This window comes from Prinia subflava, chromosome 3 (assembly GCF_021018805.1).
Source record: "Prinia subflava isolate CZ2003 ecotype Zambia chromosome 3, Cam_Psub_1.2, whole genome shotgun sequence".
Taxonomy (NCBI): domain Eukaryota; kingdom Metazoa; phylum Chordata; class Aves; order Passeriformes; family Cisticolidae; genus Prinia; species Prinia subflava.
The window spans coordinates 94,010,381-94,082,469 of record NC_086249.1 but is presented as its reverse complement, the minus strand read 5'-3'; the positions used below and the strand labels follow the sequence as shown (position 1 = coordinate 94,082,469).

Below are 72,089 nucleotides of genomic sequence, written 5' to 3'. Positions count from 1 at the left end.
AGCTCCTACTTCCCAATCCAAAGGTGTTGGTAATGTGAGTCCAGTTACTACCCAGGCCGGTGGTTTTACAAATCTGAGAAAAGGAAGTTTCTGTTTGACAGCTATTACATGTATTGCTGCATAAAACGGCAGTGGCTCGCTGTTTTGGTTGTTGATAGGCTGACAGTCATCCTCCCTCTTACATTTCAGTAGTGCCTGACCTAAGCTGATGTTTTGTCACGGACGCTTCATGCACAAAACCTTGACATCATTCCTGTCTCCTCACAGCTGGGTCACACAGCGTGAATGCTAAATCCTTGCCATGTTTCACTTGTAACGTGGTGAGCAAGCGAGTGGCTTGATTGAGCATGGCCAAGGTCAGCAAGGTCTCAACATCTGGGGTTTTCTGGGTTTCCTGCCCAAGACCAGGAATCATTCCAAGAGTGATCTGCCCGAGATCAATGCAGCTGCATCTGGAGTGCCCAGTCCAGGGATGCTGGGGATTGTAACACAATCGTGCCCCTGCTCAGTTCCCATCCCACAGAAGTGGGTGGGTCCCCGCTGCTTGTATCAGTCCTACGTAAGTTTAAGAAAGAAAATTTAATCTGAGTATATTTTAAAGAACATTTCAAAGGTGGACATAGAAACAGAAGCACAGACGTGGGAGAGCACTGGACCTGAGTTTAGGAGACCGTTCACTGTTAGGTCAGGCCTCAGATTCCAGGTCTCGTCTCCCAGTCCAGCACTTTCCCCTCAGTGCCCATGACTGTACACAGATCTGAACACAGGCTTGCCTCTCTGTGTGTCGGGGGAATGTCGGGATGTGCCAAATGCTCTACATCATTAGCAACAAGTAAAGAACTTTTGTCATTGCTGCAGGCAGTATCATCTGTGCTGGTTTTTTTGGGTCTCCATTAAAGATATTTTATCATTATTAAAAGTGAAGGGAGATTATTAATTGTTTCAGTAACCATCCAGTGGCCAATTCACAGTTCTCCAGGGTATCTCAGGAAAACTAGTTTGAGGATCTGACATCTAGCCCAGCTCTTAGCACATTAACATTGGGTGAGCTATAGGTGACCTCAGGAAGGCTCGAAGAATCATTTGAGGTCGTTGAACCCAACCATTAACAATATATATGCATTTTTGCAGGGGCACAGAGGAAAAAATGGATGCATCAGCAATTCTGCTGGATGTTCCTCTGTCTTCTTAGAGCAGTGTCAGTTTTACTGCCTGTTGTAAGCAGCATCAGGCTGCACTGTTAGCTGCAGTGGAAATGATGTCTTTCCAAAGAGAGTCATAGGTTTCCACCCCACAAAATTCCGCCTCCCTTTGGCCCAAGGAATTGCCCTGTCTTTGACAGTGGGGTTACCCACAGGGGAGGGACAGAGGGGGAATGTGGGGCAGCTTGACACCGTGCTGCTGGAGCTCAGCTGTGTGTGCTGGAGCTGCACTGAGGGCATTACAGTGCCGCAAGCACCCTGTGGGTGTTACCAAACCAGAGGGGAAACCTGCCTGCTCCTGACTCTGCAGGTAGTGACACCACCTTGTTCCTGAGTGTCATTGCTCTGGCACTCCGAAAATGGCCATCCCAATGCATTCTGTGGGGATGTGGTTGTCAGGGGTGGATCAGCTGGAGGCTCTGAAGCGCTCTGTGAAGACCAGAGCCCGCTGAGCTCTCGCCTCTGTTGTGGGGGAAAGCTGGCAGCACGTGCCATACAGCGAGCACTGAGCATTGACCTGCTCTGCATTTCTTTTGGAGCAAAATGGAAGGGTAGGATTTCTATCTATCACGTGTGTGTGCCACTCTGCTACGGCTCTGAGTGGCGCTTTACAAAATAGATAATGATGTCTCATTGCTCCAGAGAGTTTCCAAACTGAATTAAGAGAGAATGATGGGAAGAGATGACCGTGCAATGAGGTGCAGATGCTGGGAATAGGGATAATGAGGGGGGAACAATATGATTATGTCCTTTCAAAGCAAACGCCTCAGGGTAGCTACTTTTGGGGAGAGTATAAAAGGGAGATGGGGAAGATGTGACTCAAAGGCAGCATCTGCACAGGGTTCAAGTCTGCTCTCAGGAGCAGATTTGTCTGCTGGGGAGCATTTGTTGACTCTCAGATCCCTGCAAAGACTGCCTTGACCCAAGCTTGGAAGCTCTCAAGGCCATACAGGTCACGTGGATCAGCGTGAGGCCATGGTATCATTCCCAGGGCCTGCAAGGCCTTGGTGGATTCAAGCAACACATAGCCCAGGCCAGAGGGCTTTAGGATGACTTGAATATCCAGAAATGAGCATATCTTTATGCATCTGCAGAAATCTTGTTACGATGGAAAGTTTTAAAACTAATGTGAGAGGAAGAAGTTGACAAGGTTTTATTTAAAATAACTTTTTTTTCCTACCTTTCTGAAAGTGGTCCAATCAAAGAAAAAACTGAGAGAAGTGATGGAGGAGGGGATTCCTGATGAGTAACTTCAGAGGAGTGAAGAAGGCCTAGGGGAAAGGAAAGGTGTCAGGAGCAGCTGGGATGGCTGTGGGAGGTATGCAGAGAATCAGGATTTTGCCTTGTTTAGTTAGGCATGAGGAACCACAGAAGATATTTTAGGAGCATGTGCAGGGGATTTAGTGCTGCGAATGGGGAATGTTTTTTGCAACAGGACACTGAGCAAAGCATAATGCAGGTTCCAGCTGGAGCTTGGAGAAAAAGAGGTTATCCACAGTGAGGAGATGGGTAGCAAAGACTTTTTTTTTTAATGGAACTAAAAAGAAAATTTTGAGGAGAGTTTAATAATTATGGTTAGACTCTTAAGGTTGCAGACCCTTTTTTACTGACATTGGTTATGTTATGCTCATTTATACTGGCTGAAAGTCTTGCTGGTGACATGGAAAGAGGGTGTGCTTTGTGCCAAGGGATCAGTCCAACATGTAGCCAGTCCAGGATGGCTGGGGAGAGAAGTAGCTCTCATTGCATCACCCGACCAAGCTCTGCTCTGTAGTTCTTGGCCTCAGGTCTGGGACCTGGGCCAATGCCAATTAAATTGGTGAGGGCACAGACAAGGTTAATGATAAAGTTAATCTCCCATTGCTGATTGGTGAGGGATCCTCACAACTTGTAACTTTTGTTCATTTGCAGTTAGCAGAAAAGTGAAGCAGAAGGAGGTGTCCTCCTTCTTTCCAGCCCGAGTTCCATCACTGTGGGAATATTATACAGAAGTATCACTCTTTTTGCTCATATGTGCTGCACTTCTCCCAGAAAGTGGGAGAAGTGTATCTAGAAGTGGATCTAGAAAGCCCTTTTTCTTATACTAAAAAGGGCTTTCTAGAAGCAACCTTAGGAAATTGACAGCCAGTCTCAGTGCAGTCAGTAGCTTACATTTAATCAGTGAAACTTCACTTGCCTCTTTTCCTCTCCTCAGTCCCACCTTCTTTTGGCTGGGACCAAGGAGTGGGGCATCATGGGCACAAACAGCATGATCAGAGCTTAAGAACCCCAAAACTCTAAGGTGGCTTTTAAAACTGCACAACCAGAGAGAGAAGAAATGAAATAGAGGAACAAAGCAGCATCACAGCCTGTGTATTCCCTCTGTACACCAGTCCTGTGGGCTGTGAAGGATGGGGCTGTCTCAAGAACAGCTGCCAGTGTACAAACCAGGAAGCAATACCCTGCCAAGGGATGGCCACACATTTGCAATCTGCATCCACAGATTTCATTGCCAGAATTTGAGATGGCTGATTTCTCCCTGAAACAGGCTACTGACAATATCAATCATGTTGGAATTTTTTCTTCAGTATGTGTAAGCCCCTAATACTCACCAAACACAAGGGAACAGAGGGACAAAGATGAGGAAGAGCTATGGCTGTGCATGCCCTTGGATGCTGCATTTCCCAGTGCCCTGACGTGCTGCCACCCCTGACAGGACACACACACTCCACACACTGCACTTGCTAATGCAGGTCTTGGGAGAAATCACAGGAACTGAAATATCTTTTTGCATCTGCTGAAAGGAAAGAAATCGTCCCTCCTGCTCCTGCATGACAACATCTCTTCTTTGCAGTCTGTCCTGTAAAATGCAAATATGTAAATGCTGCTCTCTGGCCTGTTCCTCCAAGTGGATAGAGAGATATAGGAAAACAATGTAAATCACTAAGAAATACTTTGGCAGCTGGCACCTGATTCTTTCCCAAATGCCCTGGTGGTCACTCTTCAGCAGCTCTTTGCTGATTCACGAGGACTGCTAAGAGAAAGCATGTGTGACATCTTTTACAGAGTGTAATAAAAGGAAGAAAGTGCCCTGTGTGGCTGGAGCTGCAGTTCTGTAGTCTGAGATGCTCCATTAGCCTGCTCTTGGCAGTGATGATACAAAAACTGGAAATCCCCAACTGTACCATTAATAGGAACAGATTGAAAAAACCCCTGGAATGTAACAGGGAGCCAGTGAGCCTGGGCTTTTTTTAATATTTTTTTTTCTTCTTCTTAGTTTTCTTTTTTTTTTTTCTTTTCTTCCCCTCTGCTTGTAGGAAAGCTCAGGAGATTGAAGGATGGATCTGTTCCCTTGCCTATTGGCATAGGCTGCACAAAACCACAGCTCTGCTTTTATTTGAGTTCCCCTATATTTTGTTAGATCCAGATTTGCTTCTTAAGCTGAAACTTTTGGGTCTCTCTCTGGCTATGTTTTGGGCTCCACTGTCTGATATTTGTGATTGACAGAATATTAATCATGGCCTCTCACCTGTTTATTTTAAAAGAGTGTCTGCTGACACTTCTGCCAGGCCTAGGGAAAGGTCTTTTCTTCACTGTAAATAATAATGGCCTGCTAAAAAAGAGTCCTTCCTTGCAGGAAGATGGATTAAGTTCTTGTTTTGAAATGCAGTCTGAATGGTCCTCATGTACTGAAATGTTACAGCTAATATAAGCAGACGAGTCAATTTACAGCTTTCATACTACATTGTAAGAAACAAAACAAGCAGATGACAACACAGTAAATCTGCTTGCTGTCCCAGTCTGGTTGATGTTAACTGAATGCAGTTGTATTAGATAACTGGATGATGCAGCTTTCTAAAAAAAAACAGGAAATGCACAAATTTTATCAAGAACATGAATTTGTCTAAAGAAGAGGACAGACCTAAACATTATATCCTTTGGGGAAAAATGTTTGTGAGCCAATGAAGAAACATTGCTGTATATATGTTACCCTAGGTGCACAATTCAAAGTTCTTATTAGAATAACCCTGATTGTTTGATATTGGAATACTATAGAAAAGAAATTATAATATGCAGGGGACCAAAATAGAAAAGTGGTTTCATTTGTGGATAAATTATTTTAAGAAAATAGGTGTTTTTAATGTAACTATCACAATGTTAAGTGTATAAAATGTATGGCTTCTCTACTTTAAAGGTAAAGTACTGCTCTAAGAGACAAGTTTTAGTATAAAACAAAACATTAACTGAGAGTTTAGTAAATATGTTTGGAGATACTGGGATTTTTGGCAGAGTGTAACTCCTAGAATAGTGTGAATGTTTCTCTTTTGTTTGTATGCTTTCACACAAAAATGGGCAAAAGAAGTAGGTTGCAAGTGAAAGCAGAAGAAAACACATGGAGCTATTAAAATAGGTTAGCATCTGATTTCAGATTCAGGAATGAATACATACATATGCAGACATAAAGGCACATGTATATGTGAAGGCATACACATACCCTATGTATGTGGAATATATGTAAATGCTTACATATATATATATATATGTATATATAAAATAGATATATTTACATAGACATAAATAAAAGCAGGAGATGTTTAGGTTGGATACTAAAAATGCTTTTTAATGGTGACACTTTTCTAATAGTGATGTGGAGCAGCAGGATCACCTGAGAAGGGTGCAGGCTGTCCAGTACTGGTGGACTTTAAAAGCAAGCTGGAGAAATGTGTAAGGTGTGATGTAAGTATGGCTAATCCCACTTTGGTGTAGAAGAATGGACTAGGTATCTGTGAGGACTCTGCCAGACAGCATTATTTTCTGTGACTCCAGGATATGGGCAAAGAATAGGTTAGATGTCACACTTCCACATCTGATGAAGTATAGGAAAAATGGCCTGTGATTTGTGGTTGCAAAGAGAGTTATTACTGAGCACAGTGAACTGCCCTTACTTTGCTCATCTACTTTCTCTTTCAAGAGAAAATGTGGGTTTGATGTAAGTCCCTGACAGAGCAGCCAAGTTGTGCAGACAGGGCTGATCAACCTATTTCTCCCCTGCTTTACTTCATATTCTGACTTACATCCCCTTTACAGCCTTTGGCTAGGCTTTGTGTCTCTAGAGCTGTTAGTAAAAACAATTATCTAAATCTGTATTACAGATGTGCAGCTTTGGGACAGCACACTGACTCAGAATTGTCTTCGTACTGCTCTATCATGTTTTTCCACCTGCTTCTAGACTGCATATTGAGTCATATTGACAGTGTTGTTGCCTGTAAAGTAAGAGACCTTCAGTAAAGGGCATTTTAAAAAAACCTGTAATTTTTCTCCAGTCCTTCAGAATGTCTTTATGGACTGGTATCAGATTGAGTAGATTTTAGACAGTATCACAGGGGTTTTGCATCATTTATAAGATGCAGCATAGATGACAGACCAAGGACTGAAAGCTGTTGGACTCAGGTTCTACAACTGCTGTGTTGCTGTAGGCAATTCACTTTTATTCACTCCTAGCCTCAGTTTCCCCATCTTTCAAACTAGGATGACAAAGGTTGTCTTCCTCTTACAGGGAGTGAAATGACCATAACCAGCAATTTAACAGCATTTAGGAAATAGAGTATGATAAACCAGTACAGAGTTTAATTCAGACCAGAGAACTCTTACTGTGAGATCATTCTTACCATTATACTTTGTTATGTTTTATCAACTGTTTTTAAATGTTGTCATGAGCCAAGTAACATAATGAATTGTAAAAGGAAAGTGAGTTTTACCTATTCTTTAACCAGCCCATTTTCAACTTCCCACAAATATGGATCCCAGATGACATTGTTACAGCCCTGCACCAGTGCTTTCTCGACAAACACCAGAAAATTGCACCAGGGATGTGTTTGTCAGCAGTTTGGATGTACCTCTGTGCTGCTGTCCCTTCTGTCTGTCACAAACACAGCCTTCCCCTGCATTGCTGTAAACACCTATGAATGAAGCCAGGGACTGGCTATAACCAGGAGAAAAATAGAACAGGACCTTCTTAGGACCTTTAAGAAGCAAAACAGCAGACAAAACAAACCAGCCACATTATCATAAAGCAAGGGAATTGCCATTCTTACACCCCTTATATTAACACGTGTTCATTAAAAAGGTAGCACAACCATATTAAAATAGCTCCTAAAAATATCCCATTACCTGCTTACCCCACACTACCATGTAAAAAGTATGCTGGACAGTAGAAGAAGGTTTCTCAGATTATTGTATTTAGGGTAAGGCAACAGTCTGCCTGTTTTTATTTTTAAGCACTAAAAGCCTCTCATGACAAAGCATGGATTGTACAGAGCTGGAAGGAACCTGCATCAGTCACAGGTGTACCTTTTATGAGCAGGTGAAATGCATAGAGCCTTTGAGAGAGGTCAGTTATTCTTAAGGCATACATTTTCCGTTCAGAACCATCAGATAATTAAGCAGATGTGTAATTCAAAATAAGAAAACATTGGATTCTTTTTTGTCTTACATGCTTTTCATAGGACTGGCTTGATTTTCCGGTTGTTCCCGATGTTTCTGAGATAAAAAGAGAAGCAGGGAATTATCCTACTGTATGATATACATTTGATCTTTATAGGGTTTTTGGGCTTGCTTTCCATGAAAGCTGCATCCCAAGCAGCGCTTCCTGCTCATGAATATAGAATTACGTTACTGTAAATGTTACATGTTGCTTTACATTTTAATTGGGGAGCTGGTGTTCTACCTGGGTGAGTGCCCATCAGCATTAGATGACACACAATTAAAGCAGAGTGTCTAAACCTAATTTTCTAAGGCAAATGTTCAAAATCGCATCTGTGCCTATTTTTGGATCAAAACTCCTTATCAAGCTGCACAGTGGCTTTCCTTGCAAATCCGAATGTGCAGACCATGGCAGTATGAATCATCAGCCTGCCTCTGATCAGCATTCAGGGTGTATTCTGGTTTGTGTATAATACTAATTGAGTTTGGCTTTGCACCTGAAAGCACACACTTTATTTTGACTGCATGGGAATATCATACAAGGAAAGACTTCTATATTTCAATGAAATTTACTGTACATTTGAGGAAATCATTAAGACTAATTTTTTTTTCCCTCAAGGCTGCTGCAAGCTTACATTTTGGTTCATGGGAGATGAATTTTATTCCTAAAACTGAAATCAGTATTTCATTATTCTGTAATACTTATGTCACAGTAGTACTTATAGCCTCCTCTTGCTGTTCCTGTAAAATTCTTCCAAAATGCAGTAAATCATAATAATCTCCAAAGTCACTATTTGCACATGCTAAGCAGATGGTTCCTAAGAGATGGCTGCTTAAACCACACTGAGTATTTTGCATGCTCAGTTTGGGGCTTTGCAGTTGCTTTTTTTGGAAGCCAGGGGCTGCTCTGGTCCCTGGCAATTCTGCTAAGTTCAGGGAGATTGTTTTCCTGTATTTTTTTTTCTTTTTTTTTTTTAAATGCATCCTTCTCTGATATGATGGAAGGTGAATTAGCCTGACTGAAATGGAGAGAAAGAGAGGTGCATGAAGATACAGAAATCTTAGGCAGCTGATGGAGAGTAATGGTGCAGAGGGGAGCTGGGACCAGCAGGTGGGATAAAACAGTGAGAGCATGAATCCTGGTCTTGAGGAACACATTACTTACAGGAGTGGAAAATGAACAGAGAGAAGTGTCTTTCACCATCACCATACATCACCCCTCTTTGTGTTTATGTGTCTCTTCTGTTGCCAGAGAAGGCTAGTGACAATCATTAAAGGGAGTGTTTTATTCTCTCTTGAAAAGTTTCCTTCTCAGCTTGTGAGGTCAAAGTCTGTATATTAAGCCTTCAGGTCTCTCAATGGGTCCTCTGATAATGCATTCAGGGACTCGTGTGGGGGATGGGAAACCATTTGCTTCAGAGACTTCTGCCCCCACCCCCAGCCCCATTCCAGAATTTATATGCAGATATGTATTAAACAGCATTCATGTTGCAGATTCGGGCACTGAAATGTTGAGAAACACCTACATTCAGGTGCCAAAATGACATTAATTTGGCCTTAGTGTAAATCTACATTTTACGTGCATGCTGACACATCAGCTTTTTTTAGGATTAAGCCATTCTTTTTTATGTATCTGGGGTCAGTTAAGGAAGGAGTCAGAGTTGCATTGGAATGAGTCTGTTCCCTGCAGGCCAGACCTGCATCATTTGCTGTAGGTGCTGGAATGTGGCTGTGACTGGAACAAGAGGAAAGAGGATTTAAAGAAAAGACTCAAGAGTTACATAGCTGTGCACCCCCTTGCACATCAGACTTTGTCCTTGCCTCTCACTGCTATGTCTGACTGCCTGAAGACTCATTTAAGAGCTGAAAAGCTGGGGTAAAGTCTGGGTAAAAGTATAGGAGGAAAGGGCTTGAGTGGAGAACAGCAGTAAAAAGGGTGAACTTAGCTTTGGCTTCTGAAATTTGTTATGTCTTCTTGTCAGGGCTGGGAGATCCTCTCAGTGAAAGAGAAAATCAAGATAAGTGACACAGATCCCTGGGTCACTGGTCTGTAGCCAGAGGTCCAGGTGGCATGGAATGGCCTGGACAAAGGTGAAACTGGCTGCATCTTGATAGACGAAAGGGACTGCCATATGAAGAGTGGTCAGGCTTTGACACAAACTCACAGATGGGAGGAAAAAAGGTAATGAAAAAGGGAAACCTTCAATAACGTGTTCAGGGTCGAGAGTGACTGCTAAGCTGTAGCGTCGCTTGGTAAAGCTTTGTGATTTCTTCCCATTTGCTGTTGCCGAGTCTCTGCTGCTTTGGGGATGCCACCAGCCCGCTGATGCATCAGCCACAGACTGTAAACAGAGAATTACCTGGGAAATAAAGGAGTCGATTAGTTCTTGTAAGGAAAGCAGCGCCTTCCATTTACACTGACTGCGATATTGTGGGGGTCCCCTTGCCTTCAGTTCTTGGAAAGAGCCTACCAAGGGGCTCGCTGGCTCTCTGGGGACACGCTCGGCCAAATCCTGGCAGCATCCCCGCCTCTGCCGGGCAGCTGCACAAGGCGCAGTTGTGTCCTATATCAGATCGCGAATTTCCTGCTCTTCCTTGCTGTCCTTTGCTCTGTCCTCAGTTTCCCTTTTCCCCTCGCCTCGGACCCGCTGTGGGCTCCCACTGCTCCTCTGCCGCCTTCCCCGCGGCCCCGCGCGTTCGCCCGCGGGAGGAGAGGGGAAGGCGGGACGGGGCTGAGGAAGGGAGGCACGGGCAGCTCTGAGCAGCTCCGGGCCCTCCGAGCAGCTCTGGGCTCTTCGAGCAGCTCCGGTCTCCTCGGGCTCTCCGGTCTCCCCGGTCTCCCCGGTCTCCCCGGGCTCCCCGGTGTCCCCGGTCTCTCCGGTCTCCCCTGTCTCTCCGGTCTCCCCGGGCTCCCCGGTCTCCACGCCTCCCCGGGCTCCCCGGTCTCCCCGATCTCCCCGGTTTCTCCGGTCTCCCCGATCTCCCCGGTCTCTCCGGTCTCCCCGGTCTCTCCGTCTCCCCGGTCTCCCCGGTCTCCACGGTTTCCCCGGTTTCCCCGGTTTCCCCGGTCTCCCCGATCTCCCCGATCTCCCCGGTCTCTCCGTCTCCCCGGTCTCCCCGGTCTCCCCGGTTTCCCCGGTCTCCCCGGTGTCCCCGGTGTCCCCGGTTTCCCCGGTCTCCCCGGTTTCCCCGGGCTCTCCGTGCGCTCCGGGCGGCGGCGGGGCCGCGGGGCGGCGGTGTCGGGCAGCGCTGCCGGGCGCTGCCGCCTCGCCCCGCCGGGACGCGGCACCGCGCAGGAGCTGCCGCCGGACACGGGCAGCGACCTGGAGCACTGGTGTGGCACTTCGGGAAAACCGGCCAAAAATCCCTGGAAAAGCTGCTGCTGGTGCTGGCGCCAGGCTGCGTTAAGCATATGGGTGTTACCCTGCCAGCATAACGAGCGCGAAGTAATACGGTGTTTCTGCCCCAAAGAAATGGTCCAGTTCAGCTCTTTGGGGTTTTTGTTCCCCTTCCACATACACAGGTGGATGCTGCTGCAGAGGAGAAAGGCAAACCCAATGCTATGGAAAAGCGAGGCAGAAGGTGTAAGCAGCCGGGGAGTGCCCAGGTGCGGCACTGGAGTGTAGGGAGTCAGAGGATTCCTGAGCAGCAGCGGCAGCAGCAGTGTCTCTGAGTAAGTGTCAGAGTGTCTTGGCAACAGTACAAGATGTCTGCAACTTTCCTTCACTTATGCAGAAAACACGTCGTGTAGGCAGTGCAGTGGTGCGTGAACACAGCAGTGTAGGCTTGGGTTTGAAATATTTGCATTGAAAGCAAAGGCTTGTTTGGTCGGTGTAGGGAGACTGAAAATTTTGTGACAGAGGCTATGGCATTTCTCTCCCTGGCCATTAATTGGTTGTTACAAATCTGCAGTGCAGTAATTCTCTCCCCCCCACCTTTTTTTTTTTTTTTTTTCCTTCCCTCTTTCCCTCTCCTTTCTTCTCCTTCCAATTATTTATTCTAATAGTAATATTAGTTTTCGGTGGTGTAGAACATGAACGAGTTTCTTTGGTAACCAAGTCAGTTACACACCCACACAAAGTTAGAATCTGCTAGGTGCAGACATTTTCTCTTTTAGAAAAGATGTGGGTTTTGAAAAGCACAGCAGTAGGGCAGCAATATATGTCTCAGGGAGTTGGTTCAGAAGTCCTATATACCATATGCAGATTTATATGTAAGTCCTGATCTTTTTACACACACATATGGAACTTGAATAAACTACCAATGTATTGATTTCTCCAGTGACTTCAGGATTATATACTTCATGTCCCAATATTTTATTCTTCCCACTTTCTCCCTCACTCCTACCCACTTGTAGAGAATAGGTGGCTGTGAAAGAGCATGCAGTGGAGATACAGCACAGGTGAAATCCTGCAAATGTGTGCTGAATTTCTTCTTAATTTATTTGATGCAAGTAAAATTTTGCCCCATTTCTTAATCTGTCCCCCAAAATTAGAGAGATGAAATGCAGCAGATTTAGTAGACAACTTCTTTTTAAGGATTTAAGTAAAAAATTGACCTTTCTGTTTTGACTGGATTTTGAAAGCAAATAGCTACGTGCGGGATTAAAACCAATTTGTGAGTATGAATTGTAACAATTAATGTGACTAATAATCTCTGTCATATTGTCTTGATCATGATCAGTAGTTTGGTCTATAGCAGAAGCAGAAAGCTGTAGATTTTATTGGAATTTTTCTAGTGACACGTCAAATCCTGACAAAATTAAAATGTGTACATTTTTAAACATACTTCCCTTGTTCTTGTATATGAGGCAAGAAGGCACCTGAGAACTGAAAGGTGGCTATAAACAGAGGCTGAGCCTGGCAAGGCCATTTCATTGCTCTTGTCTGAATGAAGTGTTAAAAAGGAAACAAACAATAAATAGGTAAGAGTGAATTAGAAGTCTTTCTTTCTTTCCTTTCCTGTTCTGAATCATCAGTCGTAATAGTAGGTATGTTTTTAGTTAAATATGGTTTTTATGCTAATGTAATGCCTTTTAACTGCAGTTCTTCCAAAGAGGGAAAAGCCTGACACAAATACAGAGAGCACCTGAAAGTACTCTTATGCAGTACTTGTTATTTCATAATAACCCTTCCTGTGCTGCAGCAAGGTACATAACATGCACTGCAGTCTGCACTAGAAAGCTGGAAAGGTTATATTTCACAGTTTTCAGGAGCCTGATGGGGATTGAGCTGGGTGGTGTGCAGTAAGCACTTTTACAGAACTGTGTGGTTAAAATTTAATCCATTATAAATAAAAGGTAATGAACACATTAACGGTAAGGAAAAACTGACTTGAAGCAAACTGACACTTATTGCTGTCTTCCTTTCAGTCCCTCATTGTCATCCCGTGGCCACATCCCTTTCCTAGGCCTGCAGGGAATGTTTCCCTCTGGTCTTCTGCACATTCTGCTGTCTCCTCCTGGTGCCAGACAGTCCTTTCTGCAGCATCTTTCCCAGGCTCTCCCTGCCTCTCATTGCCATAGAGACAGTGTGTGCCTGCTGGAGTCACTGCAGAGATGTGCTCACTGGAGCCCAGGGATGGCTGGAGAAGGCAGGACTTGGGCAGATCTGGAGGCTTAGGGTGCCACGGAGAGAATTTTGTGCCCAGGTCCTGATCTGTGCACCTGTTTCAGTACAGAAGGGCAACGGGCTCCAGAAATGCTCCACAACTGAAATGAGCTCATGGGGTCCAGCCAAAAGGCTTAAGGAACTCACTCCAAATGCCCTGGGTCATCTGAGACATTTCTGTTAAAGATGATGCACAACCTTAGTTCGTATTCTCAGCAGTAACCAAAAGGATGCTTAGAGAAGGAGGGCTGGGCTTGTAATACAAGAAGTAAGCAGGGACTCAAGGCAGCTTTGATTCCTGTCTCTGGCCCGGCGATTCTGTGTGGTTCTGACCAAATTGTCTCCCTTATTTTCTTCTCTTCAGATTAAGGACATTATTTTGCTTTCTCCCTTTGTAGGGTAAGTGAGAGCCTGAAGCCACCATCTGACCTAATCTCCACGCACCTACGCATTCCACATTTGCTCCAGAACATGGCACTTGCAGCCCCTGAGCAGTTCCACAAGTTTGAGTACTTTTGGTGCCTTGCCTTGCAGGTTCAGGCCAAGATGTCTCAAGGCATGGTCCATCACCAGGTCTCCTCAGTCCTGCTTGCAGTAACATTGGCACTTTGTGCCTGAAGTGCAGCTGGAGCAACAGGAGTGTAGGTGCCAAACACTCGGTGACAGTGTTCACTGAGAACAAGCATCAGCTCATCTCCAGAGCTGAAGTTGCACCTCTGTAACAGGAGGGAGTGGGGTCATTCCTGTGGTGGGCAGCAGCTGTAGGGCAGGGTGCTGTTCCTGCTGAACTGGTGCAGGCCCTCTGCTGTGTTTGCATGTGGGAGAAGAAGTGGTGGGAAAGCAATGGGGAGCAGGGTGAATCATGCCCCCACTTTCCCCACCTGGCCATGGCACTGGGGATACTGGGGCAGCACGCTGCACCAGGGACAGACCCAGAACATGTGGCATGTCTGTGTGCAGGCATCTCTGCAAAGACCCTTGTCCTGTGCTGGCCAAGTGTTGTCCCTGATGGTGAGACAAGGTTAACAAACATGCACTGAGGCTAATAAAGCTTGACTCTCAGTGGGGCTAATTAGCTTTCTACAGCAACATGGCAAAATGAGTGGCAGCTCTGCAGCTAAATCACTGGGCACAGTCCCATACAGAGCTGCTCTGCCTTGTTTGCCTGCTTAGGGAGAATCTCCTGTTCATGCAGCAGTGGCAAAGTCGTGGGGACAAGTTGCATTTGAGGAGTTGAGGTACAAAGATGGTATCCATCATTATTGCTGTTTCTGAAATGATAGCTAAAAATAGCAAAGGCCATAATTTACAGATATATTTTTTGTATTGATATTCTAACACTTTAACCCCTGGTTAGCCCCATTTTCCTGGTTTCTCTTATTTTCTCCATCTCTTCATGAAACACATCTTAGTCCACAACAGCCCTTAAAAATGTATAAGGATATGTTAGCATGCAGGCTGCAGTAAGCACTGCTGTTTCTGGTGGTGAGGAGAAACCAGCTTGGAAGAAAACTTGATGTTAGGTGCACAAAGAAGCTGAAGAGAACCTGTGCCTACAAGGAATGAGCCAAGGGATGTCTAGGGAGGAAATAAGTTGTCAAAAAAAGGAAGGGATAGGGCTCAGTTCCCCAGTTTTTGTGTTCCCAGCCTTTTCTTGTGAATTAGCAACTGAAATTCATCATACAGACCTAATATAGAGGAACTCCAGTGTGACCTTTTATTACTTTTGGGTTTGTGTCTACGTGCTTATGTTTGCTTATTTGGTCCCTGGGTCAGGCCTGGGTTCCTTTGGGTTGGAGCCTCTCAGTGTTTAGGGCTCCAAACAGCACCTGCTGTGAAGTGAAAGTGCCTCCTGTCACCAAGGCCTTATAAGAGCTTTACAGTGCTTTCATCAAAACTTGGATTAAGCTCCTAATAATGTCCTTTATGTGCTGCAAGTACATTAACACACTTCTCTGAGACAGAGCCTGCTTCCATTACTCTGGTTCCTGTGGCACACAGGAATTACTGCCTCCCAGAGAAGTGTTAAGTGAAATGTTGCCAGGGGATTATCACCTCCCTTTCCTGCATGGCTTTGCTAAACTGAGCAGGAGAAAAGGAGCTCCCATTGCCCTGCTGGGAAGCCTTGAGGAGGAACTCTGGTTTGTAGTTTCTTTTCAATAAGGGGGGAAGAAACATTGTTTTGCTGTATGTTTTTCTGGTATGAAGGGCTGTTCCACACCTCCCTTCCAAGACTTCTAGCTGCCTTTGTGGAAAACAAGGCATGGCCCAGGAAGATTTACCTAATGTGAGGCTTTCCCTCTCCCCATTTCCTCATGGGCTTCAAACATGTCTCCAATGGGGTTTTACTGATCATGCATTGCTTACAAGAACCAATGGTAAATTCACTTGCTTTTTTTCCTTTTGGGTTCATTCTGTTTCTCATCTGCCAGCCTCTGCTGCCAGCACAGGAAAGATCTTTTGATTTTGGAGTCTTTTTCTCACCCTGGTCAGTCTGATCTTCCCTAAGATGAATGTGCTGTAAATTCTAGTTATTATTCACTGTGATTATTACCTAACTGTGATTTATGCAAACCATTGTTACCTCAGACAAGGTGTGTGCACTCCCTAGCTTGTGTACACAGGCTGTTGATGGCATGATGAAAATAGTTGATGATGATATTTTATGATAATCAACAAATTAATTAATCCTGGAATGTATTTCAAATGTCTGTGCTGTGGTGGCAGGTCATCATAAGATGTTTTCTACAGCAAATAATAGTTGGAATGAAGATACATGGATTTAGGCAGTGATATATTAAAAACTAATTGTGGTGCAATGCTGATGCCATTTGAAAAGGTTAAGCATTGAAAACTGCAGTTGAGCCAAGTTGAAGGGCTTGCTTTCTCTTTAGCATGCCTTTTTCCCATGTGCTCCCAAGCACAGCAGGCATCTGAGGTACAGGAGAAGAAGGGAGGACCCTGGGCAGGGTGAGCAGCCCTGGCCTGGGGCTGGGGAGAGGACTGTGAGCTGCTGCACCACTCACTCCTGCCACACACAGTTCCTCTTCTTGCCCTGAGAAAGAATTATCAAACCTGTGTAAGACAAATACAGATCATGGGCAGGGGAGTAGATGTGAGGGAGGAGAGGAAGGGAGGTGGGGAAAGCCAGGATAACACCATTTCTCACTGTAGCATGAATGTATCTCGGGGTCCATTTAATTGCTGACTTTCTTCTTCCTCCCTGCCTTTACCCTCCCAACCCCTCTCCAGACAGCTTGAGTGGGAATTGGAGTGAGGTGAGGGGGAGGCTTTGGGAGTGAGCTGGATCTTGAGGATCATGTGGAGCAAAACACAACAGCTTGGGAAGAAGCACCAGGTGAAAGGACACAACAGTCGGGTGTCTTAGGGTGGGTCTGCAGCTGAGGGTGGCTTTCAAGTAGAGCACATAAAATCCTCCATCTAGACCTTTCTAAATTGTGTAAGGCATACTTAAGAGTGGAAAAATTAAGGATACTTAGGCTGGAGGTGTGGACAAGGCAGCAGTGATGAGTGCTGCAGAAAAAGTCCGTGTCACAGAGGGGCAAGGAGGGTGTGAGACCCACACTGCTGAAGGTTCAGCTGAGGATTTTGAACCTGGCACCCACAGAGTGGAGGAAATTGGCTCCTTGTTGAGTTACAGAACTGACACACCTAGAAAACTTTGGCTTCTTGTAAAGCCTCCTGTGAGAGACTTTATATTCTGTGACTCAGCTCCCATAACTGCTAAAGAGAACAGCAGTGTATTTGTCAATGTCAGGGGAGTTAGTGCATCAGTGCTGGAAAATTGCTGTGAGGTCTTTGGATGGACAGTACCACGAAAAGCACTTTAGTCAAAGAATCACTGCAAAAACACTTAGCCTGGTATCTTACCATTTATGTTTTAAACCAGATTTTTTAATATTATATTCAGAAGAATGAGCTAGTGTTGCTGTTAATTTAAAAGTGACTTGCAGTGGGTTTTTTTCTGATTTTGTGATTTAAAAAAATGCCTGCATTGTTTTGCTTGTTTGTTCCTTTTTTTAAAAGAAAAGGAATATTTTGTCTTTTTTGATTTCATTTTTGAGAGACATAAGGTTAGAACTTGATGAAAATTTAAAGTTTTTTTTTCTAACATGGGCTTTTATCCTGTCAAGAAAAAAAAGGCAAATTATCAACATTTAAAAAATAATTCTCATAGGGAAATAATGAAATGGGCATAAGTGAAGTTTCTAAATGATATTTTTTTTAATTTTGTTTAGGCTGTTGAAAATGTTACTGTCAGTATTTATCCCATCTGGAGCCAAATGTAGATCTTGCAAGAGTGGGAAAAGGCTGTTTTGTAAGGGGGGAGGTGAGAGTGCTCAGGAAAAATGTCCCAACCACAGGTGGGTGTGGAGCAAAAGCTCAGAGCTGGAAAATGTACCTTGACAGTGAAACCCACCCAAACTGCTTCAAAACATAAGCATTTTGTGTCAAAATAAAATATTTACATCTGAGCTGGAGTAGCGTTAAAAGTTTTGGTGGTTAGTGAAAACAAAAAGTATCATCATATCTCCTCCTCCTCACCACTGTTTTATTATATAGGTTATGCATTAGCCACTAAAATATCTTTCCAGTATAATATTTCTAGTTCATTTCTGGGTAGGATGAACCCAAAATACAGTGGGACTAGTGACTGTCTCTTAATGTCTTGAGTGCTTTAATGTGAGTTTCTAGTCCCTACTGAGAATGAGCATGTTCTGAAGTGTTGGCTGGGAACATCTGGTACACGAAGGGATAATGTTATGAGAATTTGCTAAATTAGTAACTTTTTAATTTAGCGAGAGGTAGTTTAATGTTACCTTACACTTTCAATAAAAGTAAGTTTCATTTAATATTGCCTGTCATGATACAAGTCTCACCTGAGGGCTGTGCCATGACAGTTCAGAAATCTGTGTGTGTGATAGAAACCTATATTTGAGAGAAATATGTTAAATTTAAGACCCAGATCTTAGCCACCTGATACACAATACACCAACCCCCCAAAAATCTGAATTCTAATTATACCTACATGTCATTGCTGAAAAACCAGAAGGAAAAAGTGGTGTGACACCTAGAGTATACCTATAATGATTTAATTTGCTGCAGAGTCATCCATCAGCAAAATGATAACTGGCCAACCCTTTTGTCAACAGAGCACTGCAAAATTTATCATTTATGTTGGTAGGTAAACAAGAGAGTTAATGAACCAGAGACAAGCTGGTCTTGATGGGCAAGAATTTAGGGATTCTTCATTGTCTTCTCCTGTGTTCATCCTTTCATGCTTGTGCTATTTTGATCTGGCACCAATTTTATTCCTGTTTTACACTTGTCTTGCACTGCACTGAATAATTACACAAAGATGAAGGCAGCTGCAAATCAGGCTCGATATATTTCATAGAGTAAATTGCAGGAACCCTAGTTAGGACTCTTTAGGTGCTTGCCCTGGTTTTACAAATCCCTTTTTATTTGACCTTTGACAATTAAATTTGCTATGTTTCTGTTTATCTAACGGTACCATCTCCTGGCATGTTATTAGGTGTAATTTATCTATCACTCAATATGCTCTTATAAAATATTTTGAGATCTCTGCTGAAAGAGACCAGGTAAGTGCAAAATAAAAATTAGAAGGATAATTCACCTATTGAACTTGATTTGTTCTCTCTTTGATGTACTAGGCTTTATTAACACAATTTTATCCAAAACTTTTAGCAAGTGGAGAGGGAGAAAACCAGGAGAGGGTTATCAAGATCATGGGTATTTAAAAAGATTTAAAATTTCAAGAGGTGGTTAATGGGTCTCTTTAGGCATGATATGACACTGAGCCTTTCAAAACAGCTTAAATAAATTAATTTTTGCATTAATATTTATTATTCAGCAAGGTATTCTCAATGTTTCTAACTTGCAAACCAACTATGAAGAAACAGAGTTTAAAAAAAATCTTTAAATACTGCTAGTCAGTAAAGACAATTTCCAAGCTTTCTTCATATCTTTTAAATGAAAGTTTCAGTCACCTCAGAAGTGGAATGTGCAGGGTACTTTTCTGAGCTCATGCATTTCTGTGACTGTGTGTAAGGTTTAAGATTGCAAGCCTTCACTTGAAGTAGGCAAAAAAGCTTTTTTTTTTTTTTTTTTTTTTTTTTTTTGCTAGAAAATAATTCTTGGATGTACAACATCACCTTCATAGAATTGATTTTTTAAAATTGAATCAAATTTTCTAATAAAGATAATTATTTTTAGTCAGGTGGTTTTTTTTTTGTATAGACTACTCTGTAACAACTAACAAATGATAAATTCTGTCCAAAATAATAAACTATAAACTCTAAAGTTTCTTTCACTGAAAATTATCCATTACTCTCCTTACACCAGCACCAGCTGGGAGGGTTTTGCAATGGCTGCCCCAGGAAAGTGAGAGCAGCTGGAAAACTAACCCAGACTCACAGCTGCCAAGGGAGAGCACAGCAGAATCCAGAGACTTGATGAATATGCGAAGCAAGGTGCGGGTGTTAATGCCATTTTTAAATTTTTTTTGTTCATTGGAAAAGCATTATGAGAGTCTGCTGGACATGCTGCACTGTAAACAGATAATGGAGGAAAAATGGATATGCAGCCATCAGGGATGGTAGTGCTAGAAGTTGAAAGAACTAATTTTTATAATGAAGAAAGTATGCAGAAGTATGTATTGTACATGAAATGGCTCTAGACGTGATGTTAAGACTGCATATTTTTCATTTGAAAAGCAATCCTGCATACTAAATTGCTGTGGTAACATAATTTCTTTCCTGATTAAGAGGGCATTTCTCCTCTTCAGAAGTCACAGCACTGAAAAAAACCCCAGCCAACAAAGCCTTTGCATATTACAAAATCCTGTGTTGGGCTTTGGGGGAGTTGCTGCTCCCCCCGTGCAGAGGAGCTGGGAGCCCTGTTCAGTGCCAGCTCAGGCTGCTGACCCAGCGTTTCTTCAGAGAGCTCTGCAGCCCTTTTGCCTCCTACTCCCAGCCCAAGCTGCAACATCATGAGGTTATTTTCTCCTGCTGGCTGTGAAGGAAGAAAGAATTGAAAGGGTGTTGTACCTATGCTGAAATTCTTGTGAAGGGCTGATGTATTATGGGATAGGGGGATCATTACAGTGTGTATATTTAAGATAATTAAATTGATGCAAAAGTGATTTTTGCACTTTTCTCATTCTCAAGCTGAAGGCACATCTTTGTGTATAGATCTGCAATGGGAACATCATCGTTTGTCTTTAACAGGAACTTCATTTTGTCTGATTTCCAGTAGAAGTTCTCAAGGACAGCATATGAATGTCTGATTCTCTGCCACCTTGCACTATGGATAGTCACTAAATTTTTCAGAAAACATCCCTTTGGTCTACCAAATCTGACTCTGCAATTCACCTTTGTGGCAGAATTCTTGTCTGGAGTGTGGGCACTACCCTTTTTTTCATTCTGCAAGGCAGTGGAGGTTCAGACCACAGCAGAGGAGGCACAGTTGTTTGCTGCTTTGTCCTCAGCATGGCATATCTTTGGGTTTGTCATTTTCCTCTAAGCTGGGTGAAAAGATGTTCAACTCTATAGGAACTTCTATTCAACTGTCACTAATTCTGATTTAAGGGGTACAAGTTATAGTCTGCCAGGCTAAATTTGGGGTTAGAAGCTCTTGAGGGACAGGCAGTAATAAATACTGTCCTTACAAGCTAGAAGCTTCTGAGTGTTGGTGCGGCCAGGCTGCCACATTCTTAGAGGTGCCAGCACACCCCGGTGGCTGCTGATGCTGTTTTGAGTGATTAGCCTGCTGTAGGTGCTTGGACACAGGCAATTTCTTTTATTATATAGCTGTTCAGTACAGGAGATAGGGGAGCCCTGAATTTCCATGGAACGAATGCACTTTTAACCCCTCAGCTGACTCAGAATGAGGTAAATCTGTGGGTGGAACAGGGGGGTCTGTAAGGACTAGGCCTGGAGAGGTTTTTGTGCCCTGTGCCAGGACCCCTCACACAGGGAACCCCAGCACAGGGGGAGCTGCTTTCCTGCTGGCTCACAATTCCTTTTCTATACACGGTTCTGCTCATCATTATGCCAGGCTTTTTTATCAGCCAAGAAGTTCTAGGAAGTAAAGCCCTTTGAAAAACAAAACCAAAAACTACTCATCAATAGTTTGTACATTGGTTGTGGAATAAATTATTTGTGAACATCGCTGCACTGCTCTGTTGGGAAGAGTTATAAGCCCCTGGCTTTGCTTACTAAGTCCTGGCCAAGCCTTCCTTGGTTGTTTCCATTCTCTCTGGTATTTCCTTTTCCCATTGCTTTATTCATAAGGAGATGATTTTTATCACTCTCTGCTCAGCAATAATGTGGTTCCTATCCTCCCTGCAAGAAGAAATTTCTTATTCTTTTTATTACATATAATCATTCTTTCCTTAATTTATATCATGTCATGTATTATTCAGTGACATCTCTTGGCTCTGATTACAGGTTCTATATAATCTTACATACTTCAAAAATGATTGTTTAAATTACAATAAAATAATATCCAGCTCATTTATCTGCTGAATTTGTCTTTCATTTGCAGTTATCGGGGCCAATGTTTTATACAAAAGAACTTTCTTGAGGAGCCTTGCAGAGAGGTGGAGCTGATGTGCTGGGATTCCTTGAGAAGGAAACAGCTCTGGGGAGAGTTGTTGAGGTTTGGAGAGAGATGTCACAGAATCTTTGATTCACTGGATGCCTGAACCAGGATGCATTGAAGACAGTGGGAGCAAAGTCAAATGATGGCAAATTATGACCTCAGCAGGTTTTTAAATTCTTCCAAATGTGGAAAACTGAATGAAGCATCCTTCTACTTACTGCCTAGAGACAGACTCAAAGCTCAGGATCTTAAGGGATATAGAAACTGCCTCAATTCCTCTGCTCTCCTCTGGTGGCCTGAGCCAGCATGAGCCAAGTGAGGTTTGGTTTGGTTTGGTTTGGTTTGGTTTGGTTTGGTTTGGTTTGGTTTGGTTTGGTCTGAGATGGAAAGAAGACTCATGCAGGAGGTGAGACCAAGGGAAGGGACTTGCTTTTAGGAAGTAGAGAAATGAGGAGAGGTTGGAAAAGCTGCTCTTCCTTGACCCTGATGAAATGAATTTTCACACCTTTTCTCAAGATCAATGAAATCATCTGTGTTGTGGTATTTTCCCATCAATCCAGATAGAAATTGCTTCTATTAATAGTTAAGTATTGTGATGGTGTTATGAAAACCCTGCTGGAAATTGGGCTGCTGTGGTTTCAGCAGTGGACATCCACAGAGGACAGTACATCTGCTCCTTTTAACCCCTAGTTTCAGACAAAATTTCTAGTTTTTCTATTTATCCCTTTCCTATGTATTTAGAATATCTCTGGTCATCCTCTCCTGGATCTCAGCTACCTTCTTTCTGTTGGAGCAATTTCTGCTATGCTGTTGAACAAACAATAAGCTGCTGTGCATTCATGCCTGGGCTAAACCCTGAAATAAAAGCTACAAGAAGGGCTCAGGGTTTTCTTTTTCTTTGTGAAGACCCACTGACTCAAGGGAAGAGAACTGTGAGGGATTTTTCAGGATGCTGTCAGGACTGTGTACAGTTTCTTGGAGTTACTTGTCTAAGCTGGCTACTTCTTCAGCTCCTTGGCCTCATGAAATCTCCTTAGGAACTCACCTAATTTCCCAGAAAGATCTATTTTTTGTTCCTCCTTCAGTATGTCTTCAGAAGAGGCTGCTGGATGCTCCTGTAGCCGGAGCAGCTCCTTTGGACCCCTCTATGCTTTTCAGGAGCTATTTCATAGGGAAATCACTCATTTATGCCTCAGCCCAGGAATTTATATTGTCTAACTTTATCCTCTCAAGCTAGTGGTTCATCTAAGTCCTGACCCACTGAACAGGCCAAATTGATATGCATATTTTGTAATTTGGGCCTCTTTCCAATGAATATTGTAGAAGCATAGTGGCACACACAAAGGAGTGGACGTGTCTCTTCCAGGCTTACTTCAATCTGCTACAAAGCTACTGCTGCTGTGGGATTTCTGGCCACAGGTCCAGATTTCAACTCCAACTTTCTCTCTTCTGAGGGAGAGGGAAGGTGCTGGATGTCTGTGCCTAGTCTGAGTCCCTTAGATTCTCCTTCCTGCTCTCACTTGGATTAGGTGTGAGTTCAGCTGCAGTGGGCGACCCCTCCCCAGCCTGCATTCCCAGCATGGAACAGAGACCACTTCTAACACTAAATCAATTTCTATTAGCAAAACTGCCTGCTGGAAGCTTTTATTTGCTCTCCCAGTGCAAGGGAAAATAACAAGTTTCTTACCCTCCTCATACAGACAGTTCCTACAGACTCTTTTATCAAATAAAAGCAAGGGATTTTTTTGTTGTTGCTTTTTGTTGAAGATTCCTGACTGAAAACCTGCAGTGCCCACTCTTCTCTCTGGTTGGGATCCAGCACTGCAGAAACTCATTTTCACTATACTTCAGCTGAAAACTTTCGAGACTGCAGACAGGAGTTGGAGCAGTCTCTGGATGCTGATTCTTGTCAGGTTTATGGATGTATTCCTAAGCAAGTCGTTTCTGCTCTCTGCAGGATGTTGCTTCTATCTCTAAGGGCTAGGTTATGTAAAAATAATGGCAGAAGCCTGCCTTAACCTGGCAAAAAAATGGAATAACAATTGTTCAATGAAAGGCTGCCTTTTCAATCAATCCTCCTTCCTAATTAGTGCTGCATGGTGGAGCTAATCTTTCAATAATAATGAAAGAAAAAAAAAAGAAGGAACAATTTGGTTGATGATTGATGGGAGAAAACCTGAATACGTTATTAAAAGTCCCAATCAGTTGTGTCTAGAGGGGATTTAATAAAAACATTTTTGATGGAAATCATGAGACAGGTTTTTCAATGTGAATATAAGCTTTAATGTAGTCTGGGGTGACTTGGGAAGCGAGGCTGCTCTCACCAGCTTTACTTCATGCACTGTCAAAAGTTACTGTGGGCCTCAGCAGGCTCTGTTGGAAAAAATGCATTTTACTGGGGGTATCCAAGTGTGCAGAGGAGCAGAGTGGGCCAAGTCAGCCATGAGATGTGGCTTTACAACACTAGGAATGAACACAAATCGTAGCACAAAGGCTGACTGTAACTTATAATTCCTTTTTGCTTGGGCTCTGTTCTTTTCATTCATCAGTAGCTCATTAGGTCCAATCCTCGTTTTCAGGGTTGATACAAACTAATCTGAAATTGTAGCCCCATACTAGCCTCATACTAGCTTGCTGTAGGGAGTATTTTCTAGATTAAAATTCTCTTATTTTACTGCAATATTAACTCTAGCAAATAGCATGGGGGGATATGGTCTTTTGCTACTGACCTGCATTCCAGGAAAGAGAGCTAATAAAACTCGTGCACTTATATCCCACAGTGGATGTCGGCCTCAGTATGGAAATAGAAATTAAGCCGGAAAAATAAGTTTCTTTCATCTAGCAGAAAAAAACAAGAACATTCAGAATAGCCTTTTGTCTTATAATGTCTTAGGAAGCATAAGATTATTAAGAATCCCCTAAAAGTGTATAAGCTTATGGTCTCTAGTAGCTCCTCTTATCTTAACCTCGCTTATTAGGAAGTGTTATAGGTTCCTTGAAAAAAACCCAAACAAGCCTCTGAAGCCTCTTCCCTGGCTTTCATTGCAGTGGTGTGGCATGGCCTGGCCAGTTCGTGGTGGCAGCATGGATGCTGGAGTGAGGATCAAAAGGAAATGGATCTGAACCATGCATTAAAGATAGAAGCGTTCCTGTGCCCTTTCTCAGGCATAAAGAGCTGGAGGGTGTTGGTTGCAAGCTCTCATTTTTCACTACTCTCCTTGAGTTTGGAGGTGTTGACTCCATTCAGCTTTAACTATTTTAGCATAAGTGTAAATGCCCCTGTAGCTGTGATATGAATTCTCACATCACAGCCGTGGTTCCTCTCTTTGTGAGCTAGGGCAGAAGCTGACTAACTGCAACCAGGCTCTAAAAAAATATGTAATTAGATGTAAGTTACCATTTCAGAGCACTGCTGGTGACAGCTAGGGGATTAATTCTACTCTTGCTTATTAGGCATATGCTCCAGATTTTTTGAAATAATTTAAATTGAAGAGAATATTACATGACAGGCATCCCTTTAAACTTTTACAACTTCTTGGATCTCCTTCCAGTGTTAATTGTAATCCCAAGTGATGAGCCTACCCATTTACACAAAGTCAGTAAATTGTTCTGCCTCTGGTGAAATGGTTGCTGGGTGTGGGGAGTCATTCTGCTGCTCCTCTCCATGTGTGCAGCCAAGCTGGGTGAGGGACTCAAACCTGCAGTGACTCACTGGTCACAGGGAAAACAAAACCATCTTGTAAACTTCTTGGTGTTCCTCTCTGCTCCATTCTGCTGTTCCTGGCTGTTTGCCTTCCCCACTTACTGTGGAAGAAGCTTTGGAGCTTCCTCATCCCTTGGGGCTGTGGCACCTGTCATCCTAGCAGGCATTAGAGGTTGTACATGGGAGCTGTAGGATAAAAAGCATCTCTTAACAATGCACCTTGTTGCTGCTGCAGCACCACAAGTGCTGAAGTCCTTAGGTTTGAGTTTTCAAAGGGCTGGGCAAACCTTAAGGAAGCATAAAACTGATGTAAGCAGCTAACTTCCAGCAAAGTGTACTCTATGGTGCTCATGGGACCAGCACAAGCTAGGTTAGAGGAAGATGACTACATGGATATTTCAATGGGTGGATTTAGAGTTGGAGCTTCTGTTTCTCTTGAACACACAACATTGTTGTGGTTTCTTTGCCTGGGAGGCTGAGGGTCCACATGTGGCACCCAAGCCATGGCCTGCAGTAGCCACCAGAGGCTGGGAGATGCCAGTGGCAGCAGAGCAAGCATGGGTGAGCATCCACCCCTCTGTGGGCTGAGTGGTCTCCTGTGAGCAGCTCTGTTTCCCCACATTTGTATAGCCAAAAATGATAGTCATGCTGCTGGCTGAGAGAGGGGTAATAAGGAACTTGAAGCAGGCAGCTGCATTATGAAAAGCAGCTTTGGCTTTTCCCCTCAGCAAATGCTCAGCTAGATAATGCTGGTGTAGCTGCATTTGAGCTGTATAACCCACCTCTGTATTGTATTATTAATTCTATAACAATTGTGTTGCTGTTCTGTACCACGGATGGGGTTTTTAACTATTTCATTAGCTCAGTGGGAATGGTACACAGAAGCAGTTCAATTCTGTAGGATTATAATGAGTCACAACACTCAAAGGAGCAAATTCCAGGATACTAGAACAAATTTGGACACAGCCAGCCTCCTCACAGCACAGGCTTCAGCTAAGATCACTCTGACTGAAATACGCAGCTAAGGCTGCTGAACGTGACTCATAGGAAATGGTATGCTGACCTGAATACACATGCTGAGTACGTGCTGTGGGTGGGCAGCTTAAACACTTTGTAAAACCATTTCTTTCAGTCCTATTTTTTTCCCCAATGGTGAAAACTGAGCTTTAATAATCCAAGTTTCCCCTCTGTCCTGCAAAAGCAATCAATATGCTGTCCCCCCCACTCTCAACACCATGGGTTTCTCTGTTACAGATTTATGTAAAAAAGCTTCTGCCAAATCTGGTGCTGACGAGCAGTGGGAAGGATTTGCAGCTGGGAGATTTTGGAGGTGGTGTGAGGTAAGGGAGGGGGTTTGGGTGAAGAGATGGGCTGCCAGGGTGGATCTGCAAGGACTGCTACAGCTGGGTGGAGGCACAGCCAGGTCCCTGCACAGACACACATGCTGCAGTGGATGAATGCTTTGTTTTAAAATGATTTTTGTGTGTATTGTCCAAGGTAGATACAGATTGCTCAATGAAGTCACTTACCAGTGCAAAAATACAAATGCTGACAGGATTATTATGCCTATTTGTTTACAATGGAAAAAAGTTCACAATTCCTAATCCCTACTTTGAGTTAGAAAAGAGGCATACAGTGATGAAACTTCTTTTCTTCATCCTCTCAGGTCTTAAGCAGCATGAGCATTAGGCAGGCAGCATGTTTACAGGCTCACATAGCAATTCCCACTGACTGCATTTGGGCACACATTCCACTACAGGCAACACTTGCCTCCATAAGGGGAATTCAGGAAGAAAGAGGAGCTTATGTTTTCTTGACATTAATGAGAGGGATCTGGCATTAACTGAAAGTAATTGACAACATTAGGGCAATGATAACGGGCTGGCCTTGTTGCCAGAAAGACAGATTAGAGGGAGAGTCTTTTTTTTGCATCCAAGAATTATTCCAGAGGCAAGGAAGTGCATTCTCTCTAAATCCATAGGGATATATAATGGATCTACTTAAAATTTTATATTGCTGCACAAAAACTTTCAGTCTCTGAAACACTGAGCTCATATTTTTTTCTCACTGTGGAAAATACATAGATCAGGATTGTACTGGTCTATTGAAACCCACGGTCTGCAGCAGAGTTCTTGCTAAAGAGAGTGAATCCATGAACACCTTACCATGACATAGTAAATTACTGTGTGCCAGCTGAAATGTGCTAACTGGGAGAGGAGATTGCACCAATGGATGAAAAATATTATTTTTTCATTTTTTTTCTTTTGTGCTAAATGCTTAGAGAGGATGACAACTTATGAAATGCAATTCCATGGTGTAGGCCCACATCAGTGGCGTTTCCTCTGGGTCTAGATTTTTGATTATATTTCGTTGACTGAACAATCCTAAATGTACATAGGACTGAAGGCAGCTGGGTGCCTTAGGACAAGGGCAGGACTGTGCAGCTGGGACTTCATCACTGTAAGTATGGACTGAGTGTACAGCAACAGGTCTGCCTCAATTACTTGAATGGATACTTCAATTTAGAAAATCCTTTTATCCATGGAATCTATCTGTGTAGCTCATCTAAAGACGTCATGTTCATAACTGTTCCTTACAAATAGGAGTGAGGCACTCATACAGCTTTGCAATATGATATGCTCTACTCTTAGCTCAGCTTTGAACTTTTGAATCACCAAAAGTATGTGACTAATTTTAGAACAAAGACATCAAATGAAAAACAGCGAGTCACCGGGATGAGAGAGTGTTTACCTCAGCATTCCAGAGGAATGTGGGGATAAAACAGCTCAGCTGCTAGCTGTAGTGTAGATACTCTGTTGCAGAACTCCTTAGTTTCTGCCATTTTTTAGGAATTAAATAGGTTTTTTAAGGGGACTAGGGAAAATCTGATGTCAAACATCTGTACTGAGTAGATCTGTTGAATAAGTAGAGAGTATAATCCATGGAAGTAAGAATGAATATCATGTTTGAAGGATATCACTTCCACAACTTCTGTAGTGGAAAGGTCTGTCTCCTACTGGTATTCTTTGCATGTAGCTGCAGCAGACCTGGTTGACACCACCCACATGGATTTTCAAGTAGTTTGATATAGAATGGACTGGACTAGAGTAGAGTAGAACAGTTGGAGGGGACTTACAAGGAACACCTTGCCCAACAGCCCGACCACTTCAGGATGACCAAAAGTTAAAGCACATTGTTCAGGGCATTGTCCAAATGTCTCTGAAACATTGATGGCTTGGGGCATCCATCACCTCTTCAGGGGGCCTGTTCCAGCTTTTGACCACTCTCTCGGTAAAGAAATGCTTCTTAATGTCTCTAAAACAAGTCTAAACCTCCCCTGACAATACAGCTTTGAACCATTCCCACACATGCTGCCGCTGGATACCAGGGGGAAGATATCAGCACCTCTCTTTTTTGAGTTCCCCAAGATTCCTTTACAAGCCTAGGCATCCAAGGACAAAAAGGAAGGCAAAAAAGTAAATAGTTGTTTAAAAGACAGGTAACAGAGGGCTAAAGTAGTATGTTTTCCCAGGGAAGAGAGATCCAGAATGCTTTGTGCCAAGACCTGTGGAATTCAAAAGATGAATCTGTGAATTAATTTATGTATAATGTTCTCTAAAAGTGGAAGAATATAGACTGTGGACGAACTTGTACTGATGACACTAAATTCTTCAGAGTAGTAAAGTGGAAAGCTGATTGTGCAGAACTGCAGAAAAATATTGCACGGCTAGGGATTTGGCATAGGGAATTTGGAACAGGAAAAAAAGAAAAGGTAATCTAAAATGGGACATACTGGAAATCAACAATCCTGACTTCATACATAAGAATGATGGACTAACCTGGCCATTAGCACTCACCAATCTGTGGAGGTTTCTGAGTACATGGAAATCACCTCAGGCTCTGAAAGTCCCTGAGCTGCAGATTGGTGGAGGCTGGAGGAGCATTCAGGGTAAGGAGTTTATTCACCTCCCCTGTTAGACTCCACTTTAGATGTCTGCTTCTGGCTGCTGTTGGAGACAGAATTTTAGCATCTGAACATCAGTCACAGACAGGACTGCTGTTATTTCTATTTCCTTATGCTTTCAAAAATCTCCCTCTTTATTGTGTTTACTGTCTGAGCCACTGAGAAATATTTCTCACTTTGGAGAGAATTCAGAGGAAACAGAAAAAATAATATTCAAACGTATTGGCTAAATCCAAAACATTTAATGGATTTCTTTGTGTGTGTCTGGAGAAAAAGCGAAATGAGATATATTGAACCTGTGATACTTAGAAAAGTACCACTGTTCTGAAAAAGTTCATATATCCTTAGGTCAAGATACATGAAACGAATTATGGGTTTATTATACTCCAGTCATAGCAGTGAAAAGATTTATTTATAATTTAAATCATCCATCATAATGCTTGCTCATTTTTTTTCTCTTTCTAGATATAGTTATATAAGAACATATAGTCAATCTTAGTGGATTTGGGGGAAAAGATATTTTAAGAGGAAATACCATTCTGTATCTTAGGTGCAATAAAAGAAAAGGGGTTTTGTCTGCTATTATTTCTCATTTTGATGTCAGACAACACAGTTAAAATGGAAAAAAGGAAATTTTAAAACCTGCATACTGCTTAACACCCAGGAATTTCTGGGTATGCAAATGAGAACACTCATATGTAAATATCACCAGAAAGTGCTTTGATATTTGCCAAAAATGTATGTGCATTTAAATCCTTGTATATAGAGGATCACACAATCATAGCATTGTATAGGCTGCAAGGGTATTTTAGATATTGTATGATTAATCCTCTCTGCTAAAAAAGAAAATTAAGACATTAAAAATTAAGATCAGGTTGCTCATGGCCTTGTCCAGATGGGTTTTGGATACTTCCAAGGCTGTTGATCCCTTGAGCTTTCTAGACACTGGTTCCAGTGTCTGACCACTGTCATGGAGAGTTGCTCTCCATATCACTTTAACTTATGCCCATTTCTTCTTGCTCTTTTGCTGTTAACCCCTGATAAGAGCTTGGTTCTCTCTGCTGTGGCAGTGAGCACATCCCTTCTGAGTTCTCCCTCCCCAGCCTGGGCAGCTCCAGCTTCCCCAGCCTCCCCAAAATGTCCTGTGGCTTGTCCTCTGCCCATCGTGGTGGTTCTCCCTCGCCTGGGCTGGACTGAGTGTGTCAGGCTGCCTCTTCCACTCCAAACTACAGCCCTCCCCTCCATCCCACCTACAAACCCCTGGGCATGAAAATCTCAGTATTAGCTGAAAGAGGAGTTTCATGCAAAATTTACTGAGCACCAGCCTGGAATAGCAAACCTTGAAACATCTGACCTGTCTGCCTTGATGTGCAATTTTTTGGCACTTATGTACTTGTTGAGAGATGGTCACAGATCATATTTGTGAATATAGTTTGAACATAAAAGCGTGAATATTATGCAAAGATCATCTGGTCACTTAAAGGAAATAGTCAGGAAGTATGAATAGATGTGACATATTTTCAAATCAGTTCAATGTCCACATGGCCACCTTTTCAGAATGGCCAGTGGTGTTTTAGGGTTCCAGTAGGGAGCTGGCTTCTAAGCCCCTTTGAAAAATGTGTCCTCTTTTACACCCTATGCTGGGAGACAAACTTGTTTTAACCTCAAAATCGAGAAACTAATGGCGATTTTCTTTGAACATTTATTTCTCAATTTCCTTTTATTGCTGTTTACTTGTGTGATAAAATGGTTTGAAAAACCAGCCCTGGGCTTACTGAGGTGCTTAAACATATGCCTAATGGAGAGAGTATCCCAATGAAGCCGTCTAGTTAAATCTACTTAAAGTCAGGATTGTGTTTGTACTGTGGGGAGAATTGGTCCTCATCCTTCATATTTAACGAGAATAGGGATATGTGCAGAAAAGACAGCCCTTTGCTTTTAAAATATTTGGGCTTTTTGTCCCTTGATATAGCCATTTCTTCAGTCTTAGCAGGATATTCCCTTCCAGGAGTGAAGTGAGGCATATTTTTGCACATACATTCAAGCAAGATTTCTTGTTTTAAATGTCACTTAATTTGTCAACTTTATTGCAGAATGGGGAAATGATGCTGAATGCAGCTGTCACCTTCAGTGCTTGGCCTTGGCAGGTTTTCCAGCAAGAATGAGTTTTACAGCCTGTCTACCCTCCAGCCCTGAGTTATCTGGAACTGCTTTTTACCATTATAGCTGCTCAGCTGCAATTAAGAGGGCATCTGAGTATTTGGGAATTCCTTGGACCATTAGTTTGAGCAACTCTAATTACACCAGGAAAGTGATTTTTTTTTTCATATATATTCGGTCCTTTTAATTACCTAGAAACAGTTTATTTGAGAGGAAATTATCTGTTTTTTTAGGGAAGTTTGGGGTTTTGTAAACCCAGTATTTCAGTGGCATGACTGTAGCTTTTACCTAGAGCTGGGCAAAATCCATCAGCTTTGTGTCAGTAGACCATTTGTGAGAATTTCTACCATTTCATACAACTCTTAATGTTTCTCTGTTGCTGTAGGGGTTTTTTTTTGTTGTTGTTGTTGTTTAAAGTTACTACAAAATACTCAAATGTACATCAAAATATAGGCAAAAAGACACATCCACAAAGCCAAGGATTGCATCTCTCCTCACCACTCCAAGGCTATATAAGTTAAAAGGTAATTCCTGCTGTTCAGGAAAGACTATCTCGCTTTTGGGTTTTATTGCATCTTTTTTTGTGTACTTCCAAGCTGTTTCTGTCCAAAGGAGAGACTTTGCTTTGATTTTGATGACTGTAAAGAGTTTCTAAGTCTCCAAAAGACTACTTAGAGGAGCCTTCCCATTGACATCAAATAGCTTTAGATCCAGGGACGCTCATTCTCAGACACCAAAACCCATTCTGACTTTTTTTTCAAGCTCTGCATTGTAATATTGCTGTTTGCAACTTATCTGCTCTTTCCAAAATGTTTTTTCTCAGTTGAATGTAGAATTACTACTTTCTTAAGCTATAATATGTATAATAAAAATATATATAAAATTGATATTCTAGAATTGCTTGTGGGAACCTTTTATCTTAATGTGCTTAGTAGCTGTAAATATTGTCAATAAGGTTTCTAATAGATAATTATACTGAGACTGTTTAGCATGCATTTGAATACTATTTATTATAAGTTCTGAGTGTTAAAATCACAGGTTTCTGTTAGAAGTCATTAGCCTTTTACCAGAATGGCTTTTCCTGACAGTAGGATTTCCTGCGAGTCCTGAATAATTTGTCACTATTTCAGTGATAATAAAATTTGCAAAAGCAGTTTATTCTGTGCTTTCTCAATGCACAGCTGTCAGCCAGATATCATCTGGACAAAGTGTTAAATAAGCAGTATTACCAAAAAGAAGAAAGAAAAGCATGACAGCAAAAGCAAGCTGCTTCTGCTTAACAGGCTGGTGGCAGCAGGACACACTGCATTCTCAGCCACTGCACAGTCACTGTGGGTTTCTGCCACACCTGTGGAGAACACTGGGATTTGGAGAAGGAAGACCAAACGTGCTTCTCACTGTACCTGGGGCAGCTTTTGCTAAGTCCTGTTCTTGGTCTGGCCTCCATGTCCTCTCGCCTCTGTAGCAGTGCCCAGGTGAAGGGGAGAGTTTCTAGCTTGAACCTGCACTGCAGTGATTTAAGAGGGATGTTTGTGTGTTGTGCTCGGGTGGCTGCAAAGTCAACAGCTTTCCTGATGAACAGAAGGATCCCACAAAAGGATGGCTCAGCTCTGCCATCTCCAGAGTGAAGGTCTGAAACAGTTCTGTGTTTTTCTGACTTCCATGTGTCTGGGCAGTCAGCTGAGGCTGATGACACAGACTGTGCAGCAGCAAGAACAAGGAAGAATACAAGAGGATCTCTGCTTTCCCTACAGGAACAGCCCTAGTGCTTAGGAGTGACAGGGGATGTGAAGGGCAGACAGCAGCCAGTCACTAGGCTTGCCCCACAGTGGTGTCCTGTGCCAGGGAAACTCATGTCATGGACATATCACTGATGACAAGATGGGAGTTGGCTCTCTTTTCCACCGATGGACGAGCCAGGAGACAGAAGGAAAGCTGGCATATTGCATCTCGGTGACAGGTCAGCTGGGCCCGCTCCCTGCAGGAGAAAGCCTGCATTGCTTAGCTTTTGAAATGTGAAGAAAACGTCCCAAGTGGTTGTGTTGGGCAAAGAGAGCCTGAAATGCAGCTTCTTTCCTGGGTCAGGGCACTCATGCCTACCTGTGAAACAGTTTACCATAACCAGAGGATGACCTAGATATATTCTGGGTCCAGCTAGTGGCCTCTCATGGGCTGCACCATTATGGGACCACCTGACATCCTAAACATTAGAATCACCCTAAACTTCATGGTGTGTGCTGCTGCCCAGCTACTTTAACTCCCTCTCAAAGCACTGAGTGTCAAACTTCAAATAAAACAAGGTCTTTGCTTGGAAAAGAATTAGTTTTTTACCTTTCAGGTGGTTCATACTGCTGAATCTTAACAACTGCAAAGCTATATGTGTAATCTCAAACAGGCATTTGGGGAGCCACTTCATGTGTTTCCATCATCTGCTTTAGGATAAAATTCATTGCCCTCTGGACGGCACCCCTCTCTCTCTGTTGACTTTGCAGGGACAAAACCTGCTGAATATAGACCAGACTCCTGGACAGCTTTGTGTGATGGATCTTGCCCTTAGTCTACTGGCTCTCAGTTGGAAGAAAATGGTGATGTGACAAGCAGGAGCTGGGAAACATCTAATATCTACTGAGCTTATCCACAGCCCAACACAAGAATAATTATCCCTATGAGCTTTTCCATTTTGAGGAGGACTCACTCTTACAGAGAGCTTAGTCTCCTTGGTTGCTGAATGATTTCAACAGCAGTCAGGGTTTCTGTGCAGTGGCAGGAGTACACAGCCCTCCTCAGGATTTTAGGGCTTTGTCACATTGCTTCTGACAACTCAAAGCATGTGTTGTAATGACCATCCAGAAAAGTTCAGAATTGATTTATAAGTAGGCAGAATGTATAAGCACAATTCCAGGAGCAAGGCCTGTTGTTATGCCTGTAAACTAGCAGATAAAATGTTAGTCCTAACCACATGAGGCCTATCACACCAGAGGTGTAATCATTTCATATGTAAAAGTAACAGCTTTGGATATGTAAGGAACTGCAAATTGAGTTGCAAATCATGCAAACGACAATGATGAATTATGGTGTGAATGCAGCCTGTGTCATGTCGTGATGTTCATTTGTACAGCTTGTGCTGTCCCTGCCATGTGTGACAGGTGACAACACGTGTGTTCCTCAATCCAGGCAGCGTGGAACAGTAAAATACCTCTGCATAACTCAACTTCCAAATGCCATCTACAAGCTGGGAGCATGAAAGCAAAAGCATATTCACTTAATGGCAGCTTGTCAAATAATGGGAATTTTTTGGCGGGAAGGAAAAGGGCCTTTTTTTTTGGGAACAGGTGAACTGTGAATTTCTCAGCAAGCTTTTTCAATTTCTGCTCACTATAACTGTAAAACTTATAACTTAATTCGTTTGCAGAAGGAGGAGAAATAATCTTACTTTTTTCCTTGCACTGTAGTTTGCCCTCTCCTGGGCTTAACAAGATATAGAGGTGGTCTGTCAGTAGGAATGAGTTCTTGTGTTGTATGTAGGGCAATTTTTTTAAAAAAACACTCTCTGCCTCTCCTTTTCTGCTGTAACTTAATTTTACCTATCTTAACCAACTTAATGACACGAGTATTAATCTACAGACAGTCTTGTTCTGTCTGAGTCTGCACTTTTTTCCTATACAGGTAAGGGAAATTGACCCCAAAATATCACAGTTTGAATCATGAGTATAGAAGAGAAACTGGATGGGGAAGAAGGCAGCAAACTTCAGAGGCACAAAAGGAAAGTCTACTCCAGAAAACAAGAGAGCTGAACCTTTTCCAAGTGTGAGGTAGACATAGCAAGAAGTGTGTGAGCTTAGCTTGTAGGAAGATGGTAAGAAAACATTTCTAAACATAGACAAAATGGAAGACTGGGGATTGTATTACTTGAAATCTGTAAGTACAGACTACCTGTAATTAGATAGACACCTGCTAATGATGAGATAGATGTGACTAAATAGCCATCAGAGCCTGAAGCCCTTCAAGCCCAGTTTTTGGAGTTCTGTGATGCAGACCTTCTTCCTTGCCATAAAAACATTGCCAAATGTATAGGTCCAAACGAATGAAACCTATTGATTGACATTGCCTTCATGAGGTACAGCCTATTTGGTAACAGACAATAGCAATTAGGATGATGGAGATTTGGCACTGCAGCAGAAGCTTGCCCAGTGTGGGTTCTCAGAGCTCTAGCTGGGGCTGATTTTAGTTCTTACAGCACCTTCTCAGCCCTGAGGGTTGGAGGATGAGGAATTACATGTTACTGTAAGGCCCATTTATCAAGCACAATGTTTACTGGCTATCAGTGAGCAAATCACAAAAACGTGTATTTTTTTCTGAGCTGATTTGCATGTTAATTTTCTGCAGTTTAGATCTTATATTGCTCAACCAGCAGATCTGATAGAGGAAATCTGCACAATTAAGATGACAAATTTTTCGTGTCACCTGTCTTCAAGTATATAAAGCATACCTGTTCTGCCATGAATGGTTGCTACAAATGATGAATCAGCAAGGATGGGTCCATGTTTAACACTTTGGTTTGTGATTTTTGTTATAATCTCTGACATGACTGATTATGCTATGGCCTAAAGCAATTTATTGAATTAATGAATTACTCACTAATACATGAGTATGATTAATTGAGATGCCTGTTTGGATCCTACTCTGCATAATGAAGCTTGAGCACTGACAGGTGCAGCCTGTGGGCCTGTTTCTGTCTTCCAGGAAATGACAGGGAATCACAGAGATAATCCACTCCAGCTAAGGCTGCAGGACTGTACTGAGAAAACTCTCACAGAGAAGGAAATAGGCCCCTCTTACTTCAGTGATCTGGAAGATTTACCCCTTCCTGCCCCATTCCCTGCCTTTTCCTCCTTCAGCTTTTACTCCTTTATGAATTTACTGATTTATTGTCCCCACTGCGATGACAAGCCAAGGGTGGCAGTACTGACGTGCTTCTGGAAAGCTGGTGTGAAATTAGGAGCCACCTTCCTGAAAGGTGCAGAAAAGAGTGACCTTGTAGTATCTGGTTGAGTTATAAATGCCCCACTGGGGTTTGTTCTTGGATGTGGGTATTTTCAAGACACATTAGTGTTTTGGGTCATCTGTCATCTGTTGGGTGCTGACTCCTTCTGAGGTAAGTTAAAGCAGTGACTGGCAGAAACTGAGTAGCCAGATATCACTAATATTGTGCCTGTGACATTGCTACCCCAAGTGTGCAGCAGAAGAGCTGGTGGCTGGATGGACAGAGGAGCTGGCAGGGCTGTACATCCCAGAATGGGCCCCGTGCATTCCTCCCTCCCAGCCCAACCTGCTGAGCCCAGGCTTTCCCACTGTGTGGGTGGCACGTGGCTGTGAATAAAAAGCCTTTGTCTGGCTAAGTTGTCCCCTACATTGTTCAGATCAACCATGGAGGAGATAACCCAAGAAGGTCAACAAACTGGGCTATATGGTAGTAAAATTGTAGGCTTGGTGGCTTTCTTCTCAGAGGGGTAATTCTGTCCTGCTTTGGTTGAGGTGAATGGTTTAAAGATGTCTGAAGGAAGAATCTGGTGTCTGCATGCTTTTCTTGAGTGGCTTCTGGGGGCTGAGGAGTGAAAAAGAGGGACAAAAGGCTGCCTGACCTAATTCTTTGTGCCAGTGTGGAGGATGTGTGTATGGATCAGTGCTGTTTTGCTGAGGAGCTGTGTTCTGATAATGAACTGAGAGCTGCCAAACTTACTGCTCCACAAAGCAGTATACCCTTTTCCACAAAATGGCCCATTAACACTTGTGACACAATAAAATCACTCTTTTCTAGTCCCTCACTACAGTATCTTAGCTACAGTTTTACTTTTAGAGTTAGCAAGGTAGGTCTGCTTAAGCCAACTCTGAGGGGAGGGTTGCCAGTAGAGCTGCTGGAAAGGCAACAGAGTGAGGCTGGTGTTCAAGCAGCAAGGCATTTTTGGGGGGTTTTGTTTCAGTAGGAAAATGGGGTTTGATTTTCACTGAGGAAACCTCTCTTCCACTGAACATCTTTTCTCAGGGGGTTTCTGGTGATCCATTTCCATGGCAGAGCCATTTAAAGCCTTCCCAAGTCTCTGATCTTGGTACTTCCCTTGTAATTTCTGCATACAGTAGTGCTTGTGTTGCCATGCTGGCAACACAGACCCACAAATGCCCATGCCATACCTGAGCAGTGGGTCTGAAATTATAATTATAATGTGTACAAAGCAGCTGGGAAGGCCCTCTCAGCCCAGGAACCCAGAGCTGAGCACAGTTCCCAGTGCATTACACCAGGAGTTTCTGCTCAGAGCCCCCTTTCTCCTGTGCTGGCTGAATCTGAAGCCACAGCTCTGTAGGACTGAGTGGTCTCCCTGTTCACCTGGCTTTTGAAGGAGAGGTGTGGTGACGTGGGATTGGAAGGGGCAGGGACAAAATGTGGAGTAGTCCAGCAAGGCACACTCCAAATAGCCCCAGGGGCAGCTGGGATTCACTGAGAGTAACCAAGCCTGAAATGTCTGTGTGATTCACAGTGGCTTTTTGGATTCCTGTCTAAACATCAGGACCAAAGAATTCGGACTCTGCAACTGTTAATGAAATGATCTCTTGAGAGCAGCTTTGCACGTAAGGGATGCTTATTTTGTGTGTAAAATTTGTAAGGCCATCATTAGCTTTTTTCTTGACCCTTATTCCCAGGATGGTAAAAAACAATTTCGTTTGCAAATAGTAGATTTCAAGGTCTATGATTTAAAAAATCTTCTTGAAATGGTAATGCAAGCATTGTGCACTGTCCCTGTGGCCCAAGGCTTGCACGGCAGCTTCCTTATTGCATTAACACCATTGAGTATTCTTTTCTTGTACTCACTGCCTGCAAAAGAGATATTGACAGAGGGATCCCTTTGAGTCTTTGAGTTTGCCTGACCGTGGAAAAGAGCAGAGATAGGTATTTGGAGAAGAATAGTGGCAATAATTGTTTTTTTTTTTCTATTGGTGTGATGTATTGAACAACAGATTTTTTTTCACCCTGAGCCATGTGAAGTAGACATTGTGTAAACTTTTGGGCTGAACAAAAGATTCAGTTAGTCAGACAAAACAAACTCAAAGAGTGTAATCTGGAGGAAATGAGCAGAAAATGATAAACAGAGGTGTGCAGTGGAGTAGGAAGACAATCAGCTTCATGAACCACGTAGCCATCTATGTTTGCAGGGGCTTTTATGTCCTCTGAAATGGATATGTGGCTGAGTGTAATCACTTATTCTGTGTATGTGACCAAAGGACTTGGTCAAAATAGTTCAAAGTCCCAACATCCTTCAGTTGAAATAAAATACTGTGTTGTGTTACTAAGACTTTTAAATGCCTATAGTAAAACAGAGGCATAATTTTGAACACATTTTGTTATTTTAATATTTATGATTTGAATGTTTTGCTTGTTAAATCATTGAAGGATATGACATTTCACTAAATGATATAATATTTCATAATTATGTCAAGCTGAAACATAGATGAAATTTATGGGATGGAGTTCAGGAAAGTACATGGGAGAGAATATGGAGAAGGAGAAAAGGAAAGAAAGTGTTTGGGGATGATAGTTCTATAAGCTGAAAGACCTGTCCATTAAGTATTGTTGGGTCTAGATTTTGAAGGCTGCATTGACAAGAAGGAGCCATTCAGGAATTTCTAGTAGGAAGCTATTGGATGAGTAGTATGGAATTAGTCTGAGCAAAGAGTGAAATTTCTGGATCATGTTTATGAAGAACAGTTGTGATAGCAATCAGGCTGTACAGGGACAGCTTCAAAATGCCCTGCACATCAGAAGTTCTGAGAAATTTGTATTTCAGAAACCAGGTGTTTCTAAAATGAGTGAAACTCAGTAATGCTACCAGCTCAGAGCAGATGACATCCTTGTCTGCTGTATTTCTGTCATCCAACAGCTGTCTGGAACTCTAGTCAGAGGTTCCCTTCGGGGCTCTGGGTCTCCTGAGTGCACAGCAAGAAGCCTGGAAAGCTGACCAGGCTCACTACTCCCGAGCTGGAGAGCCTGGACAGAATCACCTCTTTTCTCCAGCAGCTGCTCACCTCTGCAGTTTGTCTTATGCTCCTTAATGGGAACCTGACTTGGACGTGCCAGAAGTTCATCATCCTAAGTTGCAGCAGTCCAGGTCTTTGGCGCAGTGGCACAACATTTACATTTTGAGTGCTCTACAGAGCACAGTCCTTGCATGTGGCACATTACCAGCTTCTGAAGGCGTTCAGTGCTAAATGGCCATGCAAGAGATTTGTGTGAGACAAAAACTTCTCATATCTACTGCTTGGTCATGAAAAAACACTGAAGTGCACAAATAAAAAGATACAAATTATGTTTTCTGGTGCTGTGTTTCTGCTGCATTTCTCAAAATGAGGCATAGTTCAAAGCATGCCTGGCACTGTCGTTTGCAGTAGTACTTGGTGGATCCTCATTCCTCTGAAACAGCTGAGAAACTGCAGGAATGCCACCGAGACATGGAACTTGACCCACCTCAGTTAAAGTCAGTAAAAATGGATAGAGAGAGGGAGACCTGAGACTCCTCCAAAGGTGACTGCAAAGTTCCTCTGCTCTCCTGGGATTTCCCTCAGCGTTGTGCTTTTTCCAAGCTCTGAAGTGCAGCTATGCTTTAAAAGCCTGACAGAGCCAGAGGCATTTTTTCCCCTTGCTTTCATTGATTTTTCTTGACATGCTGATGTTGCTTTGCAGACAGAAGTGCTCTGTTGTGGCCTGTGTCAGAAGCAGGAGGGAGAGCCAGTGTCAGCCACAGCATCTGGACCAACTGCTCGAGAATCAAACTCACTTTTCATTCATGAGTGAACCTGCTGTGTGGGAAATTGGGATATATTACTTCCGATGGTTGCAGGTTACACACAACAGAGTGTGTGGCATGGGTAAGCTATGAAATAGCTTTCTATATGACCAAGTACTGTTAAAGATCAGAAAACCCAGCAGAAAGCAGGGTGCTCAGGCTTGCAGTCAGGTTTCTCATTTCGGCCGTGCCTACCCCCGTGCCCTTAAGAAGCCTACCAGTTTTCTGAGCAGCAAAATGTGTCCTCCCCTCTCCCCCTTTTACTCTGGATATGTGACATGTAACAGAGTGGGTTGCAGGTGCCTCTCAGCTCAAGCTCAGCCCTGCAGGAAGGTTCCATCATGGACCTTCTCAGTGCCTGAGGGAGGCCTGTTCCCTGCAGCCCAGGGGAGGTTACCTGACTGAGGTAGTGAACTAGGTCCATTTGTCATCTGCACTGTGGCATTGATCCATGGAGCTCAGGATACCTGGCTGAGAGAAATCCAAGACCAGATCTGCCAGCCCCATCAGTCTCACGAGCCTCTGTGTCTTCTCAGAGCTTCATGGGAACCCTGTTGTTGAAAAAAGAGCATTTCATCACAGTGCCTGATTGTGCTGCATAATGACAATATCCTATGCTGCAGGGAACTCCCTTCTTCCTAAATCTCTGTGAAGTGACTCAAGGAACTAAAAAGGCTGCATTGCAATCAGCTAGGGAATCACTGCCACCTGATAGCTCTGTATCATCTGCACTGATTTTCTGTAGAGCACTTGATCTCTGCAGGTAATCATGGAAAGAGACCTGGAGGAGAGGAAACAACCTCAGCAGTAGTGGCAGCTTTCTGTGAGGACAGGTAAAACCCAAATGTGAAGAGTTAGGAGGAGGGGAGAGGTGGCATCCCTTTCCCTCCCTAGGCATGCCATGTTTCAGGGTCCCTCAGCCAAGGGATGGTGCAAACCCGGCTGCATTTGTTGAAAATCTGCAGCAGAATGACACACAGCATCCTTGAGAGCTGGCTCTCTGATTGCCCACGCTGCCTAAACTACAGCACACTGTCTGACTGGTTTGGCTGTGGCCACTGGTGCTCTCTGAGATGCTGCCCAGTCAGGTTGTGGAACAGCTGGTAGCAGTAGCCATGTCCAAAAAGCAGCAGGGCTGTGATTGCACCAAGTCGGTCTCTGCACTTTAAGCAGGTCTCCATTGCTGTTCTGGCAGGCTTTGCACCTTCAGACACCCCACCATGCCCTCACACCATCCTTCAGGCATGCAGCAAGTTTTGTCTTCATGGCATAGCAGAGGAACTCTGATTTCACACCAAACTTCACACCCACAGGTTATGCACCAGCTTCTCTGTGTTCTCAGTGAACTTATCTGGTCTTAATTCTTCTAATCCAAGTAAATCTGCATCTCCTCTGCTTCCAAAGTCCTGATGGTTCAACATTTGCTCTTTACAGACCTATACTTAAAGACTGGAAGAAGTGGAGTGTATTTGAGTTCATGGATGGGAGTCCTCCCATGCTTGGGTCTTTTCATTCTAGAAAGTTTTCACCCCACCTTTACCAGGACAAACTAAACTTTTTCCACTGCCAGTGTCAAGTAAGTACAACACTCCTTAGTGAATCTATAACCTGGGCAACAATAAGAAAACTTTAGCTTTAAATTAGATAATTCATGGCATCCTTGCAGTAGCTTTTCTCAGTTTGTACGTAATACTTTTCTCAAATTTACACTGAAGATTTCCTTGGGGTCTTCTTTATGGTGTTATTTTGGGTACTGTAAGATGCTATTAGTAAGTAAAATGCCACTGTAGAACATGAACACAGCTCATAAAGTGATGATGAGTTTTTGTAGCTGCTTCTTTTAGAGGTGTGTTTGTTATGCTCTGAAATCCTCACCAAGTTTAGAGGAGCTCAGAACCACAAAGCATCTTCTCGATGCAGTTTCTTTACATTTAACTCCATCTTTCCTGTCTTCATTTACAATTGCCATCATTTCTGGCTTACAGGCAATGCAGGAGAAGGGGGACTTATCTCAATAGTCAGCCATCATGTTTGCTGGGGAAACTTCTGTTCTCCCTGACTGCCAGTGCTGCTTGTGGTACCCCAGGATTTAGAGAATTACTGCTGTGTCCTGCTGGCTGTCCCTGCAAGGTTCCTGTCCTTCTGTGGGGACAGCAGCCCTGTGGGGCTCAGGGTGCTCCCCTCCCTGCTGGATCCAAAGGACCCATTCAACATCTGATGCATTAATTTCCTTTTGTGATGAGACATACTTTGACTTGCAAGTATAATTTATTGAGAAGGGATGGATGAATATCAGATTGGGACATATTTTGCTTAGGGTCTGTAAACAGCAAGAACAATTTTGCTTTTGAATTCCTGTTCTTTATGAAGAACTCACAGGATAGATTTTGTGTGGCTGTGCCACACGTGTCATCCTCTACATCAAAGAACAGCTTGTTTTTGGAAGGTGTAGTTGTGAGAACAAGTAAATCAGTTGAAAATACACCTGCAGCTTCATTGATTATTTGCAGCACCAGAGGGACACCTTGCAGCTTCTCCAGCCAAAGGGTGCTGCCCAAGGTAGCGAGCTCAACTTGTTACCAGTTCCTGCTTCACTTGAAGTTCTCAGACTGACCTTTCCATCACCTTTACTAGCAGACATTTGGCTGCTCGCTGCTGAGTCAGAAGCTGCTGTCTCAGCTGAGAATACCCTCTTTGTGAGTCATGCACTGTCTCTACAGGCAAACTGTTTAAAGGGCATGGTTGAGTGTTGGCTGTTTTGTGCTCCTTGAGCATCATGCTACCAAGCGGATTGAAAGGCGTCCGGAAATGTTGCATCATGTATAATTATTTTTCTGAACATCCTTCTAAAGTTGCTCTAGCTCTGTGTATTGATTAGCATTACTCCCTGATTCCAATTCATAGATGGGGTTGAGGAAATGCTGGGCAAGTCCTCCTTCCCAGCGGATCTTGTGATGGGTACACTGACGTGTCAGACAGTGAGTCATCACAAATTTCCTTGATTTTGTTAGGCTAGCCTTAATTTTTCTAAGCCCTCCAAGTGGCCATAGCTGCTTCCTTGAGTGGCTGACTTCAGAGAAATGTCAAGATCCACAAATAAGCTTCAAGCAGAAGTAATGCCTGCCTGTTCTGTGTGTTAACTTCCAAGTTCTGCTACTCATTAGTAGTCAAAATGCAATAGCATTCAGTAATGGGAAAGGTCACATTTCTGTCAAATTGCTAGCAGAAACTTTTACATCTAGAAGTAGATACCTGTGTGTAAAATGCATATGTGAGTATACACACACATATTTATATATGTGTGTCTGTATATATGTGAATGGGTGCATAATCCTAAACATTCACGACCAGGATGGATGTTATAGCTACCAAGCTGAAATCAGAAATATTTTGGGAAGTCTGATGAAGTGAATAATTTATAAACCCATGTAACTTTCCAAAACTATGTAGAAGAAACAGTGAAAAATTTTATCATCAAATGAGCACATGTGTTTCTTGGGCTTAGCTACTGTAGAACAAGGTGTGTTTTCTCCCATCTTGTAATTGCCAGGCATCTAATTTCTTCAACACTTCATGTTTAATTATAAAAATTAGTCTGCTCTAGCCTTTGCATTCAATCCAGGTAATCAGTCTGCTGCCAATTACAGTAGTCTTTGTTATAGAATTACACTTGGCAAATTCAATAGCTAAAATGCTTTGTGTTTCTGCTAGGAAGCACCACCTCTCACTTCAGGCTGTGACTTACTGAATCAGATATCACAGGGATCTGATCATGGATCTGGCTATGAATTCCCCTCTAGTTTGGTAAAGTTTTCAAATCTGTGGTGGTTTTGTTGTTTTCTTCCCCTGGAGAAGGTGTATTTTCTTTTCTTTCCCCAAATCATATAAAATAATGATGGTTCATTTCCTGTATTTCGAACAGAATTTGATAACATCTATTGGCAACAGGAAGTGTTAACTGCACAGAAAAAGCCAACTATTTGCAAAAATATGAAAAGAATTACAGCTCTTTAAAAATATGAAGGATTTGTAGGAAGTCTTGCTACTGAGCATGTGAGGCTTCTTTCCACAGTGGTACCTGAAAGAGGTAATCTGTACCTTCTTCTAAGCTTATTTGGGATCCAACTGGTTCTTAGTATTCCATCAAACATTCCTGGTAGGCCTTGCCTTTGTATGAAATAAACTCATTTCTCCTACAGTAGAAGCACAGTAAAATAGCAATGTGTTGTTTTACTATGCATCAAAGTCTGCTAAAATGGATGTTTTTTCCCTGCTGGTGAGGAGAACTGGCTGTAAACCAGGTGCAGCCCCTTGTAAATTGTGATCAAGCCACCTTTCAACCTTCTATTGGATGAACTGAACAGATAAAGATGCCTTTCACTGCAAAGACTTGTTTTTTAAAATTTATTTATTTATTTATTTATCCCCCCCCCTCCCCATAGTTTCAGTAATTTTTGAGGTTCTTTTTCCTGGGTGTTTCACTCCAGTAAGGTGACTTGGGCATACGTGGTAGATCTGCATGCTGTTCCTGGATCCTTGGTTTTTTCAGAAGGCTCCTGACAGAGTAGGGGCCAGTGCTTGCACGATCCCTTTGGGACAGAGCACAGGGCCTGGGACTCCTCAGAACAGTGGTTTAGACCTGGGCAATCCCATGGAGATGGAGACAGTTTCTCCCTTTGCTATATGGGAATTAAGAATATTTTCCTTTTTTTTTTCTCTTAGAATAGCTTCTCACAGACAGTTTATACAATTATTTTGTTTCATTTGAGAAGAGAAAACATTTTCCACAGTGCTGTTTTTGGTGGATTCACACAGACATTTTCTCCATAGTGGTCTTTGCTTATAGGTGGGAGAAACCTTCTTAAAATCTTTCAGGACAGTGGGAAAATATTGTTAGGATCCTTAACATGCTCTTGAAAAATGTGTATTATGTGGAGCATATTATGAGTAACAGGTGAAAATGTGAGTATCAATCCTTTTCACACTCAGGTCTATGAAGTAATTAAATGCCCTCACGCAGACGCCATGAACAAAAAGATGCAAGATACCTTTGTTTGGACTGACAGGTATTGAGGTGGGGTAATAGCATCTCCTGCGGTTTGATGACCACAGGAATTGACTTGAAAAGAGTCAAATGATCATTTTGTCTAACACACTAATTTTGTTTTAACTAAAACACACTTGAATCATGCCACAGGCCTGGATGGTGGCACTGTGTATGGGTTTGCACTGTTCTTCACTTGGCTTTGCCAGCAGTGGCCTGGAAGAGCAAAGATGCTCTGCAGGCTTCAGCCAGGACCTGCTTATCCTGGGCCATGCATGGCCATGTCAGGCTGCATTTTTACAGCTGTTTTGACCTGAGCTCAGTAGTCCCAACGTGGAGGGATATGGCTGCAGGCTACCCCACATCTGTGATGAGCACATAACGTGTCTCATGCAGAAAACAAACAATTTTGGAGCTGTCTCCTGGGTGAGTTCCTCCAGTGGACAGGGCTATGCACTGATATTAGCATTTCTTTGACTGCTGGGAGGCATAAATACACAAGTGCTATATTACCCTCAGTTTCATGTCACTGATTATGCAAATTATGCCCCAGTTTGTTTACATTTGGCAAGTAATTTGCACAGATCAATGAACATCAGGTGATAAGCCCATGTGCTTTAGTGCAGGTAGAAAACTGTCAGCCTTGCTGAATGCCTTTATACAGCTGAGTTGTTTCCAGGTTTAGCTGCTTGCTGTGCCCCAATCTCAGTGGGTGCTGTATTTTGAGCAAACCAGGTAGTGCTTATCCATCCCTTCCCTCCTTGCATCTTGGCCTTCCCCATTTCTTGGCCTGTGCCAAGTGTCTTGATGAAAATAGGAATGAGATGCATGGATTTAGGCTGTTAAAATTAATTTGATGTTATAGCTCTGAACATATGCTATTTGGATTGAGGTGGGATTTAAATCAGTGCTTTGTAATTGTTAATCTGGCTGATTTACTGGTGTTTGGATGCAAGAGGTGCTTAGTCTGCTTGTAAATACTTGAGTTTAAGCTTCCTGTTTTGTTTTGTTTTTAGCTGAGGTATCCAGCCTTCCAGTAAGTGCTACTTAAAAGTGGATTATCTCTATTTTGAAGGCCAGGAATAAGTTACCCAAAGACAGGTCGACCTGTTGCTCGCCTTACTGTTGAGCTCCAGAGGACTTTTAAAAGAGATTTTGATATTGGCCTGATTTCTCTTGATTTGTCAAGTAGGCTATGGGTGAAGTGTTTGTTTTATATAGCAGAGCTGGATACTTTTGCTCTGAAAGTCATTGTGACAGAGAGTGTTAGTCTCGACCTGCCATGATGAAGCCCTGACTTCTGTTTCCAGGCAGGTGTGAAAAGCCCTCTGGTAATGCTTGCAAATTGCAAAATGTCAAAAGCTGCCTGGGGAAGAGGCAAATACTAATGTCCTGTTCTCCTGACTGGCAATTTGGTACCTAAGCCAAATGGTTTTCATTCCCTTGTCAGTGCCTGAGATTGTATCTGAGCCCTGCAGAGGGGTGACACGTCTGTCAAATGCTCAAATCATGAAAGGTGGGTGAAGTCTGACAGGCCTGCACCATTAGAGGACCAGGAACTGATCATGTCACTGCCAAATTCACCCTGGGGTAAGGGAGGAGGGACCCATGGGGATGTTTGACCAGAGCCCTTCTGTAGTTTTTTAACATCATATCTTAGCATTAGAGCACTGTTCATGGTTGTTTCTTGAAAATGCCCTTGTATCTCCTTTACATGTGATAAGTGGGAACCAAATGAACAGGCTGGAGTTTTTTGTCAGATTTTAGCTGAACTGATTTTTGTGTTCACTACTAACCAGCTGTGCCAACACACAACACAGTAGATTTTGTGTGCTGCAGTGGAATGGGTGGATTGTTTGGGTACCTGTATAGAGTTGCTACACTTAGTTTTGGACTACTCATCTAGAAAAATGTTTTGCTTGGATAAACAGGTTTTAAAATGGCACTGTGAAGTCCTTGATGAATAAAAAGCAAGGATTTGGGATATTATAGAATCACAGAATGGTTTGGATTGGAAGGGATCTTAAAGATGTCTTTGTTCCAACACCCTGCCATGGGCAGAAACACCTTTCACTACCCCAGGTTGCTCAGAGCCCCATCCAGCCTGGTCTTGAACACTTCCAGGGATGAGGCATCCACAATTTCTCTGAGCAACCTGTGCCAGTGCCTCACCACCCTCACAGTAAAGAATTTCTTGCTAATATTTAATCTAAACCTACTCTCTCTCAGTCTAAAGCCTTTCCTCTCTATATCCTCCTCACAAATATTTTCACAGCTTGCCTCTTTGTCCCTGCTCTCTGTGGCATGTCAAGCTTTCTGTTTTGCTCAGATCCACTAAACAGTTTGAAGATCAGAAGTCTGAGCATATGCTAGAGGAATTGCATGGATTGAGACCCAGCTGAAGAGTATAGGTATGTGGGCTACTAAAATCTGCTCCTGGACATCCCAGACATGGATGAAGGCATTGTCTTCAGTATCGTACTGAAGGATTGTGCAGTATCATCTCAAGGGGAGATGTGTTGCCACTGAAAAGGCTGACTGCAAAAGCTCCAAGTGCCTCCTGTGCCCTGCTCTGCAGCATGCAGTGGGGCACTGCTGTCAGCTCAGGGGAGGCCCCTTGCTGCTCTCAGGAGCAGCTTTCTGCCCATCCCATGCAGCCCTTGCTGGCTCCACACAGAGGAAAGATCCGCATGCAGTTCTTGCCTTTCTGCCTTCCATGTCCCTGCAGAGTGTCTGCAGTGCCTCCTCCGGGCTTGGGGAGGTGTCTGCCCTGGCACAGGGCACTGTCCCAGTTCTGAGGCCCTGCTGTTGTCACAGTCCCTCTGGCCTGAGTGCCAGGAGGGTGTCTTGTTTAATGCAGCTGAAATGCTGAGTGGTTGAGGAGCTGTCGTGTGCATCTTCGCTCTCTGCTGCCTGTCATGTTTGGCATCTTTTTTTTTGTTTTGTTTTGTTGTTGTTTTGAAGCTCAGTCTCATGAACGGCTCTAAAAGTAAGTGGCAGTAAAAACAACTGTTTTTTAATTCTTTTGTGTAATCACATAACAGAAAGGAGATGGCATTGACTACAACTACTAAGTTGTTGACTTGAGAGTACATAAACTGCCAATTATTGAGGAGGAGATTTGCTACGCTCATTTCAAACCTCATTCATTTCTTACCCCTTTCATCCTGTGACCAGTTTCATTCTGCTGACAAAGAACCAATTGGTTAAAGGCTTGGTGCTGCCACCTCTTCCCTTCTGGTGTGATGTATCCACATAGTTCTCACCCTGAACTGCTCTAGCAGAACCGGGACGAGGCTTATTCCTCATCCTCTCTTCTTACCCTATTGCTCCTAAAATGCTTTTGGGCCTTCATCAGTCATTGTGAAGAAGGCACACACTCATGTTGTTGTGAGGTGAGAGATAAAAAGAAAGGAAGGAAGGAAAAAATCTTTCCAAGCTGTCTGTATTTGGAGCTGACAGTGACAGCCAGTGACACAGAGTAGAGAAGGTGTATTTTGGTCAGCTGAGCCATTTTTCTGTGAATCACCTTCCCTTTTTCATTCAATCCCATTCTGCTCCAAGAAGCCATCAACAAACTCAATAACTCAACAAAAACAAACCATATATCTGCTTGAGAGCAGACCATTAAGTCTGTAGCATCCCACTTGTGAGCTGTATAGCTGTGGACTGGTTCCATGTAGTTAGGGATCCTGCCAAAGGCTTTTCAGAAGTGACTAACAGTTCTGTGAGCATCACTTTTTGGCACCTGAACACCCACCTCCTGAAAGTGTCATCCATTATACATGCTGCTACAGAGCAGGCAGCCCAGTCCTGCCTCATCAGGGCACCACTCTGGTTTCCAGGGGGAACAGATTAAGCCTTTATGCTTCTCCCTCCTTGTGTTCACTGAGACTGTGCCATAAATAGTCACCCTAATGTGCAAACCCCTAGAATTTGCAATAACCAATGTCTGGGTATCTCCATAGTCTTTATGGTAAATTAAGTGCTAGGATTGTCTCAAATTAAGACAGACCTTTTTTTTTTTTAGCAGAACTGGCAAAATTTTATCTTGATGGCATTTGATTTAAAAAGTATCCCTTCAATTGAGTTGTTTGATATACATTTCTCTGCATTTTTTTGCATAAATCTAGCCATTAGGAAGAAAGCAGAATGGGTTGGAGTAAACTAAAACAATCTTCCTTGCTAATCCCTCTCACCAGCAAGCCAATGTTGTTTTGTACAGCCCTTTTCCTAAACACCAGCCCTGCTGGAACAGTTGGGAAATCCACCACTGTGTTTAGCAGAGCTCAGGTGCTCTGAACCCAATCCTGCAGATGCAGACTTTCTGCTGTGGTAGAAAGAACACAAGAGTCTGACCCAGCTGGGCTGCTCTGGATGCTGCTGCTGTGGGTGTGCCAGGACCTGTTCCTGGTGCTGCCATCCATGTGGACCCTGAACACCACTGCTTCCCTTCCCTGTGACCTATGAGCCCCAGCCCTGACATCCCTCTGTCAGCCTGGCTCACAGACACATCCTCCATCCTAGACTTCCCATGGTAGGAGTGAACTTGGGGTGTCATTCTTTCCTGGCTGGGTGTAATGCAGTTTTGCTCGGACTGGCAGGATGCTCTGAACCCTCTCTGCCCGATGTGAAACCCTGGAGCCTGGAAGTCAAGGTCCATTTTGCACCAAAGTCAGTCTTGTGCTGCTAGAAGGTTGTTACATTAGTAAAAGATCATCAGATGTCTCAGAATGGACCTCTCCAGTTAGATCTCTAACATAAATATAATGAGGAATGGCTGGTGGTTTTACAAAGCCAGCTGATAATTATCAGTTGAGCTTGACATTTCTGCTAATGGATTAATAAAATTTATTGTACTGTGGAGAGGACCTTCTGTGTAGAGAAGCCAATTTCACTTTCAGTTCTCTGTGAAAGATAATACCCAGCATTATTTCTAGAGACATCTTAATTTAAAGTCACAGATAATTTCAAATGCAATTCAGATTCTTGCAAATTTTTGCCCTTCTCCCTGGTCAAAATATAGTTACTAAACTAAAATAAACTAAAATAATAAAACTAATAAACTAAAAAAAAAATAAAACTAATAAACTAAACTAAAATATATTTACTAAACTCCACAATTAAGCTGAAAGCATTTCTTCTCTGCAAAAGACTCATTGCCCTTTAGAGAAATAAGATTTGAATTCTATCATTAATTCTTCTTATAAACTCCCTCCAATGAAATACATTTGAAAAACACACATTGTGCTGGTTTGAAAGCAAAACCAATGAGAGACTCCAAGTCAGAAAATACAATTTAATAGGAGAGAAAGAAAAATAAAATAAGATAAAATAAAAAATAAAATAATAAAATAAAAGCAGTAGCACAAAAGACCACTGACAGAGTCAGAATACAACCTGATACCCTGTTAGTTAGGGTGGTGGTAGCAGTCCAGATGAAGCAGCCTTGTTGAAGCAGTGATCCTGTAGAAAGGTCTGGTAGCTCTTGTCCTCTGGGAATCCAGTGGGTAAAGCCTCTGTGCTGTCCCAAATCCCAGATTATATCCAGGTGGGAATGCTTGGCTCCTCCCCCTGGGCAGAGCATCTCACAGTGGGCTGATCTCATTCCATGAGTCCTGCAGTGGGTCCTTGATTGCCCAGTGAACAGAGAGAGCTCCAGAGGGAGTTACCTGTGAGTCATGGGCAGGCCTTGATGGCCCATGAACAGGAGATATCCAGAGGGAGGGGCAGGGGAAACACTGCCCCACCTGGTTCCAACAGCTCCTGGAGATGGGGATAGAATACAGACTTTGGGCACATCTTACATTGTGACCTGGGACACACACATTGCACTTTTATTTCCTAGCTGCATATATATTCTGCATGCTCTGGTCTGCAGTTCATATCTGGTCTCTCATCTTCCCTATTGAATGGTTTGCTGATAGGCTAATTCTGAACTTCTCTTCAGTATGGGGAAGGCAAGAAAACTCTTCTGAAAGGTTAAAGTGTTGCCATAGAATGATTTTTTTTAATTTTTTTTTTTTTGGTAACTGTTAGTGATATTAAGAAAGACCCCAAGCCTGATGGCTGCAAGGGAATTTTACAGTTCAACTTAAACAAATTAAATGTTTCAGAGGGAAGAAAGTTTTGACTGGAAGTGGATAAAAACCTGTCAGATAATTATGAAAAAAATAGCTGTCCTATGATCTTATTAAACTTCTATCTACTTATACCAAGTGGTGAACTGCCCTTGCTGGAATCCCAGGGCTACTGAAAAGCAAAGCCCAAGGAGTCTCAGCAAAACATTAAGTATATGGTTAATCTTAAAATAATTGAAATTAAAGCATTAATGTTTTAAAACCTCCATTAACCTTTGGTACTCTAAGCTATCTTTACTAGACTGTTAACACCAGGTGCATTTTTCTCTCTGTGGGCAGTTATTTTTGCATAAGTTTTCATTGCTGTCATGTTCAGATGCTGTGGATGACTTTTTAAAATACAAGTTATTTCCTTGAAATTCCTGCTGGCTCACACTCTGCCAGCTTTGTTGCATAAGTTTGTGCGTAAGGACAAATTTGATTTACAATACTTTAAAGCAAAAATAATCCTTTTCTGTTCACATACTGGGATTTATTGCCAGACTATGTCTACTAACCAGGCATATTTAGTTGACATTCCATGAAACAAGGCAGCTGGGCAGAAAATGACATCTGAGTCCATGTGAAAGAAACCACCACTTTCTTTTTCTCTTGGAATTCCTACAAAGCACAAACTTGAATGAAACCTCTTGCTTGTTTGTGTGTGAAAACACATCTTTTTCTGGGCAGTCCTGGCTCCTCCTGCTCACCCTGCAAAGTTCTATGATGAAACACCACTGTTCTGAATGTGAGATACATGGTACAGGTGCACAATGTTAGCAGAAGGGTTGATCCAAAAAAATATGCCCATGTAATTCAAATTAATGCTTTCATCCAGATGTGGCTGGTTGGTCAGAAATCCAAACACTGTTTGTCCTAGAGAATATCTTTTTTTCAGTGACTTACACAGAGCTTTCCTGAACATCTAGCTTCCAGGACTGTAGTTTCACATTTTGAGGGTGACAGATTATAAGGGACTCAGATGTGAAGCCCAATTTTTTTTTTCTCAGTAAAGAGGATTAACTAGAGGAATCAATGAATGAAAGGAATGATGGATTTGCCATCCCTTGATATCTTCATAGCCAGTCTGAGTGCCCCTCTGAATGCTAATCAGAGATGGGTTGGTTGGGTCTGTGGAGGGATAACTGTGGAGGGAACTCTTGGTTCTGCCTCCCAATGGGCTGAGCAGAGCTGCTCCAAATGCCTCTTGTAGCCCTGAGATCCAGGAGCTAAGGACAAGGCTCCCTTTTGCCCCCTTTCTGGAGTGTCACTGTGCTGCCACCAGCGTCTCTGGGTGCCCAGCTGTTGGGGCAGCCCTGGAGGCTCCTGGCCCAGGGAGAAGAGGTGAGTCAAAGGACACTGTGCAGATGTGACCGGGCTGCTTCTGTCCCACAGGGATGTGTTGGCTCTCCCTGGGTAAGAAGCTGTGTCACCTATCTTCAGTGCCCCTCCAGCTGCCTCCACTTCATGCTGTTCCTATCAGTGCCTTTTTGTCTCCTTAGGGTTTTCAGTTCTCTCCTTTATCACCCCCATCTCCCAGCTGATACACCTTTCCCTTCCTGCACCTACCACACTCCACACATGTCACTCACCACTTTCACTCTCTGTTTCTGTCTGGACCATCTGGACTGTAGATTCCCTGGGGTCCTGATAATTTGAGGGTATTAGGGAGGGCTAGTTTTGAGGTTAGTGCTCTAGGGATGCACAGAAATATACATTATCTGATCTGTTTGCTCCAGTGTGGAGCTTGTGGGGGTAAATGCTTGAAGTAGAGGTAGGTAGATCTCATTTATCTATATTAATACTTGGTTATCTGTTCATTAATCCTTGATGCCATAGATCCTGCTGTAGAAAGTGTGATTAATATAACAACAACAATAATTTGCAAAGATTTTTATTTTAAGGGGAAAAAGCAGTGAGAATCTAAAACTGATAGAAGTTATCGTTCAGATAATAGGCTGAAAGTTACACTGAAATTAAAGATGTAATGAAAAGTTTTTAAACTCTGTACTGCTTTGTCTTTGCTTCTGAGGTCACAGTTTACACCTGAAGCCACCACCACAAGAGGACTGTTTCCTCATGGCCATACACAAGTCTACTACTACGCTAGCAATGAGAGAGGGAACAGTTTTCAATATGATGCTGCATCCTGCAAAATTTCCTTGCTGGAATAATAGGAGGGACCAAGAAGTAGAGCATTACAAGCTGGGGTCCAGGGCTCCTTTTGTTGTAACAGCCTGACTGTGATTTCTGCATCCATCAGGCACAGCCAGAAAAACACCACTGGAGCGCCACGATCTGGTCTCACCCCTGCCAGTCCTGGGAATGAGGGATCCTGAAATGCTCTCTGAAGCACAGTGGTGTTTCCCTACTGCCAGCTTCAGCAAGAGAAGCAGCATGGGTCACTCTGGTGTGCAGGGCTTCTGAGGATGTGTGTGAACCCTTGCTGAGAGATGGGAGAGAAAATCAGACGTGCCAGCAACAGTGGCTACATTTCCTTTTCCTGCTAATGTCCCCAGACAACAGCAGTATTTAAATGTTAGCTGCTCTGTCAGAGCTTTTTTCCAACCTTAATATTTTTCAAGTTGCAGATTAGAGCCAAAAGATTTCTGTTGTTTCTCAGCGCTGTCTAAACTATTATCCAAAGCAAATACTGCAAGTGTCCCCACTGTTTGGCCTCTTCCTATCCCTCCTCTCCCCCTCTTCCCCCATCCCCTTGGGTGCCTACAAGTTGTACACCTGTGTGTTCTCTCACACTGAGGGGGACAAGGGACTTGCTTTAGTCAGTTTGGAAAAGAATTGATTTTGGACTCATGATTAGCACCGTAGTGATCATTTGCAGACTAATATTCCCTTCCAGAAAATGAACACTGTAGAAAAGATGCACGTTATTTTCTTAGCATTTCAAAATGTTGATTAGAGAGTGAAAGAAAAGGGATTGGGGAAAAAAAAAGAAAATTACTGCCCTCACTATATATATATTCTCATGTAATGTTTGCAATGTGCTTGGAAGCTGGGAGATTAATTTCCTTTTTCTAATGCTGTTTGCCATAGTGAGGCAAGTTGTGCCTGTCTTTTCCCCTGTGTTTCAGTGGCACAGGTGCCAGTGCAGCCCTGGCTTCCTTAAGAGTCACTTTTCATGCAGTATCCCTGAAAATATAAACAGTGATGTGTGCAGCTCTGGAATACTTTCCAACTGTGGCAGGCAGGAGATTGCATGTCTTTGGGAGAATGCAACTTCTGCTTTCTTCTTTTGTTTGTGTTTTTTTAAAATTAATTTATTTTTCTTATTATTTTTAAAGCTCTTATCTCCAGGTAGTGTTAAATATATTTACTTCTTTAAATGGCAAAAATTTAAGGGAGGATTTGGTTCAGATTTCCAGTAAAGGCAGTTCTGACTCTGCAGTTGTTTAAACATGTGTACCCTGTGTGGGTACAGCGATATTAACAAACACTGTGAAGTTAGTGAAACTTTCTGTGCATATACACTTGTAAATTGGTTTAGGTTCTCAGAAGATTTTGATGCGTCCTATTTTTAAGCTTAAATAAAATCAGGGTATATAAACTGTGCAGGAAAGAGGGTACACACCAGCTAACTATAGCTAGCTACATTCAGACAGAAATTCATGTCTCTGGGGTCTCTCTATAATCATTGGGGATAGAAATATATGAGAGATGTTTCAAAGCTAATTTAGGCACTTTGGTGGATGCATTTGCTAATTCAGGTGCAACACCACCAACAACAAGGCGGTATGAATAGCCCTCCCTTTGTTCACTCGTGGATGCAAGTCAATCAGAAGTTTTTTGCCAAGTAAATTAATGTCAGGAGTGCTAACAACACTGGTGGCTCCAACAAGGACCTCCCTCCCCTGCAGATCATTAACCTCTCCATTTCCATCCTGCTAAGTGAGCGCTCTGGGCTTTGCAGGGCTTTCATGAGCCGTGCTCATTAACACTGGAATGGCACCCTCAGCCCCTGGAGGGAAGGTGGGAGAGAGGAGTCAGTGTTACCTGTGGTGGAGGTGAGGAGCACTGGAGGGATGTGCCTGAGCTCAGCCGGTGCTCGCCTCCCTGAGAACAAGGAGAGCCCTGGCCCCGAGAGGTGCTGCCTGTGGCTGTCCTGAGGCTTTCCTCTGAGTGAGGTTTTCCTCTAAAAGGAGCACGAGGATGCAGCCTCAGCACACCAACTTGCCCCAGTGTGCCAGACAAACCCCACCTGTCTGTGCCCCACTCCAGACAAACCCCACCTGACTGTCCCTGTCCCACTCCAGACAAATTCTTCCAGTGAGTCCTTGTCCCACTCATGACAAACTCACCTGTCCCTGCCCCACTCCAGACAAACCCCACCATTGTGTCCCTGCCCCACTCCGGTGCTGGGCACAGGCTGTATCCTGGGGGAGCTCTTCAGCACGCTGAATGCCAGAAGTGCCAAGCAAAGAGATGACTTTGCTCTGCAGCTGCATCTCTCATCCAGACAGGGACAACTCTTAATGAGTTTGGTGTCTCTGATACAGCCTCTAGCATGAATTTTTTCGTAGCAGAAAAATATGGTGGCTGCTGTTGAGCTGCTATGGAAATGGCACTGGGGACCAAAACACGCCAGATAAGGGGCATGATGAAATTTATTTCTTAGTGCTGCAGACATGCAAATTACATCTTTTACTCTTGGAAGTCCCCTGAGCAGAACAGGCAGGACTCTGCGCCCAGCAGTGATCCTTGCTGCAGAGCAGAAGGTGAGTTGTATTTTTTTTCTGTTTTCAGCCTCCCAAACTTTCATTTTTGTCAGCTGACTGTGGAAGGTGTTGGTTGTCTCTGAAACAGCATGGGCAGGCTCACGCTGCAAGACTTTCTCCTATGAAAGGATGAGTGGGAGGACTGGCACAGAGTTGAGCTTGATTAGTACTGAGTGTAAGTTTTTCCTTGACAAGTTTTTGGCACATTTCTGATTACTTACCTCTTCTCTATGCCAAGTCCTTGCAAGACATGTACTGAGTGTCCAGTGCCAAACAATCTTTTTAAATATTAATCACTCGGAAAGCACATAAATTCATCGTTCAGAAATTGTGTATGTGTCATTTGATGTAAACCAAAAACAACTTTGAACCATGCTTGGTGTCAATTACTTGTTTTCTGTGGTTTGGAGCTTTCTGTTCCTCCCTATAAACCAGTTATCCATGCAGACCAGATTATGGCTGGCCCTTGCTTGTCTGTAAATTGCATCTGTAGATGCAATTCTGTCATTAACCTTGTGCTAAGGGCAGCTTAATTCCCAAGCTTTATGTTAGGAAGGATGGCCAGAATGAGTGGAGCTGGGTCAGGGCTTTCAGGGGTCACAGGGGGCCTGCTCCACAGGTAACTTCGTGCTTCCACCCTACCCCTGATGAGCCTGAGCCCAGATGAAAAAGCTGCATGAGGCCCTTTCTTTGTGGTAATATCTAAACAGAGGCAAGGATGTAAGGAATGACAGTAGTCTTTATTTTGATGCTGCTCTTAGGGGTGAGGTTTGACTGTACACCTGAGCAAAGGTTTGGAGGTGGCAAAAAATATAGGACCTCTTTTGTCCTTTCCTGTCTCAAACAAACAGCTTTCATGCTTCACTTACCCTGGCCCAAACTCTCATCTGGCCTGTTGGTGAATTGCTTTGCCTTCCTTAATTGGCTTATTAAAAAAAAAAAAAAAAAAAAAAAAAAAAAAAAAAAAAAAGGAAAAGAAAATTATGTTTTCTGCTGTTTTTATATGTGAGGGAAGAGTGATCATGTGAAATCTCACTGTGAGCCTTTTAGCTGAGCAAGGTTTACTCTGGTTAGGTTCCATCAGATATTCTTCAAATCTTGCAGTCAAGTCTGGGGGAACAGTTCAGAGGAAATCTCAGCACAGAAAGCAAAAGATAAAAGGTTGAAATGGATAAGGTGAACCTTCCTACATTGGAAGGGAATGCATTTACTGGGTACAGCCGGTAAATAGAAGATGCCAGAGTTTTCACTTTCTTCTCTTTTCCTTCAGGTTGATCAACTTCAACTCTCTAGTGCTCCTTGAGGATGAGACCTGAAGGCAGGGTCTCCACCTGACCTGAGACCCTTCCAGCCACAGGGCAGTGCAGGGGAAATCAGAAAGTCACTGGCCCAGCTGGGAGAGTGACTGGGCTGCTGCTCCCTGTCGTGACTCATCAGTGCCAGGGCCCTGTTCTGGTGCCTTCTCAGAACTGGCACGAAGGTGACACTGGCATGAAGGTGACACTGGCACCAAGGTGACAGGCACTAAGGCTTGGAAGTTTCAGGGCAATGGTGTGCCGCCTGCACAGACGGGGAGTGGAGAGATGTAAATTAGCATTTCCTGTATCATTTCTCATGTCTTCCCATTCTTCCTATTTCAAAGGCATTATTCAAATGTATTTCACACAGTTCCCCATGCTCTTTGATGCCCTCAGATCCACTTCCTCTAGGGATGCTACAGAAATCTCTAGCTTATTCCCTTTATTTCTGCTCTCTCAGATTATTTTGGCTATAGATAAGAAGTTGTTTCGGCTTCTCTGTGTGGGCAATGCCTCTCATTAAATGTGAAATAATTTCAGCCTAGTTTTGGAAGACAAGTGCAACTTATGTCACTGAAAAAGAATATTGTTTTCCCCACCTTTGTTGTCTGTGTCTGAAGTCTCAAAAAGTCTCAAAATTTCTCTTTAAGTTGGAGAAATCATCTTGATTAAAACATCCCTTTCTCCTATTGACCTCTAAATCCTGTCTGGGAATCTCACATCAGTTCACACTTGTAGAAGCTACTGCTTTCACGGAAATCACCCTGTCATCAGCTTTCAAAATCTGTACGTATTGAAATGAATTTTTACTTTGCCTTAGAAGAAAATCCAAGATTTTCAAAATGTCACCTTTCAAAAAATTTGGGGTTGGACAAAGTTTCTAAATTTTTAATTTCACAGCACAGAAGTGTGTTGTTTGGGTTTTTTCCTCTGTTTGGTACTTTCATTTGTACTTGGTTTTAATAATTTTCATTATTTTGTGATCTGCCAACAGTGACAGTGAAATATTGTGTCAATTTGTTGTAATGTTATAGTAGAGATGATCTAACCTTTTATTTTTTTTGCCTAGGGATAACATCAGAGATGCACCTATATGAGACTGAAAATACATAATAAACTTTTAACTACAACTCATAATTAAAGTGTTTAATTTTAAAATGGTACCTGGGAATTCAAATCAAAAAGACCATGTTTGGTGGGTGGGTTTATTTGTCTGTTGGCTTGTTTGTTGTTTTTCTCTTATGGACATTTCTCAGTTTTGATTTTCACTGATGCAGCCAAAGAAAAGTGCAGATAAGTGGAAATAATGCACATCTATTTTGAGCAACATTTGACTGACTCTTTCCAGCCAGCCCTCACAATAGGTAACTCTACACTTTTACTTAGCTCTGTACAGTTGCTAAAGCTGCTATGATAGCAAGGTGATTCTTTCAAAATGTGGTTACCATGATTACCAAGTAATTCACTGTGGAAATGCAGGTGTCCTGTTTGTTACCAAGAAATCTATCCTGATTTCTGAGTGAGTTAAGTGAGCTTAACTCACATCCAGGTTTCAAAGTGAACTTCAGGATCCCGGGTTGATGGGGTCCACAAATACAGTGGATCAGCAGTGGGGTACAGCTGTTCTACATGGAAACCCAGGAGCAGATCGTGTCATATTGTATTTGAGTTTTCAGAGCTGTGCTCTTCTTTGGGACTGACACAGTGTGTAAATGGAATAATGGTTAAAAATCTTCAGAGTGCCTTGCTGAGTATAAAGAGAATTGCTTTCTTGCTAAAATCAGCTGTATTTAAGGGTATGAGGGGGAGAAAGAAGTGGAATTAGTCAGAATAATGTCAGCTTTGGGTTAAATCCAAGGGAAATTCAGTGAAGCATTTCTGTAGCTTTGTGTTTTCCAAAGACTGTACACTACCTCTTTGGAGGAGTTAAGTATTGTAATTTCTTAACATCTCCAAGATGCAGAATTGTATTTAAATGATCCACCATCCATTCATCTCCACTGCTGAAGGCATTTCCCTCCCGGACACCCTTCCAGCTTCTTGACCCTGCACCATGATTACAGGTTGAGTCGCTTCCCTGGGAAGAGGGGTGGCTGCTTAGGCTGCTGGCAGGAGGAGAGGAGCTGGAAGTTTTGGGAGCAGGGCTCAGTCTCTGCCTTCGTGCCACCTGCTGGGGATGGCCATGGCTATCAGAGGGCTGAAGGTGCCCAGCCCCAGCCACAGCCCTCAGTGGGGTGCCCCAACCTCAAACAGTCCAAGGCTGTGGGGAGAAATCTCACTTCACACAGTGACAGTGATGTCAGGGAAGAGATAAACCACCCCCTCCTCCTCCCCCTCCAAGCAGGCTAAGTGCTGATCTCTTTCATGTCTCTGGTGTCTTATCACATTTCAGATGCTGTCACTACACCCAGCTGGGATATTTTCAGTGGAAATACCTACAGAGAAGTGAGAACAGTTTTGGTAAAAAACAAATATCCAGGACTCAGCCTCCTTTGCATTGCAATGTGATGGGATTTGGGAAGAGTAAAAAGATGTGTGAAAGAGAGAGCTTGTTTATGCAGGAAGCTGCTGTGAAACAGGACAAGCCAGGCTTCATAGCTCTGTGCAGCTCGAGCTGTTTCCAGTGCTGGAGTTAGTCATTTGGAAACCACCTGCAGTGTAAAATAACATCCTTGCTGCTGGGGCTTTCTGAGCAAAGCTCTCACCAGTGCTGCCACGAGACAGGCAGGCAGCACCAGTCCCCAGCCACTGCGTGTGGTACTACAGACTTCCTCACTCCTTTAGCCAATGTCTGCTTAGTCAGGTAAAAGTTATTTGTCTTTGCTGTACTACTAGATGTGTGCCCATACTTTGCAGGCAGTTTGCAGCTAATAATGATTCACTGTGAGGATGCTGCTGTATATCCACAAAATGGGAATATATTCCCTGAAAAACTAGGTAGAGCCAGCTGGGGCTCTGCAGATGGAAGCTTGTTTGCACCTCTTGGTGTACCTGTGTTCCTCAGGAGGGGCCTCCTGTTGAGAAGGGTCTGCAAAAAAGCCTGGTGGTCACAGCTGTGACCTTCTTTGGAGCAGTCTCCCAGGAGGGAGCACATACACTGCAGTGTGTGCTGGGGCTTCCTTCAGCCTCCATGGCTCTTCCACTTGCTTCCCCTGATTGTTCAGAGCATTGTGAATGTGGTAAGTGCTGACTATCTAAGTAGACACTAGATAGAAAATACTCTCATCTCCACGGATGTCTTTTCCACTTGCCCTCTTTTCCATGTCTTCTGTTACCTTGGTGGCATTGACAGGCACACAGGACCCCTGTGATAAGCAGTATTTGTGCTCTAACTCTTGCCAGCTAACTAACTTCTTTTGGACATGGGGGCACATCCCACATTTGCCACAGCAGAAGATTGTGTGCCTGCCACTTACCCACATGCCCTCAAGTCCCATGTAGCCCACCTGGAGCAGCTGGTGTTTGGTGGCCGTGGTGAGGGGAGGTCTGTGGCCACCTTGCAGTGGCAAACAGATGGTGAGCACAGCCCTGCTGGCTGCTCTGTTGACTGGCTGCGTGTCTGTTCTCTTAAATCACTCTCTTTCAGCCACCAGTTATGGAATTATGGCTTCCAGAGACGCTGGCCAGGAGAAGATTGCACAAGAGAGCTTGTAGACATCACTGGGATCAAGGACACTTTCTTCAGAAAGATGAGTAAGTCATATATCTTTTTAATATAAAATTGCTTTCCTTCTCCAGGTGGTTGTGTCTTTCAAAGAAGTTTTGGCCTTTGTCTAAGCCTTGCAAACCTGGTAGAAACCAGACCAAAATATTGTGTTGCACTTTAAAAGCTAATCAGCAGCAGCACTGGTATCTGTCCTCTTACTGCAACAGTTTCTGCAGGAAGCTAAATAATATTTACCAGATTTATATGTCTGTCTCCAAGGAATTCTGGAAATGCTTTCAGAAATACCTGTCTCTGTTTCAATTATCTCTGTTCAGCAAGTAGCACTATTGCCACTCAGTGGGGTCTGAAACATTAATGACATTCCCCAGCAGGGGCCCAGATGGATAAGACAAAGAAGAAAGAATTGCTTTAGTCATGGAAAAAAAGCATTAAAAACAAAAATATCAAAGTTATCCTAAGTTTTAAAATTTTATTAGTTAATTTGATAGTTCACTTAACAAGTGTTAATCAGTTTTTAAATGAAATTCTTCTCTCTAATTAAAATCCTTAATATTATGTTGGTATTCTTCTTTAAGCCTCATGACTATCTTTCAGTTCTGAAACTGTAAACTTAACCTTTAATATTGACCTAAGATCCTCACCATTTTAAAAATAGTTTTATAGTATGGCTCTTAGATGTGCTGTGTAATTAGTATTCTTGAATAGACTTGATCTTAGATTTATCTCTGAACCTGAAGAAGACCTTTCAGGTATGTGTTGTTAACACAGATTATTCATCCTACATTTTTTGAACTTGAATGAGCTTTCTAATAGACCCTCCCAAGTTTCTGTTCTTGTTAAGACTTTGGAAGAAAAGTTATTTATCTGTTTTCTCAACTAAAAGTGATCCTATTGCACCCTACCCTAGCCTACTTCCTGGAGCCAGAATGTAATAACAGGAGTATGTTGACAGTACTCTGTTTACTAACACAAAACTAACACTTACTGTAAGTTTGTTCTTGCTCTTATCCCCTGTCCCCACGGGGAGGATTGTTTGAGCTAATCACTTTCTAAATTACAGATTTCCCCCCCTTTTTTTTTTCTGTAGGTACCTGTCACTTGCTTCTTATGGAAAGAAAAAATGATGATTGCAGACTTGCACCTTGCAGTGGAAGCTTAGTTTGCTGAGGTCTTCAGGGGTCGAAGGTCTTGGAGTTCCTATTCACACATAAAACCAAATTAAAAAAACCCTTTATCTCCACATATGTCCTTGTGCAGCAAGGTTCTGCTGTGCCTAGGAGCTGAGTTTCCTGACCTAACAGGGGCAACCAAGCCTTTAAGAACTTGATTGTGCAAAATACTGGTTGTCCTGAGCTTGTAGGGAAGAGAGCAAGTTGTAGATGCTCAGTATTTAACAGGGTGAATTCCAACTACACATGTGGTTGTCTTTTCCTTTCCCCAGTAGTTTTAAAGGGTTTCTATCTCAGTATCTCATAAATACATTATTAATAAATCACAGTCTTTACACTGAATTCTCCTGAATTGCTGTGGAGAACACAATGTTCTGATTTTTTGCTGCTGCCCAGAGGAGGGCCCAGAGCCATCCCACCCTGTGGCACTGACACCTCCTCACAGAGGATGAGAAAACAGAGGTGGGAATACAGGCTCCTGCAGCTCTGTCCAAAGCAAGGGGGAGGGAGGGAAAGGAGCATCCAGCAGCACTAACCTGAGATGTGCAGTGATTGCTTGCTGGACGTTTCATTCTTAACTTGACAATAAAGTGGTCCTGAAGTTACTTAGGCTTGGCTGAATTGTGAATGAGCTTGTTGACGTGAAGTTGAGAATATTTGAAAAGGTGACATGGACAAAGAAATGATAAGGACAGGATGCCTCTCACTCGCAGAGATACTAGGAAATGGTTATAACACTCAGCAATGAGATGGCATTTCTTGAAAACATGTATTTTTTACCAGCTGCAATGGGGGTCAGGATAATACACCCCAGGGAAATCTCTCCTTCCATCCCGCTATTTCACAACGTCAGCTCGTGAAGGGAATGTGATTGGAAACAAACCAACTCCTGGGAGTCCCAAAGTTGTCTCGGCTCCTAGCTCTCTGGAATACTTCTCTGCTTAGATATCTTATCTCCATGGAAGTGCAAACAACACCACCAACCCCCCCCCCCACCTTTTTTTTTTTTTCTTTAGAAACATTGCAGTCACTTTGAACACTAGATACGCATTCAGATAAAAAATAGTAAAGCAAAGGGCTTAAGTTCTTGATTATTTACTGGCAACAAAGTTACAGTAGAGGAAAATGAAGAAATAAATAAACGCAAACTCCAAATATGCTTCACACCTACAATTGCTCCATCTGTCACACAGGATTCCTTTGTGAAAGCTGGAGACATTTCTGTTCCTGTTTGAGAACTGTTCCTTGGACAGGGCTTGTGTGTGTCCCTTCCCCCTTACACTGCAGGCAAAACTGGTGTCTCTGCTGATGAATGCAGGTGAGAGGCAAATAATTCCCAAAAACTTCTGAACTTCTGTAAGGAGATCACAATTGCCTGTCTCAAACACTGTTAAAATCAGAGCAGGACTTTGCCCTGATAGAAACACAGAATGGCTTTAGCTCAAGGCCTGGTGACATCTGACTGGCACGTCCTGGGTAATGAATCCAGACAAAAAATCCCCAATTGTGCCAAAATGTGTGGAGGGACAACTGCCCCTAAGCACATTGACAGTCAAACACAGATCAGCCCAAGGAATGGGACAGATGGCACCACCAAAGTGTTCCCCCAGCCCCTGAATATGCCCTTGGATTCCTGAAATTTGGACTGTGGGTTAAGGCACTTGATGAGAACTTGAAACAAGAAAAGTGGTACCATTCCCTGTGTGTCATCTCAGGCCTAGAGGGGAGGTAAACAAGCTGGGGGAGAGGAATGAATCACTGCAAAGGATCCCCGAGGGAAGAAAACTCAGCAACTGTGCTGAGGGCAGCTCCTGTTCCAGACAAATAAGGCTTTATAAAAGAGAGGCCTTGTAAAATCATGGCCCAGACCTGTTACATTGGCTAAGTAGAAAAGCACTATGGGAAAGAGGCTCAGGTGAATTAGGGGTAGAAAAACAAGTTATGTACCCATCACGTGCTCGCATTGGTGGTGGTTGGTTGAATTATGTTTGTTATGATTTAGAACTATGTCACTTGTGGTGGGTTTTTGATAAATTTTGGTAAGTTATTGTTAAGTTACTCTCCCAATGTTCTGTTCCTGTTATCCCCATGGTGTTTGGTTTATTTGGTTTTACCCCAGGTTTTCCCCTCCCCTGCCCTCTTGTCCATCACTCCCCAGACCCACCTGTTACCTCATTTACATGACGCCAATCCTTCCTGGTCCCTTCCCTTAGTTCTAGAGAAATCTGTGTCAATCCTAAACCCCACCCTGGACTTCCCCTTCTCCTCGATGTCCTGTAGTGCACTGACCCTTCCCACACCCCCTGCCTTCCCTCCTGGATGTCAGACTGGGGGTTCCTCCTCTCCCCCTCCCCATTGTGTCCCTGACTGGTTGGAAAGCTGGGTTATCACCCAGGTTATAAGTTGGCACGGGACCCTGTTTGCCCTCTCTCTTGCACCACCCTTTGGAGAATAAAGTTCTCTGAGAGAGTCTTCTCTGGTTCTTGCTCTGAACCCAGGTGCTGACGATGCACAGGGAGGGCAGAGAGCAGAGAGCAGCTCTGCTGTACACTGTTACACTGCCAGCAGTCCAAGAACACCCACTCCTGACCAGTGTCAGGGTGGGAGCTAGCTGTGAGAGCTACCTGGAGTTCCCCAGCCCACAGGTCAGTGACTGATAGTGGCTAACTGCTGAAAAAGGCCGAGGCTGTGCAATAAAGCTGCTCTCCTTTGCACTGCCTGGGACCTCACCCCACCAGCTCCCTCTGGGTGGAGGTGATCCTGGCAGAGCACAACGCATCAAATCAAAAAACCCACCTAGGCAAAAGAAGAGAGACTGAGCATGAGACTGATTAGCATTGGAAGTAAGAGAAGCTTTTAACTAATGGAATGAGAGAACCATGTATCCAGTGAGCACTAACTCTTTTGTTTGATAAAATATGTAAGTAGTGAAAAAGTTTTGAAAGCTTGTGAAACCCATCACTGAGAAGACAAGGTTGGAGAAGGACAATGGGATGCTGCTGGATCCATAGGTGGTGGTATCTTTCTACTAAATCTGTCTCTCTCTTCCCCCGACCTCCCCCTTTTCTATGTTTTTCTACCTCTCTACCACACATTTATAAGTAAATAAAATCAGTGCTATTGACTTCATCCTATGGTCTTGTTTGAACCTTAACTTTGGTGGAGGCATCTCTCTAATAAAAGCATCTTAACATCCTCAGCCACCCTCTTGTTGATTTTGTTTTTAAATTCTGATCTTTTAGCTTAAACTGTTCTGCATTTATATACAGCATTTATAGAGAACATTTATTATGTTCTCATTTATTTTGTAGAGCTTATTTTTCACACTTAGCCCTTCCTCAACTGCAATGTGGCTATGCATCTATAATGTAGCATTTGTCCTAAGGCTGAAGTATTTTTAGCATTTCAGTCTGGACCTTATAGGAAACAAAATGTTGTTCTGAACTTTAACGAGAAATCCTGATCACCAGTAAAGGTTTTATTTGATTTTCTTGCATATGGCTTCCTACAGTACTACATCTCTACTGTATCTGCACTTCTGTAAAAAGGAATTTACCAATGATGTCACCATAACTTTTCTAATTAATACATATTCACACCATCTTTAAGAGCTGCTAGTAAATTTTTATACCTCCAGCACATAAATTTGCCACACGCTATGTAGTTCCTTTCCAAAATAGCTCAGACATCTCGCTTACAACTCACTTACAATCACCCTTCCAGGCTAGTTAAGGTAAGACATTTCAAGATATGATTCATCATGATATATATGAGATTATGCTTTCAAATTTATCCTTGGCTCTGTCTCTTAACATTTTAACTAAATGCTGAGCTGACAGCTGGTGTCAATGCACAAGCTTCGCATTTTTCCTTGCTTTTAGGAGACTTTACAAGATCTCTGCAATAGTAATAGTATTTTCTTAAAAAGAAAAAATAATTAGTGTTATATGAGGAAAAGTGATGGAAAAATTACTATGTTCCTGAGGGGTCAAAAAATAAATGTTGATAGAAACAGGGTCTGATGTGCCATGTAGACCATTCTGCACAAATTAGCTGTTGCTTATTTGTCAGAAGTAATTCTACACATTGGAGAATGAAGCCATGATTTGAGAAGAGATGGGGAGACAGGTTATCTGATTATGGCATAATTCCTTACAGGAGGAAGTACTAGGCCAGTATGCATTTTAGTATACATGTGCTCCTAGAATTGTTGACCCTGTTAATAACATGTTAAAGAAGAGACAAATATGAAAATAAAACAAAACAAAACAAACCCATAATAATTTGGAGACAAAATATCTCTTAGAATAGCAATTTTGGTATAATTAATAAGTGATTACATCTTGGAGAGGGACAAATATACAGAAAAATCAATGCTAATTCATTTGGATCACTCAGCAACATTAAATATGATAGACTACAAATCCATGCTGGGATCCTGGTGGCTCTGCAAGGGGCAGATATTTCTGTGTTTCAGTTACTCTACTGATTCCTTGAAACCTCACCAAAACATAATCTGAAGCAAATGGGGGTTTTGACATGAATTTTCATTTCTGGTTAAAAAAAAAGGGGGGCAAAGTTTTATTAGGCTTTCACATATATTAAAAGATGCTAGAGAAACAAAAATTTTCTGTTCTCTTCAGTAGGTTTATTTCTCACATTTCCTAACCTTGGGAGGGTTCTGTGCCACAGGTGGAAGTTCATCAAATCATTAGGCTGCTGATAGCTTCCCAGTAAGGGACCTAGAAATGATAGAAGATTTCTGGTCTTCCTGCTGAAGTGGTTTGAAGCCCTTCTTTCCCTGTGGGGCTGTTTGCTGTTTTCAGACACAGTCCGAGGCTGTTGCTTGTCTCCCTGTTGATACACAAACTCACAGCTGCTCTTTTTTCTAGACTGTCTTTTCTATATTTAGCCATGCATCAGTAATCCTCAAAAAGATTGGACACCACCATAGCTAGTGCTGAGGAAAGCTTAGAAGATTTGACTAAGCAGGATGTGGGTGGTAGACTTATGTGAGTACTGCACAAATTGGTTAAGAACAGATTTGGCATCTGCATTTCTCATGGATTAGTTGAGTAAATAACTTTGGCTTGTGAGGTTGTTTAGGAATGCTTCATTTTAAAAATTTGCACTGGGTTCTTAAGTCATATTTTATTTCCCTCATGGGATTACTGAGATGTTGCTGGTTTAAAAACTGTGAAATGAAAGCCCAGTGACAACTGTTAACAACATATTAAGCTCAATAAACCCTTATGAAAAAGACCTTGCATCATGTAAGCTTTACTCAGAGAGTGACCCATCTGTCCTTGGTATCAGTTGTCATAACTCCACCGACACCAATGTTGTTATGCTCTTGTATGCAATCTGAAGGTCTGCCCTTTAGAATATGATGGGTGTGATGTGTTTGCTCCTTTTCCTAGCCATAGTTTTTCTGTTGTGAACACTGAATTGTCTGTGTGAAATTTTAGTTAACTATTAATTTGTAGCGAAGCCTGTGAAACTCCTGGGGGTTTAGTCAGTGATACTGCTCATAGACCATGACCCACTCTAGTAGCTATTGCAGAGCCTTGTGAAGTGTTTGCTGTGGGAAGAAGGAGCTTGCAATCCTGGGCTGAGATGTGAGACAGCTGATGTTGATAGCACATTGAGGAGCCCAGGGAAACAGGCAGGCAAACTGGCTCAGCATGGTACAGGGACCTCAGCACTCACGGAGCTCAATGTTGACTTATTTTGTAGACATCAGGCAAGAGAGTGCTTCAAGGAGGCATATAAGTGTGTCTTTTGTAGGTTGGTTGTTTTGTTTTTGTGGGGTTTGTTTTGTTTTGTTTTTTCCCTAGCAGCAGTAGACAGTGCTTAGCTGAAAACCTAAGTGGAAAATAAAACTGGTATCTTGGACTAGGTGGTAGTAAGATACAGCTACTGATGCAAAGATAGTAGGGTAGGAATAAACTGAAAATTACTTTGAATTTCTATTGTATTTAAGAAAGCTGATGTGTAGCAAGACCTAGAAATAGCAGCTGGCTGAACTCAAGGGCTAAGTGTGCAAATACATTAATGAATCATATTTCATTAAACCCAACTAGCTCTGTCCAGTGATGAGAGTGAGGCAGGAACTTCTAGCATTGATTCTTCTTAGAGGCCTACCTTCCAGATGACTTTAAGATGAAGTTCAATGCAGTGATTTGATGCTGAATGTGATTAATGTATTGCTACTTATAGCTCACCCTTTCTCCCAATTTCATGGTTGAAATAAGGGGCACTTCAGCTGAGGTTTGAGGACTGGTATCCAGCATTTGAAGCACCAGTGCTGTATAGCTCTTCCTGCAGAAAGTCCTTCCTCTCACTCTTAAGGCTCAAGGCAAACTCCTCTCCCCTGAGGTTTTTCATGCACTGAGTGTCAGATGATTGAACTCCTGCAAATGCTTCCCATATTTTGCTCTATGTCAAGTTGTTCTGGAAATGCTCCGAGTACCTACTTATCACAAACAAAACAGCATTGAGAATTTTAAAAATAAATAAATAAAAAATAAAAATAAATCAATGCTTTATGAGGGCTATTTTCATTAGACAAGCACTGACTGATCTTATGCCAAAGCTCTCTCTTTTGGACTATTAGCAAAATAAAAGGTTCATATGTTTCAATATGTGTGGTCTGGCTAAAGACATCAGGCTGAAATATGCTGGAGTTAGATATAGCCATAATATTTTCATATGGGATACGTCAGTTAGAAAGTGCAAGGGCTTCAGGAAATGAAATAACAAGCTTAGTAATGGTGGGAGATTAGAGGGAGAATATGGTTAATGTAATTAGAAATAGTTTCAATCAAGGAATGAGTTCGTCATACAAGTGTTCTTCCAGGGAGAAGGCACTTTCCATGAATGACTTTTGCTGGCCTGGTTTCTTGATCTTCATGCAAAATTAAGACTCATCAAAATTACATGGCCTATAAACTAAGCTGCTTCAGTTTAGTGTCACCCAGATGAAACACTGGAGTGTGACCATGCCACTTGACAATAAACTAATTTTAAAGGTATAAGTAGGAAAATCTATCGTGCTGAGAAAATAAAAAGCAATTAAAAACTATATATAAAAGAGGAATCCAAAGAAGGAATGAGGCTTCCAGTGAATGAAAGGGAAATTCAGGGGAAAACTGAAGAAAGAAATGTCATTCTAACCTTTAAAAATATTAAAAAAATTTTATGTATTTGAAATATCATCAACCCCCAATCCTGTAAACAAATCTATATTTATGGGCCTTCATGTCTGTCTTCACCATGTTCTTTAAACATGCAAAGCATCCTAGGCCTAAGGAGGACCTAAAAGAAGATGTGAGATGAAGTTTCAACTACAGGGAAAAGAATGCTGAAATTTCCTTATATCCTCTTTTCCTTCTGGATTACACTTTGGATTACATATAATTTATAACCTAGGATGACACCTGGGAAATGCTTCAAGAAATTATACCCTGAAAAGCCTCTTTATAGTGACACAAATCTGTTTAGCAGGCATGTTTATCAGATTTACTTATGCTCCTGCACAACTCAAAGGTGTTGATAGATGTAATAGAGCTGGTGAGTTCCAAGTGCTGCTGCTTGCTGCTGTAGCAGGCATGGATGGTAGCTGGTAAAATGGGAAGGACTGACTGGGTAATTATCAGATCTGATGTTTTCAATTTTTTATAATGTGAATATTTATGAATATATCATTATCTATGTGATCGTCTTTGAACAATGGTCCCAAACCATCACATACTGCTGGTGCTGTCATCTGGCAACTTACAGAAAACCTCTGTTAAAAACCCAGTGACAAACAAGTTATAAATCCCTAGCTGATGCTGTAAAGTGTCATGTGGCATTTGCAGTAGTTATGGATGTAAATCTTTCATAATCCAATATCAAACTGAAAAGAGCAAATGAGTTTGCCTCTGTGGTTAAAAAGAATAAGGTATTGATTACCATAACAAATTAACAATTTGAAACCTGATATGTACCCCCTGAGTGCTGAGAGCTGTGAGCTGGAACAGCCATGTATTACACATTGGCCTCATGAGATTTAAAAGCAATTGTGCTACAAAAATAGCTAGTTATTAAAAGAATTCTGTAAAAATTATTTTAATGGCATTTTCTGCAGGGCTAGAACAATTACTGACTTGCAATCAAACTAATAGCTTTTCATTAACTAAGATAGTTGAGCAAGACCCTGTCTCCACAGATCTGTTGTGAAAACTGATGCTGGGTGTATTTTCCGTGTCAGGTAGATGTGTGACAATGTGAACTATTGCAGGATGGTAGAGGGAGTTAAAAAGCACTTGGCATTTCCAGAGGCTTCTACACTAAAGTAGTCAAAAAATGGATGGGAAAATGAAAAATCTGTGTGTTTGTTTGGGGAAGAGGTTAGGTTAAGTCCCTACAGATAATGCATTTAAGGATGCTTCTATCTGCTTTGGATTTTCTCTGCTTTCCTTCCCTCATGGCAATGAGTGAGATTCCACCACTGGTATAATAAGATGATAATGTGAAAGTGCACGAGCTTGAATCAATATCTGGTTCTAGCCAGCAAGCAGCTTTCAGGATACTACTTCCAACTGATAGGAAAGTGGAAACAGCTATGGAACAGGGTGAATATTCATTCACACTTTCAAGGAGCTTCTCTTTGACTGTACTCACACTTACTGCCTTTCTTATTTACTCAAATGTTTTTGTCAAGTAGTTTGCTGGCAACAGTATTCATGGAAATTGAAAATTATAGCAAATACTGCAAATGATGATAGATTTCTTTTTTTCGGATCCACAGCAAGGCTTGCAAGGAAAGCCATGAATTACATTCAGAGTCATGGAACAAAAATGTATTGCTTTATTATTCTGTAAACCAAAATGCTTTTAGCTGAAGATTCTCAAAACTGGCAAGATATATTTTGCTGATCAGCAGAATGGTAAAAATCCTACACAGAGGCTATTGTGACTACCTCATGCTGCAGATATTGTGGTAGGCTGCTGGACAATTTGAAAACAGAAAAAAAATATGATGAGTTTGGTTGTTAAACTGTATGTTTGTACTGAACTGTGCAGCTGACCTTATGAGGGATATAAAGACCCTTTTTGCTTTATTAGGTATTAAAAGAAACAGTTGGTGGGTCTATGAAGACAGGGAACCTCCCACAAGCCAAAAGAGAAATGTCTTAAATCTACAGCTAAAGGTTTAAGCCATCTTGGCCCTCCTTTCACCCCGCAGTGTGAACATGTATGAGGGAAGTGTGAGGAGGGAGGTCATTCTAGGTGTCTGAAGACAAAAATTTAGGTCAGTATTTAACCCACGAGGAACAAAGTAATGTACTGCTACCACAGGCAAAGCTGATTTTTGTGGTAAATTCTGGGGAAACACAGGACATGATGGGGCTGGGGAAGCCAGGACATACTTTACTGGGTTGAGTTGCTCTTTCCTTTTCCCCTTTGCCAATTCCCCGAACTCCTCATCTCAT

The 72,089-nt window shown here is 42.7% G+C and overlaps 1 long non-coding RNA gene across 1 annotated transcript; it reads left to right on the top strand.

Moving 5' to 3' along the window:
• The first annotated feature begins 15,345 nt into the window (after positions 1-15,345).
• On the top strand, positions 15,346-63,263 carry LOC134548679 (uncharacterized). The gene is made up of 3 exons (XR_010079862.1): positions 15,346-15,414; positions 61,361-61,467; positions 62,529-63,263. It is a non-coding gene; the product is annotated as an uncharacterized LOC134548679 (long non-coding RNA).
• Positions 63,264-72,089: the final 8,826 nt, after the last annotated feature.